The 72089-nt window shown below is 36.4% G+C and overlaps 3 protein-coding genes and 1 non-coding gene across 4 annotated transcripts; all 4 read left to right on the top strand.

Annotated features, from left to right (window-relative positions):
• Positions 1-2589: 2589 nt before the first annotated feature.
• LOC113724501 (uncharacterized) lies at positions 2590-3252 on the top strand. The gene has a single exon (XM_027247396.2). The coding sequence runs from the start codon at positions 2590-2592 to the stop codon at positions 3250-3252; it is 663 nt and encodes a 220-aa protein (XP_027103197.2).
• A 9623-nt stretch (positions 3253-12875) lies between these two features.
• On the top strand, positions 12876-17862 carry LOC113723535 (raucaffricine-O-beta-D-glucosidase). Its single transcript, XM_027246600.2, has 13 exons — positions 12876-13009; positions 13197-13266; positions 13359-13417; positions 13551-13626; positions 13801-13878; positions 13983-14070; positions 14884-15187; positions 15661-15779; positions 15887-16104; positions 16218-16252; positions 16733-16835; positions 16918-17029; positions 17149-17862. The coding sequence occupies exons 1-13, from the start codon at positions 12935-12937 to the stop codon at positions 17423-17425; spliced, it is 1614 nt and encodes a 537-aa protein (XP_027102401.1). The 5' UTR covers positions 12876-12934; the 3' UTR covers positions 17426-17862.
• Positions 17863-34084: 16222 nt separating this feature from the next.
• On the top strand, positions 34085-35448 carry LOC113724500 (uncharacterized). The gene is made up of 3 exons (XM_027247395.1): positions 34085-34153; positions 34282-34909; positions 34973-35448. The coding sequence occupies exons 1-3, from the start codon at positions 34085-34087 to the stop codon at positions 35446-35448; spliced, it is 1173 nt and encodes a 390-aa protein (XP_027103196.1).
• Positions 35449-66028: 30580 nt separating this feature from the next.
• On the top strand, positions 66029-66135 carry LOC113728370 (small nucleolar RNA R71). The gene has a single exon (XR_003458093.1). It is a non-coding gene; the product is annotated as a small nucleolar RNA R71 (small nucleolar RNA).
• The last annotated feature ends 5954 nt before the right edge of the window (positions 66136-72089 follow it).

The raw sequence follows: 72089 nt of genomic DNA, 5'->3' as shown, positions 1-72089 counted from the left end.
AATGGACCATGTGACCTATTTGAAATGTTTTGATATGTTATTATATACCAATCAAGCTGAATCTTTTATGAAATCAAGGATCTATATATGTGACATGTGGAATAAATTTTTGACAAGTAAATCTCAAAACAGTAATGGGATAGACGGTAGGGTCTATATTCATGTCTAATCGTCATGGTAGTCTGGTATAAAATTCAGCCGATTGATAAGGTCATGGTAGTCTGGTATAAAGTCCGGCCGATTGACAAAGTCATGGTAGCCTAGTATAAAGTTCGGCCGATTGATCCATGTATGAAATGAGACCAATCGGTAGTCATGAAATCTATTGGTCGCCCACCTAGAAGGGGTTTAATCTCTAGGTTGAGTACTTAGTAGCTGGTCATTACATATACTTGTTATGAACTGATATAGAATGATTTATGAACTGATCTGAAATGAGACTTATGAACTGATATGAATTGATTTATGAATGGATATGAAGAGACTTGTGAATTGAAATGAAATGATTTATGACTTTATGATTTTTCATGTACATTTATCAATAAGGTGCTTTTAAATTGCTTGCCACTCGTTATTACTGACATTTATTAAAAGAAGTTGCTTTCAAGATCATGGATGTGATCGTAAATGATTTGATTTGTATCTATATATGTATCTATCAAATTACGAGTACATGGTCCAATAGAGGGGTAGATATTACCTATTGAGCGACTTGTCGCTCAACCCACTTTTTACCATTCTTGCAGATTCTGAAGAGTATGAGTTGATTTACGTAGAAGACCCTGATGACGACTTTTATTAGCGTTAAATGAATAAAAGTTGGCAGGCAAGCTACTTCTAGTCGTTAGTTTACTTATATCCATTTTCTATTGTTTCAATTCGGGAATAATTGTACGAAGTTATTGGATATTCGTAGACTATCCTTGACAGACATTTGCACCGTACTTTATTTAGTTATATTATTTCGTACTTTTGAAGTTTAGACTAGTTAAATATTGCCTTGTATTCTTGAGTGGGATTTGAGAATACGGCGGATGCCACGTGACGGGCACGTGCGGGCTCGGGGCATGATATTTTTAGTGGTATCAGAGCGTAGGTTCGAAGTGACCCCATAAGATAGAACGATTTAGGAAATGAATGGTAGTAATTAGTAAGTTAGGCTTGAAAAGATCTGTGTACCTTAGAAAAGAAGAAATCAGGACTGATAGTGTTCCTTTTGGTATTGTATAAATGGCCGAACCAGTACACGGGGAGCATCAGGAGTGCGACTGTGGCCCGTCTTAGGAAGAGACAAAAATTCTATAGAGACAGGTTCCTTGAGGAGTTAGAGAGAGCCACGGACGGAATTAGGGAGGCTTATGCGTTGGCTGATCGAGTAGCTGACCGAACGCACGAGATCTCGACGTTGATAGTGTCGAGGGAACACATGAGATAGGACATGGAAGGCTGGCGTGGGGAGGCCCTCTGTCTACTGGAAGAGGTCAATAAGTTGAAAGCAGAAATGGAAGTACAGAAGGGACTAGCTAATATGTATAATGAAGGATTTGAAAAAGTAACTTCTCTACTCCAGAATCGAGATGCGGAGTAAGAAATTTTAGCGGTGAAGTATGAAGAGAGGAGGCAGCGCGTGATGAACTGGATAGGTGGCCACCAACCCCTTGCACCCCAAATGCTTAGGTGGAATCACCTATGGCTTGATAATGAAGCGGAGCTAGAGGATGACCCCAAGGACGACCCTGAGAACATGCTCGTGGAAAATCATGAGGGAAAAAAATAGAGTTGAGGACCAGGACGGTGCTGGAGAGGGCGTAGGAGATGGTGCAATTGAGGATGCAGACCCACCAGCGGATGAATAGTAGAGTTGGTCCAAGAGAGATACCATTTAACAATTCATTTATTTTATTAGTGTTAAGGAATATTATGTCAGGAACATTAGTAGGTTGCTTACTTTTCTATCCAATCATAGGTTATAATTAGAAAGTTTGGATACTAGATTCGTTAGATATTTTTAGAATAAGTTAGGATATTCACTTCGATGTGTAAGAAGTCGATCGTTCTTCTCATTTGAAGTTAGCGAATGAAACCTCATGTTTAAAATTTTCTTTTATTATTATTATTATTTTTCCATCCATTTTATTTTGGGGGTAGTATGTGTAAAATATGCAAGTAGACCACTTTAGTTGGATCGTCTTAAAAGCATATATTCATATATATATATATATATATATATATATTTATGTATAATAATAAATAAGAATAAAATATTTACTCAGTATAGAACTTATTTGTGTGACTTAGAAAATGACACCAACCACTAGGCGTGGCAGGAATCACAATGGCAGCCCCAATGGTGAGAACACCCAAGGTAATCACAACCAAGAACCATATCAAGGAAATAATAATCAGAGTATGGGTTACCAAAGGGCTGGTTCAAGTGAGCATCAACCTTACATGATGTTACCCGCAGAGTTAGTGACTGCACTAACCGGAGTAGCTCAAGCACTACAAACCCAAACATAGTTAACACAGATTCAGGCTGTCCAAATCCAGAATCATGGACAAGGGGGAACTCAATCATATTATGAGAAAATGAAGAGAGTCCATGTCCCTACCTTTGATGGAACTCCTGACCCGAATTTGGCAGAAAAGTGGTTAGATGAAATAGAAATTAATTTTACACTTTTGCAAGTGCCGGAGGAGATGAAACACCTAATCATCAAACCCTTTTTGGTAGGAGAAGCCAATAAGTGGTGGACAACTCTGGAGCCTACCGTTGCTCCACCAATAAGTTGGACAAAATTTAAAGAGGAATTTCTGAAATACTTTTTCCCACCTGCCATGAGAATGCAGAAAATAAACCAGTTTGAAAATTTGAAACAAACATCGGGGATGTCTGTGGTGCAGTATTCGAATAAGTTCACGGCATTAGGAAGGTTCGTGCCGTCAACAATGGCGGATGTCGAGTTGAAAAAATATAAGTTTCTATGGGGGTTGTCGAGTAGAATCCAAACTAGGGTAAACACCGCTTACACCCCTACGTTTAATGACGTGTTGGACGCCAGCGTTAAAGTTGAGGCTGATTGCAAAAGATTGGATGAAGAGGATAAGAATAAAAGGCCTAGACTAGGAAATGAACTTGCAGTGTCAGGAGCGTTGAAACCCGGCGGACGGTTCCGCTTAATTAAGAAAAATCATGGGCCACCACCGAAGATAACTGGAGGAAATACCTTCCCTGTGTGCAAAACTTACTAGAAAATGCATCGGGGAGAATACCGACTTAAGACGAGTTTCCCTCCATGCAAAACCTGTGGGAGGATACATCGAGGGGAATGCCGAGTTGGAACAGGAGCTTGTTTTGAATGTGGACAGCAAGGGCATAGGGCTATGAATTGTCCAAATAGGAAGGTAGAACGAGATAAGAGTGGCAATCTCACTGATAAGGAGCTAAAAGTGAACGCGAGGGTGCATGCCATGACCGATGATGAGGCGGAAGTGTCAGGCGATGTGGTCACAGATACTCTTCTGATTAATTCTGTGCCTGCATACGTGCTATTTGATTGTGGAGTTAGTCACTCTTTTATTGCTAAGAAATTTGCAAAGTACTTGTGCATGTCTCCTGAATGGATGGACCACCCCTACCGAGCGGCTGCTCCATGAAATAGGATTATAGTGTCTCACACTAGGTATCCAAATCGTAATGTGGAATTGGAGGATAGGAGATTAGAAGTGGACGTAGTGCATATAAATATGAGTGATTTTGATATTATTCTAGGACTGAATTGGCTAACTAGACATTTTGCCCAAATTGATTGTAGGAAGAAGAGGGTGTTATTCATGAAATCGAACGAGGAGGATTTCTCATACCAAGGAAATGCTGGTAATAGAAAAATTCGTAAGTTACCTCTCCTATCTGCCATGCAAGCGTATAGGGCCATAAGAAAAGGATATGAGACATATTTGACTTATGTTGCAGATACGGAGAAAGAGAAGACGTCTTTAGAAAAGATTCCGGAGGTGGAGGACTTTCCTGACATGTTTCTGGAAGACCACTCTGGTCTACCTCCAGATAGAAAAATAGAATTTGAAATAAATGTTGTACTTGAAGCGAATCCCATATCTAAGTCCCCCTATAGAATGGCGCCTGCGGAATTAAAGGAACTTAAGGAGCAATTATAGGAATTATTGGATAAGAAATTCATTAGATCTAGTGTTTCTCCTTGGAGTGCTTCATTACTCTTTGTAAAGAAGAAGGATGGTTGCCTGAGATTGTGTATCGATTATAGGGAGTTGAATCAGATCACAATAAAGAACAAATATCCCCTTCCAAGGATAGATGACCTATTTGACCAATTGAAGGGAGTTAAGATATTCTCTAAGATAGATTTGAGATTTAGATACCATCAATTAAAAATTAAAGTCGAGGACATCCAAAAAAGTGCATTTCGTACGAGGTACGGACACTATGAATTTTTTGTAATGTCCTTTGGATTAACGAACGCTCCGGCAGCCTTTATGGATCTAATGAATCGGGTATTTAAATCACAATTTGACTGTTTCGTGGTTGTGTTTATTGATGATATTTTAGTGTACTCTCCAAATGAAGAAACTCATGCTGCCCACCTTAGGGAAGTCCTAGAAATACTGAGAAGGGAGAAACTGTACGCTAAGTTTAGTAAATGTGAGTTCTGGCTGAAGAGTGTGACATTCTTAGAACATGTGATATCAGGTCAAGGGGTGTCTGTTGACCCAAAGAAGGTGGAGGGAATTGTAAATTGGTCACGGCCCACTAATATAACCAAAGTGAGGAGTTTCTTAGGGTTGACCAGCTATTATCAAAAATTTGTGAAAGGATTCTCCACTATCGCTATGCCTCTTACTAGGTTGACTCAGAAGAGAGCAAAGTTTGAATTGATAGATAAATGTGAAACAAGTTTTCAGAAGTTAAAGAAGAAACTAGTGTCAGCCTCGGTACTTACCCTACCCTCTGGAACAGAAGGATTTGTGATTTATAATGATGTCTCTAAAAATGATTTAGGATGCGTTTTGATGCAAAATAAGAGAGTGATTGTCTATGTTTCTCGCCAATTGAAACCTTACGAGCAGAATTATCCAACGCATGATTTGGAATTGGCGGCAGTAGTATTTACGTTGAAAATATGGAGGCATTATTTATATGGTGTGCAATGTGAGGTTTTTACCGATCATAAGAGTCTCAAGTATCTATTTACTCAAAGGGAATTGAACATGATGCAGAGGAGGTGGTTAGAATTCATTAAGAACTATGATTTGACAATCAGTTACCATCCGGGTAAGGCAAATAAGGTAATAGATGCCCTCAGTAGGAAGTCAAGGGTGTTACCCACGGCAAAGGATCAGGCAAAAAATTTTGAAGTGGAAATGGTGGACTCCACGGTTCGAATGCTAGCTGCCCTAGTGGTCGTACCTACTTTAATAGATAGGCTTAAGGAAGCATAACATTCTGATGACGGGTCTGCAAAGGTTAAGTAAAAACTTAGGGTGGAACCCTTTGATGATTTGAATTGAAAGATGATGGGAGTATGTGGAAAGATGGTAGATTATGTGTGTCAAGGGATGAAGGATTGAAGCAGGAATTGCTAAAGGAGACACACAATTCAAGATTCTCGATTCATCCTTGGGGAACAAAAATGTACCGAGACTTGAAGAGTAATTATTGGTGGAATGGGATGAAACGAGAAATAGCCAAATATATGGCGAAGTGTCTGGTCTGCCAACAGGTAAAAGTCGAGCATCAAAGATCTGCCGGCTTATTGCAAGCCCTAGAAATTTTCCAATGAAAGTGGGAACATGTGACAATGGATTTTGTAGTAGGATTGCCTCGAATAATGAGGAATAACGATGCCATTTGGGTGAGAGTCAATCGGCTAACCAAATCTGCCCACTTTCTACCAATGTCAAATGGGATAACAATGGAGAGGTTGGTGGAGATGTACATGGAGGAAATCGTATGTTTTCACGGTGTTTCAATGAGTATAGTATCTGATCGAGACCCTAGGTTCACGTCTAGATTTTGGTCGACCTATCAAGAAGTTATGGGGACAGATATGAGATTAAGTACCGCCTTCTACCCTCAGACGGATGGACAGTAGGAAAGGACCATACAGACTCTGGAAGACATGCTCCGAGCCTGTGCACTAGACTTCGCGGATAGTTGGGATAAGTTGGTGAAACTAATGGAGTTCTCGTACAATAATAGTTATTATAGTTGTATAGGTATGGCAACATTTGAGGTGTTATATGGGCGCAAGTGTAGATCGCTCTTATATTGGGATAAAGTAGGTGAGAAGCTGATCACTCGTCCTGATTTGGTGGAACGAACTTTGGAGAAGATTAAGATTATTCGGGAAAGATTAAAAATAACTTAGGACCGAAACAAGAGTTGGGCAGATTCCAAAAGGAGACCTTTAGAGTTTCAACTGAGAGAAAAGATGTATCTGAAGGTATCCCCTACCAAGGGAATGATGAGATTTAGATGAAGTGGCAAGTTGAGTTCGAGGTATGTAGGACCTTACGAAATATTGGATAGAGTTGGACCTCTAGCGTATTGACTGGCTCTCCCACCTACTTTGTCAAGGATATATAATATTTTTTCATGTTTCCCAACTGAGGAAGTATGTATTAGACCCGAGCCATATTTTGGAGGACCGACCCATCAAAGTGAGGGAGAATTTATCGGTGGAGGAAGTTCCTTTAAAAATCGTGGATTAGAAGGACCAAGTTCTAAAGAGGAGGACCACACCCTACGTGAAGGTGCAATGGACAAACCATACACCACGAGAGGCAACGTGGGAGTTAGAGAAGGACATACTGAATAGATACTCATATCTTTTTGATCAAGGTACGTAAGTTTCGAGACAAAATTTTTTATAAGGGGGGTAGAATGTAAAACCCACGTTTTTGGCACCGATTTTATTATTTTATTTTTTCAATTAATTAAAAAGATAAAATTACTAGATAAAAGAAAAAAGTAGAATAAAATAACTATAGGATGGGATAAGGGTTCCTAATAAACTAAAACTTTTATCCAAACCACCTACTAGTGGGTAGTGCTAGGTTTAGGATTTTATTGAAACCCTAGAAAGAAAAATAACACCATCCTTACCTTTTTTTCGTTTGCCTCCCTAGAGCAAGAGCCGTTAGAGAATAGAAAAGGAGAAGCAGGCGACACCGTCAATCGATCAGACGACTAGGCACCTAAACCTGTAAGTCCCAAGTTCACGCAAAACTTCCCTTTAAATTTTAGTAGTTGCATTAATTGTCCTATGAATTTTACGAATATGTATTGTTGCTATATATATGTAGATATATATGTTTTTAAGAAGATTCGTATGTGGATTCGTAGAAATAGGGCGTCAGATTTTAATCTTTGGTTAAATAGGTTGCCCAAATCTGTTGGAGGAAAAAAAAAAAAAAGAAGAGAATCTGTTTTGGGCTAGGCGTTGCAGAAGCAACGCCACAAAAAAAAAAAAAAAGAGCGGGGGCCGCCATTGCTTGCGGCAGAAAAAGGATTTGCAAGGGTTGGCCAAGACCGAAACGAAAATTTAAAAAAAAATTTGATAGATGATGTCGCCAGCAAGTGACCAAAGTCATGGTTGGCCTTTTTTGGCCAACCAATGGAAACAAAGGGTCGCCAGGCTTGCTGGCGACAGTCAAACAACTAGTTGGCCTTTTGGCCAACCATGGGTTCAACCCGAGGACGGAGAAAATTTGACAAATTGTATAGGGACCAAAATATAATACAAAATATAGTAAATGTTTAATAAATAAATTTAAATATAATTTATAGTGTATCATGGGTATCAAAATTTAGGACCCAATCTAAAGTAGTCGTTAGAATTGAAGGGTTAGTTATTTAAAACTTTACTTGATTGATTAAGTCTAAGGTACTTAAATAGAAATTTAAAACATCTTAATTTAACCTTATTAGGTTAATTTAGATAATGTAAGATCAATTCTAAGTTGTTAAACAAAACGCTTAAAATAATAATAATAATAATAATAACAATAATTATAGTAGTAGTAGTAGTAAAAAATAATACGAACGATAACACTAATAATAATAATAATAGTAAATAATAATTAATAAAACAATGATAGTAAGAATAATAATAATATGGACATGGAGAAATAAATTAAGAATATAAACAAAAATCAAATATAAATATGAGTGAAGCAAACTAAGACAATAACTATAATAAGTCAATATATATATAGACGTACAAGTATACATAAACGATAATAACGCTTACACCTGCTTAAAAGTGGAAAATAAAGTGAGAGGTAATAGTAACTAATTAACAAATAGATATATGTATATATATTTATATAAGTGGTAATAAAATAAACTAGCGACGATGAGAACGATAATAACAATAATGAATAATTAGAAATTATAAATATGTATAGTAAGACAATACTCAAGATAACAAACAGGATTATGAATAATTATTCTCTTTTAAATTAGGAAACTTTACAAATTGAGAACCGTCCAAATTAAGAAACTTTCTAAAAATAGAAACTTTCCAAATTTGGAAACTTTTCGAAGATAGAAATCATCTAATTTAGGGGGAATACTGTTAGGGTTCATATAATGGTCTAGACATGAATCTTCGATCCACTCAGAGTTTGTATATGTATGCATTTATAGGAAATAACGACTAATTAGGAAACTTATGCATTTGATAGGTACGGTACCAGTTTAAAAGACCTAATGTAGTTCCACTTGAGAAGCCAAATGAAGGTAGGTGGTACTTACCCTTCTGAGATTTCAAAGGTGCAAAAATGAGATTTTTGTTTCCAATCCTATTTTGTTATGTTGACTTGAAATGTATTTGATTAAATACTTTACTTGGATATTTATGAAAATTATATTTTTACTATACAAAAATGGATCATGTGACTTATTTGAAATGTTTTGATATGTTATTATATACCAAACAAGTTGAATCTTTTATGACATCAAAGATCTATGTATGTGACATGTGGAATAAATTTTTGACAAGTAAAGCTCAAAACAGTCATGGGATAGACGGTAGGGGCTATAGTCCTGTCTAATCGTTATGGCAGTGTGACAGCCCCGCCTCACTGTAAGGCGAACTAAAGGGTTCGGCGGATCGCCTGCCCAACTCTCGCCGGAACTCACTCACTCACTACAGTCCTCAATTAAATTACAATGTAAATCTCAAATATACATCAATTCCTCCATGAATATACATATCAAAATGAAGCAAATACTAGTTCCCGAGCATGGAACGCACATATATATTCGTTCAATTCCAATCACTCATACAATCCTAACTATTACACAAGTTAAATCTAAAACTCAAACTGTACAGGAGATAATTCATCCAATCACATGAACAAGTACTACAAGCACTTCCTTCGCCTCGAGCCCTATGGAGGGAAAAATAAATTTTGGGGTGAGTTAGAAACTTAGCGAGTGTCTAGTGAAATCAGTAATCAAATAAGTTTCACAATAGTTCAATTTAATAATGTAATGAATCAGTAATTAAATGTACGTTTATTGCTTTTGTGAGCCAGTGAAATCATGGTACTTAGACGTCCAAAGCTCAAAGAGATCCAGTAATAGTGAAACAGGAATAGGGAGCCATTTGTGTTCCAAATAAACAGTAAACAGAGGTGGAGCCATTGGTTCTAAGGACAAGATTTCCTAAGAACTCAATGGAGCCAAATCATGTCATGGCACACACACAAACACAAATGATATGCAATCGAGTAATCAATGCAAGAATTAGTTCGAAAAGTAACTTTACAAATAGTTTGGGGATCACTCACCAACCATGGCTCACGAACCTTATCCATCATACATCATTGTCTTGCTCAAATCCAAGCCCTAGATCACAATGATCATGTCAAGCAAAAGAAAGTCTAAAATCAGCAAGTTCCTATCACATTTTGGCGTTTTAATCATAATTAAAGCTATACTTATCCGATTGAAACGAATCTTATGGCGTTACGAAACTAAGACATATACCAACATTTCTTGTGAAGACCTCCAAAGCCAAATCATACATATTCATGGTCAAAAATTGAAATCTTAGAGAAAAAATGGAAACTGTCCATGAAATAGGGCTTATGGGCAGTCAAAGGTATTTCGGTCATTTCAATGATATAGTAATCCGATTGAGCTGAAATTTTGCAGGTAGATGGATAACTCATACATCTATAACTTTCATGTTTTGTCCAACAGCTGATTCGATCTAAAACATGGAGAAATGTGCAGTCCAAGTTAAGTCTAGAAACATGGTAAACGGAAATTAGACTTCTAAACTAACCTTTGTATAGAACCACAAGTGCACATAACAATCATAAGATATACCACATAACTAATGAGGCCACAATGCCCCCTCAATATGAGCACATTGATAGCTCCAAAACCAATCATAATTAAGCCCCAATTCGAAACCCTAACATTGATATTAACCTACACAAGTTGGAATTTCCGAAGGCAAGTGAAACTAGCACACATACCCTCAATATTTCACATAACAAAACTATCAAATGCTCTCAAAGATTGGGCAGCATTTCCCTTTAATTTCCTTATTTTCCCTCCTACAATACATTACCAATCACATCTCAATTCAATTACAATTATACATACAATTCATAGACTATAAAACACACCTAATTAAGGCCACAATACCCTTAAATCTTAACCAATTAGGAGCTCAAGAACCAACCATAAGAAAGCCCCAAATTAAAACCCTAAAATTGGAATTTCCGCACAAATTCTGAAATTTTTCGCAAATAACCACAACTAACACACAAAGGCCCCATTTCACACCATATCAAACTATCATTCCATGACCAACTAACAATAATCATATAAAATCAGAAAATTCCCCAATAATTCAGAAATTGATCCAACTTTACTTCAAATTATGAAATCATCCACAAAACCACCTATTTAGCTACTATAAGTCACTAATCTACCATTATTAAAGCAAGAGAAAACTTTCTTATCCAACTTACCTCAAAACTCAAGAAAGCTAGCAACTTAGAGTTTCACTTTCAAAAATCACTCCATCACCTTCTTTAATCTTCCTTAGTACACACTTGTATGGAGTAGTTTCCAAAACTACCGGTTGAAAGTCAAGATTTGAGCAAAAATGGAAGTTGAAGTTGAGGAACTCTCTTGGTTCTTCCTCTCAAAGTAGCCGGCCAAGAAAGAGCAAAAATGAAGACCAATTCAGCTAAAAACAAGATAAGAATGAAGAAAACAGCCAGTCAAACTTGGCTGCCGACTGCAACACGTCACAATCCGGCCGGAATCCAGCCGGATTTCTAGCCGGATTCCAGGCCGGATTCAAGGCAGTGGAGAAATTAATTTTTTTTTCAAAATCCATCAATAATCCGGCCAAGAACTGGCCGGATTTGCAGCCGGATTTGGTCCTAACCCTTTCCACCAAAAGTTTTTCTGTTTTTCTTCTTTCGAGAGTCACAGGTAGCCTGGTATAAAGTCCAGCCGATTGACAAGGTCATGGTAGCTTGGTATAGAGTCCGGCCGATTGATAAAGTCATGATAGTCTGGTATAAAGTCCGGCCGATTGATCCATGTATGAAATGAGACCAATCGGTAGTCATGAAATCTATTGGTCGCCCACCTAGAAGGGGTTTAATCTCTAGGCTGAGTACTTCGTAGCCGGTCATTACATGTACTTGTTACGAACTGATATGGAATGATTTATGAACTGATCTGAAATGAGACTTATGAACTGATATGAATTGATTTATGAATGGATATAAAGAGACTTGTGAATTGAGATGAAATGATTTATAACTTTATGATTTTTCATATACATTTATCAATAAGGTGCTTTTAAGTTGCTTGCCATTTGTTACTACTGATTTTTATTAAAAGATGTTACTTTCAAGATCATGGATGTGATCGAGGCGCAAATAATTTGATTTGTATCTATATATGTATCTATAAAGTTACGAGTACATGGTCCAATAGAAGGGTAGATATTACCTACTGAGTGACTTGTCGCTCAACCCACTTTTTACCATTCTTGCATATTCTGAAGAGTATAAGTTGGTTTACGTAGAAGATCATGAGGACGACTTTTATTAGCATTAAATGAATAGAAGTTGGCAGGCTAGCTACTTCTAGTCGTTAGTTTACTTATATCCATTTTCTGTTGTTTCAATCCGGGAATGTACGAACTTATTGGATATTCGTAGACTATTCTTGATAGACATTTGTACCGCACTTTATTTAGTTATATTATTTCGTACTTTTGAAGTTTAGACTAGTTAAATGTTGCCTTGTATTTTTTAGTGGAATTTGAGAATACGGCAGATGCCACGTGTAACGGACACGTGCGAGCTTGGAGCGCGACAAAGGAGGCTTTTACCCCCTAGTCTATATGGTTGACAAAGCAAGCATTGAGCACGTGCAGGACTTTAACTTTTCCACCCATCACAAAGCAACCCGTTAGCAGAACCACCCACCTTTTGGAGAGTTTCTAAGCACTTAGTCTATATATGGTTAATTAAATTGTGGAGCAAATCAATGGAAACCTTCGCAGAGCCACTGATATAGAGTACTAATAGTTTACTTGTTGGTACAAAATTCGTTGATGGCATTTGGCATGTGCGCAGCCTACATGACAAAATTGAGGTCAAACACGTTCAGCAATTGGGAATTCACATCCCAATTTCCAACCATCAGGTCACGTGAGCAGCACATGGAGGACGACAACATTTCAGCAAATCACGAACTGGCACGTCACCAAAACCACACACCCATTGGAGACTTTCCAAACACTTAAGTCTACTTTTAGGTTAATTAATAAGGCAAGCCCACAGAGGGCTTACAATTGCAACTCAATATCCAACTTTCCTCCATCTGCAAAGTGTTTGTACTCTGAGTATGGAGAAATTGGAGATTAATCGTTCTGACTTTGGGAAAGATTTCCTCTTTGGAACTGCAACATCTGCTTATCAGGTTACTACTATAACTTTCTTAAATTTCAGCCTGCAACTTGCGTTGACTTTTGTGCGATAATTTTTTTGTTCTTATTTTTCTTTTTGCGTATTCATCAATCATCATCAATATAGTTTGATTTGTACGTGCATTTGTTGTATCTACGAACATCTTGATAATGTTGTGTTTTGTTTAATGTGGTCGATAGGTTGAAGGTGCTGCGAAGGAAGGCGGTAGAGGCCCTAGCATATGGGACGAGATGTGCAGAAAGAAACCAGGTTTTTCTTCCTCGTTATTTTTTTTCCCGTTTATTTGTGCGAACAATAATTGCATAGGTGCTTGTATACTAAGAGAAACAGCTAAATTTCAGACAAGGTTAGAAATTATGACAATGGAGATGTAGCAGCGGATTCATACCATCTGTATAAGGTACATCTTGATAATTAAGAATATTTTAGTTGGTGCTTCGTATAACATCCTTTAGACTTGTCTTCTTTTCTAAATTGGCCTATGGAAAATCAAGATTAACTTTTCCTACTCTTTCCACTAATTTACTCTCCAGGAAGACGTGCAATTGTTGAAGCAACTTGGTTTTGACTACTACAGATTTTCAATTTCATGGACTAGAATACTGCCAGGTTGTAAGATGATCAAATTACCAAATTCATGAGGCATTGAAAAATTTTTCAATTTTTCAAAAGCAATAATGTAACCTTTCATATTAAATACGCAAAACATGTAGTATATAATTCAACTTAAAATTAATACTGATCTTGTTTTTTCTTTTAATTTTTCAAAATTTTGATCGTTAGGAGGAAGATTGAATGCCGGAGTGAACAAAGAAGGAATCCAGTACTACAACAACCTCATTAATGAACTCTTGGCCAATGGTAAGACTTTGATTACAGTTTTCATTAATCTCTAAAATCATATAATTGATTGGCTTGTCAAAGTTCACTAACATTTCATTCCATATACTATTGAATCTGTTCAGGCATTCAGCCTTTTGTTACCCTTTTGCACTTTGACGTGCCTCAGGCTCTAGAAGATGAGTATGGAAGTTTCCTAGATGAAAAAATAGTGTAAGTGATTCAGAAACTTTTCTTATTGATAGTTGAATGATAGCATCTCTATATTCATTGCATGGCAAAAAATGAGGGCATTGATAAACAAGTGTCGAATGCCCACAACTTGAGAAATTCATATTCCTTAAATCTTAATACCATTTTTTTAACTTTATTATAGTTTTTCTTTTCATAAAAAGCATGATCGTCTCCAATAATAGCAAACAATAGAATACCCCACATGGTGCAAAAGATTTCACATCCAGATGCTCATATCTCCTCTCGGTGCAAGTAAACTAACATAGATAGCTTAAAGACAACACCGCCACTGTACTACAACTTTAAAGACAATAAACGAATATACAACATGGAATGGTGTATAGCAGTTTAACTAATTGACTTTCTATAAGAACATTTAAATGTGTATATCACCATGTGGAGGTAGGACTAAAACCGTCTCACAGCTTTATTAGCATGATTATTTTTTGGGGCGCGTTATTTCTTTTGGAAAATATTGTAGTGTAGTACTTCTTTTGGTGAGTATAACTATAAGATAAAAACTTGTTCGAATTTTTGGAAACCAAAATTGCAAAATAAGCCCATTATGCCAAAAATTTTAAAATTAGAGAACTAGAGTCTAATATACGGTTCTTTAGCTATGTGGGCATATTTACTATCTCTATATTTAACTTTGCCCTTATTGTTCTTGACTACAACGAGGTGCAAAAGGGTTATTGCTAATAGTAGAAACATACATGTACCTATATTTACAAATTCGTAAACCAAATTAAGCGAGACATATAGTACATTTATGTGGAACAAGTTTTTCAGGGCCGATTTTGCTGCTTTTGCAAGACTATGCTTTTGGCATTTTGGAGATCGAGTGAAAAATTGGATCACAATCAATGAGCCTTGGACTGTATCATGTTTTGGCTATGCAGCTGGGACATTTCCTCCCAATCGAGGTTCAAGTTCAGCGGATCATGGGTCCCTCAGCATTGTTCAGCATAGATGTGATGTTATGCATCCGCAAATTTGCCAAAATGGAGATCCAGGGACAGAGCCGTACACTGTAACACGCAACATGCTTCTTGCTCATGCTGAAGCTGTTCGAATATACAGACAAAAGTTTCAGGTGGTATCCACACACACACACTTACACTGACACAAAAAAAAAAAAAGAGCATATTGAAATGTCCCTCAGCAAATTCATTTTACAGATAAAGAATCATATATGTGTGTGTATGAGAGACATAACTATACTTTTCGCTCCTAGTTTCTAACACTTTGCGTTGCAAAAGGATTAAATGACGTCTCAGTAGATTTCTTCTTCTCCCTTTCGTCCTAGTATGCTTCCTTACAATTTGCAGTACTAGCCTCAACTAGGACAAATATCATAGTTTTGGGAAGGTTATTATAGTCATGTGATAGCTATGAAGGAAGGTCAGTGTAATATTGAAAATTATACGGGCATTAAGTAAAATTGTCTGAAACAGGGAGGGGAGGTTTCTGAAATTTTTTTTTTTTAAATTTCTTTAAATTGAAAATAATTACTAAAGCTTTTCAAGTATATATGTTGATGTTATCTTACTTATGTCGAGCTTTTAGAGTGCTCAAGGAGGCCAAATTGGAATAACCCTTAACGCCACTTGGTTTGAACCATACAATGCTGAATCAGCAGATGATGCAAAGGCAGCTGACCGAGCCCTTGATTTCACGTTTGGCTGGTAAGTAATTGCCCTCTTGAACCTTGGAAATTCAAGCTTTGGTGCTTATTATAAATTTTATTACCTTTTTCAGGTTTCTAATCTTAGTCATTGAGCACCTTTTCCAGGTTTATGGATCCAGTAACATATGGTCAGTATCCCAAGTCAATGACTGATCGTGTACCAGAAAACCGTCTTAAACGTTTCTCGGATGATGAATCAGCCAAATTAAAAGGATCATATGATTTTCTGGGGCTCAATTATTATACTGCTAATTATGCATATAATGATCCTACTGTTTATCCAGAGCCTAGTTACTTAACAGATTCGGGTGCCAAGACTACGGGTGAGCTCATCCGAAATATTTTTCAATAGCTAATTGTTTCATTTTTGTTACTGTAATATTATGATTTTATTACAATCTATGCCTACTTATTTCCCTCATTCAACATCTTGTAGCGACTGGTCCTGACGGCAAACCCATTGGTGAACGTGTAAGTGTTTTTTGCATTTCTGCATAAAATTATCGATCACATTTTCCTAAGAAAAATTTAAGTAGGGATTGATTGTACCTCCATTCAAATGAATTGAATACCATCAGTCCTCCCCTCAAAATGAACACCATTGGTTTTCCAGTTTTGTTTTGAAAACCAAACCAGTCATCAATCTTTTAGTCACGCCCGGAGTTTAAAATTCAAGAACTGTCGAAATCTTAGTGTCAGTGACTGTAAAATACTATTATTATTTCAATACTTTAGCATCTTAACTTCGTTAGACCCATAGTGGTGCAATTTGAATGTTTATTTTATACAAGGAGGTAAATCAACAATAGTTTCATGTTTTAAGTTTCAAAGTAAAGCTCGATTGGTGGTATCAGTCTTGTCAATCTAAAAGGTTTGATATTAATTTCAAATAGATAGATGTTGAAAAATTTCTCAACAATTGGCTTAATGTCTTCCTTCTGTGATTCTCAGACATCTTCTGGTTGGATATACATTTATCCAGAGGGACTTTTCAAGCTCTTGTGTCTCATCAAGACGCGTTACAATAATCCAGCAATTTACATCACTGAAAATGGTAATTTACATTTTAAGGCCTGGAATATTATTTACTTCATAAAACTAGTTTCTTGATATATCACTTTTTCTTGGCATTTCAGGTGTCGCTGATGCTGGTGCTCTAGATGGTACGATTTACCTTTCTCTATCCGATGATATTAGGATCAGGTATCACCGCGATCACCTAAAGACACTAAAACGGGCAATCGACCAGTAAGTCCTTGCTTAATTGCCTTCATTTTTACTAAATGTGTATTAATATTAATCTTAGAATTAACTTTATCCCAGCTTTAAAATCCTCTATGTTGTCATATGTAACACATTTTATGTAGGTATTCTGTCAGCGTGAAAGGTTATACCGCGTGGTCATTACTTGACAATTTTGAGTGGGCAGTGGGATATAAAGACCGTTTTGGCATTTGTTATGTGGACTTCAATGATGCAAATTTGGCAAGATACCCAAAGGACTCAGCCATATGGTTTAAGAACTTCCTCAAACCTAGACCTGTAAAGGCACTTTCGACATCTGACAATGCGCAGATGCCAGCTTCTGCAATGGAACTTCCTGGTTATGAGACCCCTGCTAAGAGGGCTCGTGAAAGTTACTAGTCCTTTCTAATTCATGCCTGCTGATTAAAGTCAAGTGGCTTGGCTTTGCACCACAGTTTCTGTTGTAACTAGTCATGGAAAAAATTAGGTTTAGCACGTACGAGACCTTTGTGTTGTTTGAAACCTGGTGAATGCTTTGCACCAGAGTTTCTGTTGTGAGTCATGAAATAATGTTTAGCCTTTTCAGGCTGGATTGTCAAGTCTTCCCTGCGTTTAGTCTCTCGTATTTGCTGTCAATGCTAATCGCGATGTAAGAAGGTTGGTGGGGAGCAAGCTTCCTGCCTCATGTGTCCTGCAGCGCGGATCAGCTAAACACAAAATCTTTTCTACACTATACGTTTGACGGAGTCTAAAGTTTATATCAGGATTAATCTTTTCTACACTGTACATTTGACGGAGTTAGATGAATGTCACATTATTTGAATTTGAATTTCAAATTTGATATACGTGGCATGCATTTAAACCCGCTAGTATATATATTGTCAGTAGATAAAATTCAGACATGGCATGTTCCATCTTTAATTATCTGTATGTCATAAAACTCATATTTCTCTTTACACTATTTTCTCCGTATCCAGTAAAACATTACTTTGCAAAGCAATGATGTGCTAAATCCTTTTATATAGGTACTTGCACATCGGCACATGATGAGTATTGAAAAGCTTGGTTTTTACTTAATATTACCCTAAGCACTGTATTTGTTTGTTTATATGCTGTTAAAGGCAATAAAAATAGCCTATCTTTGACGCCCCAAAATTGGGGGCTCATCGACGGATTTCAAGATATGGGATGTTGTCATCATGAGATTCTCATGATGAACACAAAACAATATCATAAAATTGCTTGCACAAATTCAACCACTGCAAATAACAACCGTTGAATCCAAGAATAACACAACAAACAATGATAAATGCAGAATTAATAGGACTTTGATTGCAATAAATTTACGTATCATGGAAGCTAAACTACTAATGTACAGACTCAAATTTCCAAATTTATGAACCTGAGCTGCAACAATCACCCATAAAACAACAATTGCACAGAAAGTAATAGAAACCATCTAAACTTGAACTCTGAATCCTCTACTTGTCTTCTCGTTTTTCTACTAGCCACCAAAATTGCCGTGCTTACACATATCATACTCATGTTACTTCGCAAAAGTTTAATCAACATTTGTTAAACTCTGCATGGCTATGTTGTTAAACTCAGAGCGGATCCGTCGGTTTGACCAGGAACTATTTGTTATACATCGGGACTATCTATCATCAGCTAGGACCCCATTTTTTTCATTTTCGACTTCTTCACCTTCAGCTTGCAAAATCCAAACCACAGCACTATTTTCTCACCTCAATTGTTGCTACTTCAAGTGAAAATGAGATGCTTATCAATGATTGTTGTTGCCTTTATGTGCAAGATGGCCAAAAGCTGAAAAAGTAGCCATTGTGGAATCAGGTGCACTAGTCGATCGCTTATCCAGATTTGTCAAGAAAGATTTCTGATGTTTACTTCAAAACTGCTATTTCTACTTACCTCCCCTCAACTTTATTAATTGTTTACAATTGATAATTATTTTTTGCTAATACGCCTTGACTGGAAATCATAAGGGGCATTTGTGGAACAAAATTTTCATCTCTCTCCTAGAAGTAATTTTTTAATTATACTTTTTTATAGAGAGACTGATTTTGTCACCAAATCATAAACTAGGTTAGAGTAATTTTCCAAACTTCAAGGGAGATTAGTAAATTTATCAGAAATTTCAGGGGAGGCTTCTAAAATTATCCTTTTGCATAAATTGCTAGATCATATTTTTCTTTTTTTTTAATGTGCTTTATCAACTGAACCAACTATCTGCAGTTATGATGATTCTTAGTGTTTTCGTAAAGGAAAGGATAAAAGAAATTTGATCTTAGCAAAACTTAATTCCAAAGGAGACTTATAATCTTAGTTAAAAGCTAAACTCGTAAGATATTTATAAAGGCAAGGATAAACTAATTTTGATCCTAGTCAAAGCTTGAATTCTTAGGAGATTATAATCTCAGTCATAATCTAAATTTGTATCACATTTACAAAGAAAAGGATAATCTTTTTCCGTTCGAAATCGTCAAGCACTTTACGTTTTCTTTTGTTGTCAAACTAACGAACCACTTTACTCTTGTATGAAAAGGACATGACTAACCACTTTATTCCACCTGCATGTTAAAGAGTTGGCATCAAGAATGAAGATTTCTTGGTTTTTGTAAAGAAAAGGATAAAAACGATTAATTATTGTAAAAGCCTACATTCCTAAGGAACTTGTAAAGAAAAGGATAAAAGATTTTATAATCGTAGTTTGAACTTAAATTCGTGGTGCATTTGTAAAGAAATTAACAATCAATTATCCTTTAAAAGCCTTCAAGTATTTTTCTCATTAATTTGTGTTGTATAACACACTAATTACATTATTCTTTTGGGCAAAAGGATTGGATACAATTTTCGTCTTTCAAGTGAATATGATCAACCTACCAATTGAACTGGATTAAACAGCCAATCCTGTCCTAGATCCCCTAGTTCATCCATTATTAATTTTGTTTCTTGGAAAAATTTAAGAAAATCATCAATTTAGTCCTTCAACTTTTTTTGGCTAAGCCAATTTAGTCCTTGCACATTAATATTGTATCCAATTTAATTCTTTTTAAGGGGTCACTACCATTTAAAGTTTTTCGGACACATTATCTCCACCCAACCAGTAACAGTATAGTCTTGAGTATTGCACATTGTTTGTTTTGCTATCAAACCTTGTGCTTTTTCGTTACCATCTCATATATGGAAATAATGGCTGAGCCAGGACCTATAACCAATGGGAGCAATATTATATATAAAGAGAAATTTAAATGAAGATAATGCTTTTATACTTTCCCTCAGGCGGAGGAAAGTAGGTTAACCTAAGAGGTTGGCTAATTCGGGATTCTTTAGAAAGAAGTAACAGATAGATTTACTGCTTCAGATACAGGAGCTGGTGCACTCGTACCAATTGCTTGATAGTATGAAGGTCCTGGTATACGAAAAGGTTTGATGATCATTCATGGGAACCTGCTGACTGTCTTGCAAACATTGGAGTGGAATCACGAATTACTTCAATTTATGAATCATTCTGTGAACTGCTTCGCTAGCTGAGAGGGACTTTGCTCTTCATCAATTGGGATTTCCAAACTTTCGTAGAGTTAGAATATAGTAAGTGGCATGTCTTATTTTTCTTCAATTTGGGTTTGTTGGCAGGGAGTTTCGTCCATTTATAAGGGAAAACTCTGTCAAAATTTTCTTAAAATAAATAAAATATTTATTTAAAAAAAATTAACTTTTTGTGTTGTGAAATTATTGAATATATTTCTAATTGAAGTAGTAAACAATTTTGGTTTTTGGCTATCAACCATTTGTATTCTAGGAGAGATGTTTCAAAAATTGATTGTCATTCCCCTCATACGGTTGTCAAATTAATGGATACCAAAGTAGCCATTGAAGTGGAAATGCAAAGATTAACATTAGACCCAATTCTTATTTGTAATCAGCATCAAAGCTAAGAAATCACAATTGCCCATATGGTTAATTCTTAGGTGGGAAATATTTGTTGTCCTTTTTTGGAGGTTTTCTAGCCCTCTGGCCATGAAAACTAATGATTGAACTAAACTAATGATTCAAGCATATGCCCAACATTTGATGCTAATGTAACTGGACAAATGGGATTAATAGTTTCAACACTTGGCTGATTTCAATTGCACGGTATAATTATGAACTAATATAATAGATCTAGATACAAAAGATTATATAAAATATCCAAAAAATTTCCATAACTTTTGTTACTCATCAAAATTTGTGTTCCAAAATGAATCTCGTCTGGTGAATTTTAAATCAGTCGCATCTTTAAACCATCAATTGTTCTGGAATTGCATGCTGACCGATGCAGGGGTGAGAATCGAATTCGAATTCGGTAATTCGGTAGATTGAAATCGGTAATTTTTGATAAATGGTTCTGGAAATATTCGACCTAATTCGCATTCGAAATAGAAAATATCGAATTCGAATTCAATCCAAATTCAATTCAGAAAACGAAAAGTTACCGATTTAACTGAATTCCAGGAAACTGCTTCTTTGACCATTTTTCATCAGCAAACAGCACGTTACCATAACAAGGCAAATGCCCAATTAGAAACCATAAAGCAGAGCCAGATATCTAAAAGAGAAAGCGCACGTTATCTCATGATTACTGAAAATTGGTTTGTCTGCCTACTTTCTTTTTTATCAATCCCATTGCCAAATTTCTCAAGCCTTACATCCGTTTTACTACCTCATCATTTTAGGAAACCCCAAGAGCTGGCCAGTGGGTGTACATTACAGAAGTCAATTGCCATTGATGAAGACCGCCCCCCTCCTCCTCTCTTCCTCTGATGATTAATATTTCTGTCCCTACTTGAAAGACGCCAAATAGGAAACAAACAAAAAACTAGAGAATCCATGTCTAACCTCTTATTCAATGAGCAGTTCTAATTTTTAACCAAACCTTTAAATGGACCAACTGGAGGAGGTGTGACTTGCGAGGAGTCGGCTGGAGGAGGTTTAGCCGCTTAGGGTTTCTATCTTCAGTTGAGAAACCAGAAACAGAAAGCAGAAAGCAAGCAGAACGAGAAACGGAGAAAGTTAGGGGTGAGCCTTCTGTAATTGAGGAGAGGAGAGGAGAAACGAGAAACTGAGAAAGTGTCTTCAGTTGAGGAGAGGAGAAACTCAGAAACAGCTTAGGCTTTAGACTTCAGTGGGCGGCGGCGCAAAGGAACGAGAGGAAGAGGAGAGCAGAAATAGTGAAATTAGAAAGTGTACTAATTAGAGTACTGAAATTGGAACATACATCTGGACATATTATTTCCTATTTAAATTTATTCGGAATTTCGAATTTGAAAACGGTAATATTTTATAGTTTTACCAAAATAAATTCGAATTTGATAAATCCAAATTCAAAAACTCCAAAACCATTTTCGATCCTAATTCGATTCTTACTAATTCGATATCACCGATTTACTGATCGAATTACCGACTTCGAATTACCAAATTCAAATCGATTTTGGTCGGTAATTCGGTAATTACCGTAATTGCTCACCCCTAGACCGATGCTCTACCAAATCCAAATAGTCCTTGATCTAGTAGCAACATTTTAGAATCCAAGAATTAAAGGGTTTGAGTTTAAATCCCCCATCCCTCTCTGCCTGATTCTTAAATCCCACCATCCTCTACTACCAGAAAAAAAAATAGTATTTATGTGGTCTTACAGAGTTCGTAACATCAAAATTGATTTGTTGTCTTTTGATTTTTCAAATTCGAATATTAGGTGGAAGATTGAATGCCGGATTGAACAAAGAAGGAATCCAGTACTACTGCAACCTCATTGATGAGATCTTGGCTAATGGTAGACTTTAATTACAAATTTGGTTTCTACAATATAACTGTTGCCTTGCCAAAGTTCACAGACACTTCACTGATGTACGTATGTACATTGTTGAATCTGTCCAGGCTGTTAGGATTCAAACGTAGAATAAACAAGTATTGAGATATCAAGTACACAACAATTTAATGATAAACAAGCCATAAGCATGAATGATAGATGATACACAATATTTAACGTGGTTCGATTGCATCATTGAACCTACATCCATGGAGAAAAATCCGTTCTTTATGATAAAAGGAAAATCCTATACAAGAATACAACTTGAATCCAAGACCAACCCTTGTCGTATATCATCTCTCATCTCCCAAGAACCCTTTCTCACCACCCTATGTATAAAGCTACATGTTGCCCTTGTGTGTTCTTATGTGTCTCTTTGTAGTATGCCAACCCACCTATTTATAAAGAATATTATTTGGCCAAAATACTAAATAACAATAGGAAACCAATTCTATTTCCTAGACTTGTACAAAATAAGAAATAACTTATAATTCTAAACAAAATAGAAAACTCCTTGGCTACTACTTCAAGTAACTAAAACTAATTAGGAAACTAGTTACTTCCATACAAAATAAGAAATCTATCTAAAAGAAATTAAGTCAATTTCCTAACAAATCTCCACATTAGCGAAAATTTCTTTTAACAACCATTTGCCTTCAACTACCAAATAATATGGTACCGAACTACACACCCGAATCAATGCAGTTTTAACACTAAATTGATTCAATCGGCATATGAACATGTGTAATTATCTCGAGTCTAAGCTCCAGTTGACTCGCAAGAAGGTGCCTTAATTCACCATCTCCCTTTGCAGGATTTCTTCTCACTACCACTTGCAATCCGGGATTCCCTTCTGTGAGCTCTAACCGTAATTATTGAGGCAACCAACTGGTAATATCATCATATTTCTTCCCATCCTCAGGACTATCTCGCGACGCATGGTTTCCAAGACTCCACCGAAAACAAAAAACTAGTAACTGTCAGAGTCTTCTGGCGCCATACCACCCAAAAAAACATAACCGAAATCTAAAAGCCACAGACATGAAGTATCAACCGTTGGAGGCATGAGAAACTTTCTACCGATTCATGTCCAAAATCAACATTGGACTCCACCTTTTCCTTGACCCTTGAATCACCTGTCTAGATTCACCGTCAAGTATCTCCATGCTTTTCGATTTTCTATCCTTCACTATCAATGCTTTTTGCCAAGCCATTGAAACAAGAATACCACTCATTAAATTGTTCAATCGGTAACAACGACCAACCCACTTGATCTCAATAGTTAACTAGGATCTAACCATAAATGACCAAGCTTTTGATCCAACCATTTAGTTTGTTGGGATCCAAGTGCTTGTGAGCAGTCCAGTCTCTCAACCAATTTCTGATACCACTTGTTAGGATTCAAACGCGGAATAAACAACTATTGAAATATCAAGTACATAACAATTTAATGATAAACAAGCCGAAAGCATAAAAGATAGACGACACACAATATTTAATGTGGTTCGACTCCACCATTGAACCTACATCCACAGAGAGAAATCCGTTCTTTATTATGAGAGGAAAATCCTATACAAGAATACAACTTGAACCCAAGGCCAATCCTTATATACCATCTCTTATCTTCTAAGAACCCTTTCTCACCATCCCATATATAAGGTTACATGTAGCCATTGTGTGTTCTTGTGTGTTTTTTTGTAGTATGCCAACCCACCTATTTATAGAGAATATTATTTGGCCAAAATACAAAATAACAATAGGAAACCAATTATATTTTTCTAGACTTGTACAGAATAGGAAATAACTTCTAATTCTAAACAAAATAAAAAACTCCTTGCCTACTACTTCAAGTAACTAAAATCAATTAGGAAACTAGTTACTTTCACACAAAATAAGAAACCTACCTAAAAAAATGAAGTCAATTTCCTAACACAGGTATTATACCTTTTGCTACCCTTTTGCACTTTGACATTCCTCAAGCTCTAGAAGACGAGTACGGAAGATTCTTGGATGAAAAAATAGTGTATGTGATTTAGGCCCTACTTACACCAGAGTGCTTACTTGATAAATATTTGTTGTTTGATACAATAGTAGCATTTCAAATAAGTGAATCAACTAGGATAGCTACAATATGTTCTTTGTATTTTTCTTTTCGTCAGTAGAGAGAAAAAAATCACATCATAATCTGGTGTTCCTTTGAAAAGTTATATCTCATTGAAATTCGGGCCTTCGATGACCCTTCTATTCTTTTATACTGGCAAGACTTCGGTGAATATGCAAAAGTATGCTTTTGGCATTTTGGAGATCGAGGGAAACACTGGATCACCATTAATGAACCTTGGACTATAGCAAATTTTGGTTATGTGATTGGGACATTTCCTCCTAATCGAGGCTCATCTTCCACGAAACATGCGAACCTCAACATTGTTAAACATAGATGTCATGCTTCTAATCCACATATTTGTGAAAATGGAGATCTAGGCGCAAAGCCATATACTGTATCCCGGAACATGCTCCTTGTTCATGCTGAAGCTAATCAAATTTATAAAGAATATTTCAAGGTTGGTATTGATCTTTTTTTCTTCAATATAAGAAGAATAAACCTATAATAATGGCAAACAAATGAGATTTAACCACTCAAATTGTTGATGAATTACCTTAATTATGTCAAATTTGTAGGATGCTCAAGGAGGCCAAATTGGAATAACCCTTAATTCCCACTCTTATGAACCTTACAATCCTAATTCAGATGCTGACAAAAAAGGCTGTTTACCGAGCTCATGATTTCTAGTTTGGCTAGTAAACTATTGCACTATGTATCCTTGAATATGCAGGCATAGTTTCTTATTATGAACTTGGTAATTACCTTTTCAAGGTTATAACTATTGTTGCTAAATGTGTTTTTCTAGGTACTAGATAGGTGCACGCACATGTAATTTCGTGGTCTTCATATTTGCACTTTTTCTATAAATTTGGAATGTTTTGTAGTATATGGACATAAGGAAATTGTGACAACCCCCCCTAAGATGTACCCTAAGGTTTAGCGGATCACTTGCTCAACTCTCACCAGGACTTGCTCACTTACTTTAATAAAATCAGTTACAACCTCAAAAGTAAATGAAATAACAATTCCCAAACTTGAAACGTACAATTATATTCATTTCTATCTCAAACATTCATATAATCCCCAAATATAACAAAAGATTTGAGTTCCAGATACATTCAACCCTAATCGAGCACTAGTGTGCAGACAATTGCCAAAAATCTCAAAAACTAGACTATACTAGCCTATACCAACCTCACGCCCTCATTCGTAACCCCTGTAAGGAAAACAAATTTAACGGAATAGAGTGAGCCAAAGTTCAGTGAGGTTCCAAAACTTCATGCAGACCCAAGCAGCACGTTGGTCATTATGTAAAATTTGAAATATCAAAGTAGTGAGCATAAGAGTTCACAAAAGAGGGCAATAACAATTCAAATTAGCAAATCATTAGTTATCCAACAAATTCCAGGTAAAAGGATACGAATGGCTCTCAAGAGCCAAATTCCCATTGCATTACTTGATCTGAACCCGTTGACACTCTGTCAACGTTTGAAGAAGTAAACCATGACTGTAGATCTCCACTTTACACCAATTTTCATCCACCAATCAACCCCCTACCGGGCCCGAAATCCAAAATAAATAATGGTGGTAATACTCGAGTATACCGAATCCAGTGGAATTATACAATAGACAATAAACAATAAACAGTAGTACCTATGGTCCGCCAGTCTCCTCGACCAAGCCCTTACTGGCTCGATTCGACTAACTAACCAATAGGGTGTGGATCCAAGTAGTGAGACGGGATGAGAGGCACCTTCCATTTAGATTGAGTGTGATACATGCTACTACTCAGCACTTACAAGTCAAGTACAAGATCTCAGGTAGTATTCAAGTTGTAAACATGTATATCAAGTCAATAATAACCAGTAAATAGTAAGAAATCACATTAGGGCAAGTGCTATAAAGTACACCCTTGTCCGTTCAAACAAGTCAAGTGTTTCTTTCAAATATCAAGTTCAATCATGCACTTGAAAATACTCGCCAGTATGAGCAAGAGATATGTCAAAAGTTTCCTTCCGGATTGTACTCCGGATCACCAAAGAAACCTAGATCAGTCAAAATAAGGTATTATGGTTCAACTAATCAAAATCTAGATGAACCATCAAAAATCCAGAAAGTACTAGTGCAAATATGAAAATACAATTTTAGAGTGAATAATAACATTTGAACTTTCAAGTCATGAAAAATCTCGAGTCATTTCTCAAATTCAAACATAACCAAAGAAAATTCCAGAAATCAGTAGTAGAAAGAACAACCAATCCCAAATTGAAGTGAGCAAACGTAATTCAAAATTTTCGAGATAAAACTAACACTTTTCATCTTAGTTGATACCAAATCTTGATAAAAAAAAACAACTCATATACTACTATTGAAGTACATTCAAGGATACATATGTAACTTAAGATCCAACTAATCCAAAATCAAACCTTATATCTCACTAATATACATAAGAGCAAGTAATAGAAATTTAGGCAGCATTTCTTCTATTTTACTTTTCCCATCCAAGTACAATTTGGATTCACAAGCCAACAACCCTCCAATCTGACCACAAGTGATAACCAACAACATACATCTATTCAAGGCCTCACAACCAACCAAACTAACCAAATAATAAACTTATCACCATGGATATCAAAGCTGGAAACTAGTTTAAAGAAGAAATTATAAGTGGCAGATTTGTCATCCTTCGGTGTTTTGGTCATAACTGTAGCTGGTATGTCGGATCGAGGTAAATTTGATGGCGTTTCGAAACTGAGACAGAGGCCTACAACTTTGATGAAGGTATCAAACCCCAATTCAAACATTATCAGGGTCGAAATTGGCAAAAACAGAGACATAAAAATTCTGTCAGAGCCAAAACAGGATAACTGAACAATTTTGGTAAAATGGCTATAACTTGATGTAGAAAAATCGAAATTGAGCTCCGTCAGCGGCGTTTAAAACTAGATTCATAGAGGTTTCCAACGGTATAAAAATTAGGTTCTAGTTCATCTCCTACAACTACCGGCAAGCTTAGAAAATTGACTGATATTCACCACCAAATGCTGGAATTTTGCATATTTTAGCCAAATCAACCTATACAAACTAGGGGGGATGTGTTGGATGGTACGGGGGAAAGAGTGTAAGTGAGAGGTCTCGGGTTTGAGTCCTCCAGTTTACACAAAAAAAACCTATACAAGCTAGTATACCCACTTAGCAAAGCTAATAAAGCAAGATTCAACTTAAAGCAACAATATAAAGTTAAAATCTCATTACCAAAGTTGAAAATTTCATTTCACCACTCAAATCAACTAACAAGTCATGAAAATCACCATAATCAAACCTAAAAATCACTTATAAACATGTATCTAAGGTAACTGTAGCTTCTTGAAACCCATACCTTGATCACCTTCTTGAAGATAGCAAATCTTAGGTTAACACTCCAAAATCTCTCCACCAAGACCTTCAATCTTCCTTAAGTACCACTTTTTATAGAGTAGATTGTTAGTTTTATTGTACAACTTCAAGATCCAAGCAAAAATGGAAGTAGAAAATGAAGCTTTTCTCTCTATCACATTCAGCCAACCATGGAGGAAAATGGAAGAAATGAAGACAAAACAAAGGCTTAAGAGATAAGCTTAAGTTGGTCTGGTCAAAGTCTCTGGTCAAAGTCTTAAACAAGACTTAATACTACGGCGACAAGTGGCATCATCTAAGCTAATATATATCCTTTTGTCTCTTAATTGCTTACTTAAGCAACAAGTTCCAAATTCATCCTTAGCACAACACTTCCACCATACTTCGAAAATTTAACGCGTGTCACACCTTAGTGGGTCCCACCACCTTAATGCACTTCAAACTTATCATGTACTAACTTATATAAGAAAAATATTTTAAAAACTTGATTCACTTATAAAAATATCTAAGTAATTAAAGCAATGAGTTAAAGTAAAGAAAATGTATTCGAAGAAACAAAATACAAAATACAAAAATACAATAAATTTATGCAAATGTAAAAATCATTTCAAAGCATTAATTAATCAAATGAATGAGGTGCAAATATGTTAAAATAAAGTAAAAATAGCAAGAATTTAGGCCGTCACATTCTCTTCCTCTTACACAAAAATCCGGAGTGTCGCAGAAATTGAACTGCAACTGGTCTTAATTAAGAACATATTTGGAAACGTGCTTTCGATTCTAGAATGGATAAAAACTATTTCTAGAATTGAAGAGAAGTTAATATATCACGCATTAATAAATGAAAGAATAATAAATAATTCTGATCATGTCATAGTGTCAATGTTTGTTCTTGAAAACAATCACCAATATGAAACAAGTAATTAAATATATAATGATATGAAATGTATCTAACAATCACTAGTATTTAGTCATTTTCCTTTTTTATCTTTTTCAATCTTTGTACTTGGTTTGTGTTATACCTACTCAATGGCTTCTGCAACAACTGATAATTGGCCATTACGTATTTCTGCCTTTTGGTCTAATTTGATGGGAAACTTGTACTCTTTGAAGTTGTTGTCTCTAGTCTTTCAATGAATTTTGATGTGCCATCATCCTATCATTCAAGATAGCAAAAAGTTGTCATAGATACCATGTGTGTTGACTATTGGTATGCATATTAATTATCTTTATACCTGTTTAATTAATTCAATGTAATCTTCCATCGGGCATTCAACGTAAAATGCTGCCATGTCCTCGAACAATGTAACCTTGGCAATGTATTTGCCTTGGACAAGAATTAAGTTTAAACAATTTTTGTTTCATATGTGTATATGTAGTCAAATTTTTGTTTAAGTAACCCAATCAGTTCATTGATTTTTTTTGTGCCATAGGAAAATATTACCTGGGAATTAATGTGACATTTGTGCAATTGAGGCATCCAACACTATTTTGTGTTTTACTAACTAATATTGTACATTGCATGCATCGTACCATGGTCTTGATTTCTTTTCAACTGAATCCACAGTTGCTTTAAAATAATAATTTATATTTTGCAAGTGCATAGGTTTAGGTATTTTTTGATCTAAATTGATGATAAAGTATTTGTTTACCTCCTCTAGTGTTTCTCTTTTCTATATGATGCCATGGAGGGCAACATCTATGATTTGTTGAATTTGCTTATTCAATGGTAGCTCTTCAAAGTTTTGAGCCTCTAGCAATGTTTTCAACCTGTGAGAGAAATAGTATGAGAAGCTTAAATGCATTAGTTTATGTATTATTATCTAAATAATTTTGACTTACCACTTTTTCAAATCTTTTGCTTCTTTGCAAATAGGGTCAATCTCCAGTGTTGTGACATAAGTGGTTTGTAACTCATCCTTTCTTGTATACATAGATATAGGTCTATATAGATGTATGAATCATTTAAGTAGGGTTGGTTTGTTGTATGGATGTATGATTTGCAACTTGGTAGACATTTTTGTTAAGGCCTGAAAGGGTAATGATAGGTCTTTCATGAACTTCATTTTATAGTATGCTTCCTTCATTAAGTGCCAGGTCATCCCAAATAGTTATGATAAACATTACCAAGTTGAAAATAAAATAAAATTTTCATAACATGATTCAAGATGTAACATAACTAGTGAAGCATTAAATAATTAATTAATGTATTAGAACTTACTTTTTATCCATAATGATTAGAGCTCATCTGCAAATGACTCCTCCTGGCTGCTTTTGTTTCTAATAGCATGATTTTACTTTGCATACAAAACCTAAGATATCTAGGTGTACAAGTACTCTTTTAGTATAAAAAATGTTTATATTAAAAAAACTTGAATACTTGAAAATTATTATATAAATTACCTATTGGTGTTTCCTTTTGCAACTAAAAAAATGCTTTGGTATTGTATGAAGTTGCAAGGAACATTGAATTTGCTTATATCATCATTTTCCTTAGTTACAATTGTGTTTCTCTCTAGGTGTAGCTCAAATTGGGGATAAGCATTGATAAATTGCTTGTTTATTGGATTGATGTTAGCATTCTATATAAGATATGTATTAGTTGAAAAGAATGTACCATCAAATTGCTTGATTCTATCCCCAAATAGTATTCCTTGAATTTTTGTTCCCTATACATGTAAAGCGAGAATCAGTGGGAGAATTGACTATATATTCTTATTTTTTATAATTATTTTTCCTTTGAAGATGCAAACATGAATATAGACACAAACATAGTATGCTAAGTTAAAATACACTTGATATGGTAGAACAATAGTAGGTATCCAATAGATGATGATTCTGGCATCACAGAGGCGTTGGAAGACTGTCACTTCTCACAATAAAATAATCAAGTTGTTAAACAAATGTAATATGCATGACATTGAAGTTTAGTAATTCAAGTCCAAAGTATATACAAATTGAATTAAAATGTAATTTAACAAATTTAAGGGCCTTCACTAAAGACATTATGCAATAGAAGAAGATTTAAGAAAAATATTCATGCTTATAGAATGGCTAAATTTTTTCTCAAAAACTATTGTGCACTTGGGAAAATAGACATAGACATTTGCTTTTTGGTAGCCAGTTTTTTTTTTTGTTTGAAACATAAGTTTGAAGTAAACTACAATCAACTTGTCCAATAAAACATTTTTTAATGAAGTTAAAAATGTCTACTTGTACCATTTCTCACACTAATAAAAAAAAATTGGACATAGAGCATTTTTGAATGAATTTAAAAATGTCTACCTGTACCATTTCTTATACTAATAAAAAAAAATTAGATTTTCGGTATAGAGCATTAAATGCCTGTAGAAATTAGAATTTAGATTAGTAGGTGTGGAAAAGGCTTCATAATTGTAGTGATTAAGATTGTTACATGGTTGATTGCTTTGCACAAAAAACCACATACTTTCAGATGTCATATAAATTTGAAGCAAAAATTTAGTAACATTGTTTGACTACAAGCAAGTTTAATTGAGGCTTTTCTTTGTCTTTTTGTTTTAATTTTTGTGTAAAAGTATATAAAGGACATGAAAAAAGACTTATTTCATTGTCAACAAAAATCAATCTCTTCATTCTTGAACTTTTGGTTTTTTCACAGTTTTGCACATGTCCAAGGCATAAGAGCATAAGTTTCATTGTTGGAGGGTTGTTGGTCTTTATCAAGGATTTTAGTGGAATAATTTATCCTTGTGAACACATTTTCTTGGATGGGTTTTTAAACAAAAATTAGTTTTTTATAGAAATGCATAAATATAAAAACAATATTTCTATGGTTTGACTAAACTAATTAATGAAAAGGGTGAACAATATTTAATCAGGAAAGGACATACCTAAATAATATTTTGAAGTTCGTATGTAAGGCTGAATTCTGTGGGATTATTATAAATAGATGTATTAGATTGGATTTGATTAAACTTCTAGTACTTTAAATTTGCAATTAGATTGTGATTAAACTTTTATTTATATTAATTGGCAATAGAGTTATTTGTTATAGTTGAACGAATACGGTTTCAATGAAACTGAAGCAATCAAATTGAGCACTTTGAGTTCATGTGATTTTCTAGTAAGTAAATTTGCTTTTTACTTCACAATAGTGGTGGAAGAGTTTCAAGGGACTCAATAAAATGAGAAATTTTGATATAATGTGAAACTAAGTGTACGTGCTTACTTTTAGCTTCTAGGATTCAAGAACAGAAATAATTCAGGGATCTTTTTTTCCTTTTTGTTTTGGGAACTTTTTTCTTTTCTAATAATAATATCGGGTTTGCCTCCTCTCGAGTGTGAAAGATTCATAAGTCTAATTTTGTTTGGTTTCACATTCTATCTTACCTTATTTAATTACCTTTTGGTAAGGATTTCACCTTTCAAAGATCGTTTTATCTAAAATTTATATCTAAGTGATTCATATGTGTTAGTCACTTAGATGAATTGAAAATGTAGTCAATGCATTTTATAAGTACATGATCGACGAATTCCTGCAAGCACACATGATCGATCGTAATAATAAAATCACCTAAATTATTCTAGAGGTTGAACCCAAGGGACGAGCTAATTTCTTTCTTTAATTATTGTGAGAGAATAATTTGAAAGAGTGACGAAATCAGAGAGTAATTTGAATGTAATGCTGACAAAAATCAACTTAATTAAAAGAGAGAAAATCAATGAGTACGAGCCTAGGGTGTCAGGTTTACTCCAGAATCTTGAACTAATTTCCTAGGTATTTTTCTTACCAAGTTATGAACGTCACATGAATATATTTTAGACCACCTCTCGATGCATCTAAAATGTCTTAATTAATGGGGCAAGTGTGGGCTTCTTTAAGTCCTCGCAGGGAGTTCGTCAAGGGGATCCATTGTCTCCAAGCCTATTCATCGTTGGTGCGGAAGTGTTGTCTCGGGCCTTGAACAACTGGCTGGAAAATCAGGACTAGAAGTGCTTTGTGGTACCAAGGGCGTGCCCTAAGATTACTCACCTCAGTTATGCTGATGATATCATCATTTTTTCAAGTGCTTGCCCCACTTCGCTTCGCTGTGTGATGCAGACGAATGGCTGGTATGAGGAGGTGTCGGGTCAGCAGATTAATATTGACAAGAGCGGTTTTTTGGTGTATGACAAGACATCGAGTCGTTGTGTGGCTAGGGTGCGGCAAGTTACAGGATTTGTATTAAAGTCACTCCCGGTGCGATATTTGGGTTGCCCGTTATTCTCTGGGCGGCGGAAGAGCGGGTATTCTATGGATTTGGTGCAGTCAGTTGTCGATAAGATATCAGCCTGGCGGTCCAGATGTCTGTCTTTTGGGGGCCGAATTATTCTTATTAAACATGTCTTATTGGCGATTCCGACTCATCTGCTTACGGTCTCGAGTCTCCCGAAAGGAGTCCTGGCCTTGACCGAACGAGCCATGGCAAATTTTTTGTTGGGGGAAAGGGAGAATGGTTTTCGGCATCATTGGATCAAGTGGTGTGATTTATGCTCTCACACATCACATGGAAGAATCGGGGTCCACTCTTTAGCGGAGGTGTTCACTGCCTTTTCTTTCAAACTCTGGTGGCGGTTTCGTACAAGTGATTGCTAGTGGGCCACATTTATGCTGCCAAGTATTGTCGACATGGTCACCCATGCATGGTGGGGGTGACCGGGGGTAGTTTAGATGCTTGGCGGCGGATGCTCCGAGTGCATGAAGTGGCGGAACAAAATCTCTGGTGGATGGTATAGTCAGGTCAGTGTAATTTTTGGTTTGACAACTAGTTGGGGTCTGGCCCCTTGTGCCAGCGGCTGTAGAGTGTCTCAGATCACTCGGTATTGGACTTTGTGTTGAATGGGCAGTGAAACCTCAATCTATTGCAGAGTTGGGTTTTGGATTCGATTGTTGAAGAGATTGTCAGAAAGCCTGTCCCGATGGGGTCCGGGCAAGACAGTGCTAAATGGTGTCTGATAGAATCTGGGGATTTCTCGCTCGCCTCAACCTACCCCATATCTGGTGGCCAGCGGCCTGCCTCTTTCATGTTTGATAGGGTTTGGCATCCTTTACTGCTTATCAAAATAGCCTTTTTCATGATACGTGTGTTGAGGGATCGGTTGCTTTTAGCGTCGTCACTAGGGAGGCTGAATGTCCATGGTCCATCGAAGTACTTTTGTTGTATGGAGTTCCAATCAGAGTCGTTGGACCATATTTTTTCGGAAGGTGATCTTGCTCAATTCCTTTGGAGATTCTTTGGGCATGCGGTGGGTGTGGTATACAGAGAGGCAGGGGTTCGATCTCGCTTGGTAGGTTGGTGGTGTCGAATGCCGCATCACTCTTGTGTTGAGGCGGTCCACTCGGTGGTGCCTAGCATGATTTGCTCGCATATCTGGTTGGCCCGGAATTTAGCCTATTTTGAAGGTCAATTCTTACGTAGGAAGACCATCTGTGATCGTATCTTGGCGGATGTAGTTGGGCTCTTTGGTGGGCAATGTGCGGGAGGACCGGATGGAGGTGCGTCCTGGCCTGCCTTTTATTCTAGTATGGATGGTTGGAAGCCTTGATATTCGCATACAGTGGTTCGTTGGGAGACGCCATCTACCAAGATTTGCAAGTTAAACACAGATGGATGTTCGCCGGGCAATCCGGGGATTAGTGGAGGGGGTGGTGTGCTTAGGGACTCTTCTGGAGCGTTAATATTTGGGTTCTCCATTCCTCTCGGGGAGTTGATAAGCCTTCAGGCTGAAACTAGGTCACTGCTCTATGGGGTGCAGCAATACCTTTCCCGGGGTTTCTCCAGGGTTCAGATAGAGGTGGACTCCCTATTGCTCGTCAACATCCTTCGCGATAAGTCGAGGTGCCCGTGGCGGGTACGGTCGAAAATTGAATCAATTCAAACAGTCCTCCGGACGGGTTGGTCAGTAGAACATTGTTATCGTGAGGCGAACCAAGTGGCAGATGCTTTGTCTAAGGTGGGGGCGTTAGGTTCAGGTATTGTCATTTACACTTCACAGTCGGCGCTACCAAGGCCCGCGAGGGGGCTATGGTCTTAGATAGCACAAGAACTCCTGTACTTTGCATTAGGGCAATGTGCACCTAGTCATCGATGTAACTATTTTTATGGTTTTTAATAATATTCGAGGGTGGCGTCCCTCCCTATGTATGGGGTTAGCCAATTAAAAAAAACAAATAAAAGAAATTGAATCCTACGCCTCTCTCGATCGTCGTAAAAGTTTAATTAAACCCATTAAGATTCTTGGTGATATAGGTACATCACATATACTCTAGCCTACTCTCATAATAGTCTAAATGTATTTATTTATTTAGTGCACTGTTATATTTCCTTTCTGAATTTAACACAAATCCAACATTCATGCTCATGATGATTAGGCATAAACACGCATTAAGAACAAGATAAATAGATCATAGCATGAGATAAGAATTTAACTGGAGAAATCAATTAAAATCTCTTTGTAAACCCTAACCCTAGAAAATATTTAGTTCGACATGTTAGGACGATTAAAAGCACAAATCCAAAGAGTTAATACAAAGAAGAGAATAAGAGCCGGGGAACTTCTCAGCTGTTACTCTGATTCGTCGCTCGCATGCTTCTTGGTTTGATCTTTTATGCTTGGCTTCTCTAGAGAGTAAGAGTGTTTCTAGGCTAAAACTAAGGTTGCTAGCTCCCAAAAAAGACCTAAAAGACCCCTATTTATAGTTATGACAAATTACCTTCGAATCCTCTTTGGAATAGGTTTCTTCTCGTAGACGAAACACGCGCGTATGACGAGTCCGATGAGGACCGGCTTGAAGTCCAGCGCTGGTTTTCAAAGTGCAACTCACATAATTCAACTTTTGGTGATGTCCAGCGCCAAGTTCGGCGCCGGTATTCGAATAATTCCCAACTTTTCATCTTTTGGCACTCGAACTTTTGATTCTTCGTATCACTACCCACCTAATTTCCTCAATAGCTCAATCTAGCCCTTGCAATAACAATATAACTCCCAATGAGCCAAAATCACAATTTATAAGGGTATCCCTGCTATCTCACCCAAGCCATTCTCCAATTTGTTCATGAGATAGCAATCCACCACCCGCATAACATTCTTGCTACTCGACGCAGGCACAATATTATGATTAAGCAAATAAACCAACAAACTGCATCGAGCACCCTATCAAACTTATGCATGTAAATATACTACAATTTACACTCTATCAAACTCCCCTACACTTAGCCTGTGCTTGTCCTCAAGTACAAGAACAAAACCAAGTAAATACAAACTGTGACACCTCGGATTTTGTGTAAGAGGGAGAGTGTGAGAACCTGAAAGTTTTCTTATTTTCTAACCATTATTTTAATTCTGTGCATATATTTTCTAGAATGATTTTTTTTAGCTACTTTTAGAAGGGAGTTAAGTTCCAAGACATTTTCCCGATATAAATTAGTTCGTGTAATATTAGCAGTGTATATTGGACGTGAGACTCGCTAGTGCAGTACGTGCGATAATGTTTGATAACTAGTTGGAGTTCTGTGTTAAGGGATATTATATTACAAGATACTAGAAGACAATTAGAGGTTGGCTAGGTAATTAATCATTGGTACGCAAGAGAATAGGTAACTATAACGGTTGGGTAGTTAGTAGATTAATGAAGTGTAATTAAGCTTATGGATTACATTAAGTTGGTGATCTATGGAGTTGTAAAATCCCTCATATTTTCTTAAAATACTCTTTTATTTTGATTAAATTATTTTATAATAGCTATATTACTCATTTACCTCCCCAGTAGTTGGAATAAAGAATAGAATTAAGAGTTTTTCCTTTTCATTCATCGTTAGGGTAAACTAAGGTTTTAATCTTTTCGTAGTGTGAGTAATCGGTACGGGGTATATACTAAATTTGATGATTAAGACTGAGTTTTAGATAAAAAAAAAGTGTGTGATTAGAAGTAATAATCATAAGATAGTGAATTATAAGTGAAAACCCTAGTACATGCGAGTTAAGGAAAAACGGTTGGAACTGACGGGTACCGTTTGTTACTGAGTGAGTACACCATTTGACCACTACCTTATGACCTTAATAGCCTTGTTTTATTTTAACTAATTAACCCTAAAATATCTTTTAAATTAGCCACAATTTTTTACCAAAAGAAATAAGAGAAAAGTCTAGAAAAGAAAAGCCAAGTGTCATGAACCTATGGAAGTTGGACTTTGACCAATTTCTTACCTTTGCTAAATATCTAATTTGGACTAGAATCATCTTCATTCTTCTTCAAGGCTGGCCGAACCATAGAGGGAGAAAAGGGAGGGGAAACTTCATCTTCACTAATCAATTTTCTTGCTCAATCTTGAACTCCAACCATAAATCTTGCAAACCACTCCATAGAAGTTACTCTTTAGGGAAGATTAAACCTTCGTGTGGCAAAATTTTGGAAGGAAAGGTTGTGGTCTTTTCCTAAAAGCATCCTAGGAAGGTATCATGGCTGTTTATCCTTTTCCTCTTCCTTAATCTTATTTAAGTTTGGATAGAAACTCATAATCTTGGGTTATGACGGTTAATTAGTGAGTTTTGCATGAGATAGTGGAATGATTAGTTAGGGTTTACATTTTCAATCTTGATTATGGTTATTTATCTAGTAATGGATGTTATAGAGTTAATAATTGTTGGTTTTGATGATTGAATGCTTATTAGATATGAAATTCTAGAGGAAAAGTTCAAATTTCAGAAATTGAAACTAACCTGTTTAGCTTCTGACCTATTTAATTCGTCCATGTTAGAGGCCTAATTAGGCTTAGGTCAAAATATAAAAGTTGCAGGAAATAATGTTATATACTCCCTGAAAAATTTCATCTCAATCAGAGTACTGTATCCTGTGAAATGATAGAAATACCCCTGACTGCCAAATGCCCTATTTTGTGGACAGTTTTCTGTCTTCTTGGTGATTACACATTTTGATATTGACAATGCACGAATTGGTTGTTGATGTTTTCATGAGACTTGTAGTTCTCTATCTTAGCTTCGAAACGGTATAAAGTGTATCCTAATCCAATAAACGTAGCTCCAGTTGTGGCTAAAATGCTATAAGACGTCAAATCTGATGTTTAGCTTTTGTCTTCAAAAACTAATTTTTGGTTGTTTTATTAGACTTATGTTATAAATGGATGATTTTGGAGTCTAATTGAAAGGCTATGGTGGTAACATTGCTTGTGTGGGATTTTGGGACTAATTGAGAAAAATAATGAAGTCATAAATGGCTGAAAAATAGGTAAACACAAAGGGCGTGCTGCCCAAATTTTCACTAGAGGTATAAACCAGCCTTTGGAGTTCTGGTTCTGTAATCTGCAAATTCGACCTAAATCCACTAAACTGAGTTGAGTTGTCTTCATGAAAGTTGTAACTCTTTGTCTTAATTTCGAAACGCTATTTAGTACACCTTGATTGGATAACCACATCTCTTGGTTATGATCAAAACCATGTAACCCATTTTTATACTGTTTTCATTTCCGCGCACGCGTACATGCATTTCTTTGCCGTTTTTGCTGTCTTGGCCGTTTTAGTCTTTACTTCTATTTGTGATGGTCGGTTGACTGATAGTTGAGTATAATCTTCTATCATAGGCAGTGACGAATCGGACGGAGTCGATGAACCCATATAAAGTGTCTTGATTTGCGCGCTAATTATTTTGAGTGAGTAATTAAGCTGGTTTATATGATAAATTATCGATGTGATTTGTATATGTTGAATGGGTACTTAGGCGAGAGTGTACTTTATCTTACTCGACCTGAGCCCATTCTCTATTGTTGACTCAATATGTGAGAATACATGCTTTGTGCTGAATAACACCCTTTTGCTGGGTGCTGTTAGGGCGATTACACGACTTGAGTTGAACCTCTTATGCTGTGTGCTGTTAGGATGAGTACTTTGTTGATTACTTTGTTAAGAGATATCATCTATTGAGATATTGGATATCTCAGGGCTTGATTCCAGTCCGGTTCCAATGATAGACGAACTATTCGAGCCAACCGGGGTTTGATCGAAGATAGTTCCCTGCTAACCTTGGGATTTCGTTCTTTATTAAAGTTTTGATTAAAGTTAAGTGATTTTGTTTTGCTCGAGCTGTTGTGTGCTGTTGATTGGCTAGCGGGGGTTGATAAGGTGAACGGAAAAAATAAATGAAGTCTACGGACCATGAGTATTTTGATTGACGGAGTGTCAACAGGCGTTCAAACTCGGGGAATTGAATTGGTTTTGAAACCACCCGTATCCTACCATTGTGATGTTACATTTCTGTTTATTGATGTGAAATATCTTGGTTTACATGTATATTTGGATGTGATTTTACGTCCCGATTATTCACTAAGCATATAACTTACCCCATTCCATTTGTTTTCCTTAGCAGGGGGTACGAGTGAGGCGTGAGACTTGTACAGAATAGTTTAGTTTTGAAATTTTGAATTGTACTCGTACTAGCACCCGACTAGGGTTGATTGGACTTGGATTGTAAATACGTTAATGTATTTGGACGTGTATAAGCCTTGTAGCTGGATCTGAGCATTAATGCATATATTAATTTTGAACTTGTTGTGTTACTTATTTGCTATGAATGTAAGTTATTTTCTCAAGTTTCGAGTGAGTGAATCCTGACGAGAGCTGGGCAGGCAATCCGTTAAATCCTTTGGTACGCCCTAGGGGGAGGTGGGGTCGTCACACAAATAATGGCTATATTCAAGGCTATCATTATTAAAACAACTATTTTACGCAAGTGTCAAGTGCTAATAGTAAAAACTAAAGAGACACTTCTTCCATTAGTTTTCTACACCATCAACACTTTCAATTCCATCTAACTAAATTAGGAATATAAAATATTTAACAAGCATTTCTTTACGAATGGTCCAAGTATCAAGCAAAATCTCAAAGCTATAGTCACGTGGATCCACAAACTAATCTTATTGTCCATATATTTTTGTTTCCTTCTTTTCATAATTTTCTCTTTATTTTTCTTCAAATTGACCCACACTTAAGTTTTTTCACATTTTAATAAGGGGAATACACTTAATTCTTAGTCGTTTAGGCCTTTTAATGCAAACTCTAACATCTCCCAAATGAAAGAGTCCGGCTACTTAACTTACACTGCTAAAGAATCGTATACTCATAACTATTGCCACTTTTTGATGTGAAAGTCGACACTTTTAGGTGAAGACCCTCGACTACTAGGTAACGACAACCAGCGGAGTGCAATCAAATCAACAAAATAAGCATTTAAGTACAAATAAGAACACAAAAGCTTGCTTCATATCCCAATAATATGGAGAACTAAAATTAATAATTAGGTCAAATTCACAAGAAAAATGGTAGAAAAATATTTACAATATCTAGAAAAATTAGCCAAAATTGAAAAAGTCTCAAAATACTAAATATTTACTAAAAGTCTCAAAATACTAAATATTTAACACTTAATACATTCATACACATATTGCTTTAACAATAATAATACTCAAAATATTAGTCATTGCCTATCAGCGAATCAACAATAAAAATTTGAAAAATTTTAGTAAAATTACAAAAATTTCACTTCGCCCATTTACTCCTCCCCCACACTTAAGACAACATTATCCTCAATGTTGGGGATAAAATAAGAAAATAATAACAAGAAAAGAGATGAAAGTGAAACTTCCTTGATAACAAATGAAGTGCCAAAGACCAAGTGGAGTGAGAGAAATTATTAGTTACCATCCAATAATCAAGTTCAGGAAGCCATCCTACTAACATAAAAAAAGACAAGAAACACTACAAATAGAAGTTAAATACACCACCAACTAACCCAAACTAGAAAGTAATAAAAATGTAAGGAAATAAACACCACCATTATTCCTAAACAAAAGAAAAATATTAAATGAAATTAAAAAGAAAATCGGGTCGACTCCCAAGAAGTGCTAAGTTTAATGTTTTCAGCCAGACAAGATCACATATGATTATGGTGGATGAAATGGTTCGGATGATATAGTTTCCTTAGCATGTGCATGCAATTTTACGTAATTTTTTGCATCTCCATTGCACTTTTGAACTATTGAAGAAGAATATGCACGATGATTTTGCAAAGGAATGACCTTTACATCATACTCTAATACATATTTGTCACCATACAAATCGTTAGAAGCAGTAATATAGGAACAAGACTCCTTGTATGAAGCGTATTTTAAGGGTTCAAAGACATTAAATTCTTCTTTCTCTTTATCAATCCCTAAAGTCAATTTTCCTTCAAGTAAGTCTATATTAGTCACTCCTATAGCTAATAACTCTCTACCAAAGATAATTGGCATAGAAATATCCTCCTCCATGTCAAGAATAAAAAAATCAGTAGGAAAATAAAATTTACAAACTTTAACTAATAGTCTTCTATAATATCAGCAGGATAATGCACTGAACAATCAGCCAATTGTAGAATAACTTGAGTAGGCTCTAAATTGGCAAACTTTAATTTCCTGAAAAATGATAGAGGCATCAAATTAAAAATGGATCCAAGATCACACAAACATTTATCAACAAGAATATGTTCAAATTGACAAGGCACAGTAAAATTCCCTAGATCTTTCATCTTGATAGGAAAACAATTTTGTAACACTGCATTGCATTCCTTAGTAAGAGACACTTCTGCAAAGTCTTCTAATTTCTTTTTATTAGACACTATTTGACGGGTTTTTTGATATAAGTACAAATTTAATTTCGAAATATATTTATTTTGACTTTAAGTATACAGGTCAAATTAGTAGTTTAGGGCAAATATCGGGTCGATCCCACAGAGAGAAACTATGCAAAAATTAGGTCCTTACTTACTCTATTATTTAGACTTTTTTTTTCTACAAATGACTCTATTATTTAGACTTTTTTTTCTACAAACGATTCTATTATTTAGACTAGTGTTTGAATTAAGCAAGAGATGTTATGTGACGCCCCCACTTCTCCCTAAGGCGAACCAAAGGGTATCCGCGGGACGCCTGCCTAACTCTCGCCAGAACTCAAGCAATTCCATTCAACTTTATATCCGGACCACACAAATACAAATCGATAACTTAGATACAATAATTGCGGAAGTGTTCAAACTTAACAACAGTTATCCATTCTTCAAACCACCCGTCGATATACATAATACATTTCGTCCAAAGGTTACATTTCCATACCAAAAGCACAATCCAAAGCCAAAGGCATAAACAAAAGTAATAGCAACCCTAAAACAAAAGCACATCAGGAGGGCTGCTCCATTTTACCTCCGAACTCAACCTGTTAAGGAAAACAAATCTACAGGGAGAGCAAAAACGCTCGTGAGGCCAAGAACACACATGCAATCACATAGTTCAGATAACAAGCCCAAATAACAATTCAGGTATTAGCTTACAAGTAATTAATAACACCAATAAACTGTAACCAGAAACAATTCAAGGATATAGAAGCTCTCAGGAGTTAAGTTCCACATTTGCCGATACCATTTATATATCTTTCCGTGATGACTCTCCGTCAACCGGATTGATATTTTCATATCCGTAGTTCACCACTTACTTCCCATCCGTCCACCATACACCACTTCGGGCCCGCACTACATTTATAAGGCGATACTATACGAGTATGCCAAGCGAGATCTCTCAATAGATCAAGCTTATCATTTGAGTCTCATGGCTCACCGAGGTTCCCGACCAAGCCCATGCCGGCTCGAGTTCCAAGGTCGGCCTATGAGTTTGGGCGTCCCCCATGTGTCATGTAAATGTCGAGGAGATTCACTCCATCGACGTATGCAATCATAGCATACCATTTCATGTATTCAAGCATTTGATAGGTTTAAGCAGACATTTCAAGTCATGCAAACCAAGCAAATCATGTTAAGCATGAGTCATTCGTTTCAAATGAGAACGAGTGCGATCAAGTACACACTCGACTCCATTTTGTCAAAATCAGTTAAGCTAAGCATGAAATCAGGTGAATCAAGCATGAATCAAGTCTTTAGAGTTCAAGTAGGCATACACTTGACACTCACCAGTTATGCGAGCAAGTAAGTTGGAGGGAGAGTTCAAACTTCCACAGTAGGGTCCTCTTGGAGGTCCTCGTACGTGCCTGAACATCGTATTTTAGATAATTACTGTAGGTCCCCAAGTGGTGAGAAAGATTGAACACGAGTAAGGTTCGAAAATAATTGAAAACTTCGTTTGACGTGCCTTTGAAGTTGAATTCTCAAGAGGATGTAAAACTTAAGTACAAAAATTGGATTATTATCCTTAAAATCATTGGTTGGAAACAAGTACGAGCGAAAAGATTGCAAAACGAACGATTGAAATCGAAGGAAGGTTGGCCACGTCACAATCCGGCCGGAATCTGGCCGGATTTCTGGCCGGATTGGAGGCAGTGGCTAACCTCCTTTTTTTTCAATTTTGGCCACCAATCCGGCCGACAATCCGGCCAGTTTCTGGCCGGATTCAAGGCCGGATTCTGGAAAATTGTTCCTTCGCGGATTTCCTTTGAAATTTCAGAATTTTCGATTTTTGGTCAAATCTTTGAAAAATCATAACTTCTTTTCTACTAATCGAAACTTGATGAATTTGGTACCGTTGGAATCGTCTTTGAAAGTACTAAAAGTTCTTAGAAGACACCTTTCCATGAATCTAAGTGGAAGGCATTCAAAAATGAGCCTAAAGTTGCTGTTCTAGATGGCTAGGATTGAGCCGGGTTGGTTTTTCGCTAACTTTGGAAATTCGGCAAAAATCACTCGTTGGAAACCGGCCCTTGAAACTTATAACTCAATTAGAACTGCAAGTAAAGTTTTGGATGGAACAAGCGGTTCAAGAATCGGAGTTTCGAGTACCGAGATACGGCAGCTCGAAGTTGGGGAAAATTCAAGATTGTTACAAAATTTCCAGATTTGGTTCCAACTTTGGGCCTTTAGTTAAGTGTCGAAACGGACTTGGATTGACACCAAATTTTGCAGTATAATACTTCCATATGAAGGTTATCTCTCTATCAAATTTCATGGAAAAATACCCTCGGAAGGGTGATCATTCAGTCAACCAAAGTTTGGAAAAATCCTTAAAGCAATCTGTCCAAATCTAAGATTTTCAAAACGAGCAGTCGCCGTATTTTGATCATAACTCTCTCAATTTAACTCGGAATTGAAAATGGTTAATAGTGTTAGAAAATACATTCACAGGGTTACAACTTTACAGAAGAAATCGTTCCAAGTTTCAGCATGCAACTGGTTCAAAATCAAGCCTCAAATTGCAGCATCATCAAATCATTGCGGCAGAACGGAGAAACAGGACAGCCGACTTCAGATGAATGGTGTGGCTCACACACATGAAACCAGAATGTGCATTATACACCGTTGGAAACATGGGAACGTCTAGTTTCAAATTCCACTAACGGCACTTGATTTCGACGTCGGAGTACGGAGTTATGGACAAAATACAACCACTGGTCTGGATTACGGCGAAACCGTTTTCCAGATTACCAGTTTTTGAAATAAATTCGTCTGAGCAACCAAAACTCAATATTTTTCAACGAAATTTTGTACACAACTTCTACAACATGTAAACAACATAATCAAGCCTTTAAATCCTCAATTATCTGCAGTAAAGTGACCGAACAGAGCAGGGGTAAAATGGGAATTTTTTGTTTCAAGAATTAAACAACGTTTCTGTCAAGAATGCACCTTTAATCTACTACCTTAAGCTCTAATTCAGCAAATAAACCATCATCAAACATCATCACAGCCATCAACCCAAAGTGGGAGTTCATAGAGCCCACTTTTCCAACAATCCAAGCTACTAAAGTAAAGATTCCAACTCAAATGCGTAAATCAACTTCCATAAGACAAGTTGAAGGTGTTAGATTGTTACCTACTTTGATGGTTGGTTTGGACAGATTTTTCGGTCCTTTGAAGCTTGAAGAAACCGTGAAAGCTCCTCCCTTTTTTAGCCTATGTTGTTGTCCAAGTGAAAAGCTAAACGAATGTGAAGTTTGGTGAGAATCTATGGAAGTTTTGGTAGGAATTTGGTTGAGTTTTGGAAGAAAAGAAATGGTGAAGCTTGGTTGTTCCTTTGCTGCAGTCTAACCGGCCATTTTAGCAGAAAAAAGGAAATGAATTGCGGCTCTGTAGCCTTTGCGTACAAAAGACGCTTGACGTCAAATCCTTTAATACGTCAAATCAATTATAACTAGTACCCTACGCGCGCATTTTGTGTCCGATTTCTCTTACGTTTGTTGCACTAGTGCACTAAATCTCTAGGGCCCTTACATTCATATAAATATCATTCATTCTTAATTGTCCCAAAATAATGGTCCAAAGTCCCTCAATTAAGCACGCATGTGAAAACACGTATTTCTAATTTAGGCGCAATAAAAATTAAAACCTTTGAGAAATTCTTATAACGATCGTACCACTAGTTATTACTTGTGTGCTTAAACCTAAAATTGTCTATTTTAGGACCATTGTATATGTCTTAAATTTTTAGCTTATTGTACTCCCAAATGGCTAAAGTTTTTAGACACGTTTCCACCTTTTCGCTAAATAGGCTTATAAGAAAATATTTGTTTATTTATCTATATTTTTATTTTATTATTTTTAAAATGAGACACTTTAGAAATATAACGAACTATAAAATCATGTACTTAGGTCTAATAGGCTAGGAAATATTATTCGTGGTAAAAATCCAAATAAATAATTATTTTAGCCAAAATTAGGGATTTTAAAATAATGGAATTTTCGAATCCTCACATCCTCTCTCCCTTAAGAAATTTCGTCCTCGAAATTTACCTTAATTGATGAACAAGTCTGGATACTTTTCTCGAATTGCTTCTTCAACCTCCCAAGTTGCTTCCTCCAATCCATGGTTTTTCCAGAGGACCTTCACTAATGGTATCTGTTTATTTCTCAATTCCTTTACTTTTCTATCCAGAAGTTTAACCGGTTTCTCCTCATAGGTTAAAGTCTCATCAATCTCAACATTTTCCGGTTGTAAGACATGAGAAGGGTCCGGATGATATTTCTTAAGTATAGATACATGAAACACATTATGGATTCGAAATAAACTCGGCGGTAATTCCAACTTATAGGCTACACCCCCACACGTTGGATGACCTTATAAGGCCCTACAAATCTCGGTTGTAATTTCTTTCCTTTTCCGGACTTCAACCTTGCTTTCAGAGGTGTAATCTTGAGAAATACCAAATCTCCAACATTAAACTCCAATTCTTTCCTCCGATTATCAGCATAACTCTTTTGGCGGCTCTGGGCAACCTGAATTCTTTGTCGTACCAACTTTACCTTTTCATTAGTTTCCTCAATCCAAGATACTGTGGTCGGATCTAGGATTTTCCGTTCACCTATTTCGTCCCAACAAATTGGAGACCTACATTTCCGACCATAGAGTGCCTCATACGGTGCCATCTGAATAGAAGAGTGAAAACTATTGTTGTAGGCAAATTCTACTAAAGTTAAAAACTTACTCCAATTTTCTCCAAAGTCCAGAATACATGTCCTCAACATGTCCTCAAGTGTTTGAATTGTCCTTTCCGACTGTCCATCAGTCTGAGGATGATAAGTGGTACTAAAGTTCAACTTAGTCCCCAATACCTCCTGTATCTTTTGCCAGAATCTCGAAACAAATCTCGGATCTCGGTCGGACACAATACTCACAGGTATGCCATACAACCTAATGATCTCATCCAAATACAATTTGGCCAACTTCTCCATCGGGTACTTCATGTTAATCGGCAGAAAATGAGCCGATTTGGTCAATCTACCCACTACTACCCAAATTGCATCATGGCCTCTCTGTGTTCTTGGTAACCCCGATACAAAATTCATAGTGATATTCTCCCATTTCCACTCAGGTATTTCTAGGGGTTGCAAAAGTCCTGACGGTTTCTGATGTTCGGCTTTAACTTGTTGACAAATTAAATATGTTTGGACAAATTGGGTAATTTCCTTCTTCATGTTCTCCCACCAATACAAACTTTTCAAATTCTGGTACATTTTATTCCCTCCTGGATGTACCGTAAACTTTGATCGGTGTGCCTCTTCAAAGATTTCCTTTCTAAATCCTTCATCCTTTGGCACAACTACGCGATTCCGAAACCTCAATATTCCATCTGACCCCAAATTAAAATCTGTCTTGTCTTCCATTTTACTCTTTTCCACCCATTTTTGCACTTCCGTGTCCTTTTCTTGAAATTCCTTGATGCGTTCCAATAAAGTGGAGGTTACTATACTATTCCCCAAAATTACCTTCCTTGGTTCCAATCGAGGATTCCAGTAACTCACTTCTTCCAATAATTGAAACTCCTTAATCATCAATCCAGCCATTTGTACTTGACGACTCAAGACATCAGCCACTACATTAGCTTTCCCTGGATGGTACTTGATAGTACAATCATAGTTTTCCAAAAATTACATCCATCTACGTTGCCTCAAATTCAGCTCCTTTTGAGAAAACAAGTACTTAAGGCTTTTGTGGTCTGTAAAAACCTCAAATGTTACCCCATACAAATAATGTCTCCATTTCTTCAAAGCAAAGACCACCGTCGCTAACTCCAAATCATGAGTCGGGTAATTTCCTTCATGTGGTTTCAATTTCCTAGAGGCATATGCTATTACTTTGCCATCTTGCATTAAAACACATCCCAGTCCTTCCTTAGAAGTATCTGTGTAAACCACAAAACTATCTTTTCCGTTTGGCAAAGCCAACACAGGTGCCCTTGTTAACCGTCTTTTCAATTCCTGAAAACTTTCCTCACACTTAGGACTCCATATAAACTTTCCATTTTTCTTGGTCAATTCAGTCATGGGTCCAGCAATTTTTGAAAAATCCTGAATGAATCTCCGGTAATACCCTGCTAATCCAATAAAACTCCGAACCTCGGTAGGATTTTCCGGTCGTTTCCATTTCGAAACAGCTTCAACTTTAGCTGGATCTACTTTAATCCCTTCCTTAGAAATTATATGTCCCAAGAAAGTCACTTCTTTTAACCAAAATTCACACTTGCTAAACTTAGCATACAATTGGTGCTCCCTTAAGGTCTGTAAAACAACTCTCAGGTGTTTCTCATGGTCTTGCACATTCTTAGAATACACCAATATATCATCAATAAAGACCACCACAAATTGGTCTAGATAAGGTTTAAAGACCCTATGCATTAGATCCATAAAAGCAGCAGGAGCATTCGTTAACCCAAATGGCATCACGGCAAATTCAAAATGCCCATATCTCGAGTTAAAAGCAGTCTTGGGTATATCCTTCTCCAAAATCCTCAACTGATAATAACCCTGTCTCAAATCCAACTTAGAAAATACTACAGCCCCTTGTAATTGGTCAAACAACTCATCAATGTGGGGCAGGGGATATTTATTCTTAGTTGTAACACTATTTAAACCTCTATAGTCTATACATAGTCTCAAACTCCCGTCCTTTTTCTTAACAAACAAAACTGGGGCTCCCCACGGAGAATCACTCTCTTTAATAAAACTTCTTTCTAGCAAATCTTGCAGTTGCAATTTCAACTCCTTCAATTCGGCTGGAGCCATTCGATATGGCGTCCTAGAAATAGGGTTACTCCCGGAGTTACATCAATCTTAAAGACTATTTCCCGTTCCGGGGGTAGGGACTCCAATTCTTCAGGAAAAACATCAGGAAAGTCCTTCACTACAGGCATGTCCTCCAATTTCACCTTATCACTAGGGGTGTTAATAAGAAAAGCCAAATATCCTTGGGCCCCTTTACTTAACAACTTTCTAGCCCGAATTCCTGAAATAAGTGCAAACGAGGCTAATTTCCCTTTTACATCCAGTTTCAGGGTTGCTTCTCCTGGAATACGCAACTCCACAACCTTAGTCCTACAGTTTAGCTGAGCATTATAACGGGCTAACCAATCCATTCCTAAAATTACATCGTATCCCTTAATCATCAATCCCATCAAATCAGCCGATAATTTTCGTTTTCCAATCCAGATTTCACAACCTTGATACACCAAATTAGCAATTAGACTTTGATCCCCAGTAGGCGTTTTAACCTCTAGATCATATGGTAACTTAATTGGCTTTAAGTCTATCCCACTCATGAAATTAGGGTTTACAAAAGAATGTGTAGCACCTGGATCAATTAAAACCCTAGCTAAACGGTGAAAGATCGGAATCGTACCTTCTACCACCTCAGTTGCCTCAGGAACTTGTTGATAGTCCAGTGCATAAACCCTAGCCGGTACTTTCGGTCGACTCCCTCCGGCACTAGTTTGCTTAGAAGCTGACTTTTCTGGCCTTTGGGTATCACCTCCCGTCATTATTTTATTTGGACAGTTCGCAAGCTGATGCTCGGTACTACCACAAGCCAGGCACTTCCCAGACTTCCTCCAACAATCACTTTCAGAATGATTTGATTTTCCGCAATAACCACATGAAACTTGAGGGGTCACCGCTGAACCGCTAGAAGGTGCCCTTCTTGCCTGTGTCGGTCCACTACGACCTCCTCTAGACAAAGTTCCTCTCGAAGGTCCAACAGTCCTTGGTCCTCCCACTCCTTTTCCCCTTTTGGAAAGCTGCACACTTTTACTAGCTTGTCCAGAAGCATGGCTAGAAAAGTTTCTCTTTCTGCTATGGAAGTCTCTCACTTGAGACCTTGCACTTTCAACCCTTTGTGCCTTCTCTAAAGTCTCAGTAAATGTAGAGATTTGGGCTGCGGCCAGGCCCTCTTGTATCTCCACATTAAGTCCCTGAACAAACCGTCTAATCTTTTTCCGCTCATTTGTCACCAGTTTGGGGGCATACTTTGAAAGTTTAGTAAATTTTCCTTCATACTCCCCTACACTAAGGGTTCCCTGTTTCAGTTTGATAAATTCATCCTCCCTCTTCTCTTGGATTAAGGGCGGAAGAAACTTTTCATTAAATTCCCTTGTGAAATTTTCCCAGGTCCAAGGGGTTTGAGTTCTCTCCCATTTTCCTTTTATCAAATCCCACCAAGCACGGGCTACCCCCTCAAATTGGAAAGCAGCGAAATTCATTCGCCTATCCTCAGTGTAGTCTAAAGTAGCGAATATATTGGTCATCCTTTCCAACCAATTCTCCGCCACCTCAGGATCAGGTTCGCCAAGAAACTTAGGCGGGTTAAATTTCAAGAATCTCTCTAAGGCTCTATCCATTCCTCTTTCCTGACCCCCAAGTTGGTTGAACGGTCCAGGGTCCTGTCTATCGGCCAAACGCTCTAGGATATCAGTCATCCTATTAATGGCAGTAGCCACTTGATTACCCTCTATATTTTCCTGCCCTTGGATCGGTGCAGTTGCCGATCCCTGGTCACCCCCTTGAGGTTGGGTCTGACTAGTCCCTCGCCCGCGACCTCGACCACGGTCTCGACCACGACCTCGACCACGGTCTCGGCCACGACCACCTCTTAGTCCTTCCATGACCTAGGCGTGTCTAGTGCAAGAAATAAATAAATTATGCGATGCATAATAGAAAGCAGGAACCAATCAGGAAAACATTGGAATTAACAATAATTTACATTAATTAGCATATCCAGTTCATACAATTAGCAAGTCATGGGGTAGTCACAAAAATATAGCACACAGGTGCCACAAGAGTACTTTTAGTCACAGAAGACTAAAGTAAAGTTAGTGCCTCAGAAGTAGGCCACACAGTCATGCAAAATACAATGGTCTCAGCACTTAGCATCACCCCTGCTAATACTAGTCAAAAAGTCAAAAGAGGTCGATCAATCTAGACCTAGTCCGCAGCAGGACTATCAGGAGGAACCTCCTCCTCAGGATCCTCCTCAGAATCCTGGGCTACTCCCATAGCCTCATCAACTAGCCTAGTGGCATCAGCTACAATATCGGAAGCCCGACTACGGACCTCCTCTCTCAGCCTAGTAAGCTGAGCTCTAGTGCTCCGGAGCTCCTCGTTAACCACAGCAGATGTGGCAACCTCGCCCTCAATCACCTCCTCAAGCTCGGCGACCCTCTCGCCCTGAGCGCTCACCATCTGTCGAAGCTCATCGACCTCAGCCTGTAAGTCTAAGTTGGCAGTCACCAACTGACGACGCTCGTCGTCCAAGGCCAGTACAACATGGTTTGGGTAAGCAAAGGTCACCCTACAAGCACATCGGGAATATCTGTCAGATGGGGAGTAGCGTACTCGAGCTTCCCCAGCCAAAGATCGATAAAAGATAGGCCTAGGAGGCGCTATATGACCATTAGCATGGCCATTCCCGTTAGCTGCCGGAACTCCATTTCCGTTGTCCATCCCTGCAACATAATAGCACCTTTTGGGTTAGAAATTTAAATCTCTATTTAGTTCCAATATCCTGAAATGCATGTCTAACCTAATCATTGGTTCATCCCAATTGTCACTTGAGGTAGGACTAACTTAGTTGCTAGCTCGCCTCAAGTATCACTTAGGGTATGACTAAGTCATCCCATATCGAGTCTTAAGGGTAGAGTATCTAATATGTTTCCCATATAAATCTCTAACCGCGCTCTGATACCAACTGTGACGCCCCCACTTCTCCCTAAGGCGAACCAAAGGGTATCCGCGGGACGCCTGCCTAGCTCTCGCCAGGACTCAAGCAATTCCATTCAACTTATATCCGGACCACACAAATACAAATCGATAATTTAGATACAATAATTGCGGAAGTGTTCAAACTTAACAACAGTTATCCATTCTTCAAACCACCCGTCGATATACATAATACATTTCGTCCAAAGGTTACATTTCCATACCAAAAGTACAATCCAAAGCCAAAGGCATAAACAAAAGTAATAGCAACCCTAAAACAAAAGCACATCAGGAGGGCTGCTCCATTTTACCTCCGAACTCAACCTGTTAAGGAAAACAAATCTACAGGGTGAGCAAAAACGCTCGTGAGGCCAAGAACGCACATGCAATCACATAGTTCAGATAACAAGCCCAAATAACAATTCAGGTATTAGCTTGCAAGTAATTAATAACACCAATAAACTGTAAACAGAAACAATTCAAGGATATAGAAGCTCTCAGGAGTTAAGTTCCACATTTGCCGATACCATTTATATATCTTTCCGTGATGACTCTCCGTCAACCGGATTGATATTTTCATATCCGTAGTTCACCACTTACTTCCCATCCGTCCACCATACACCACTTCGGGTCCGCACTACATTTATAAGGCGATACTATACGAGTATGCCAAGCGAGATCTCTCAATAGATCAAGCTTATCATTTGAGTCTCATGGCTCACCGAGGTTCCCGACCAAGCCCACGCCGGCTCGAGTTCCAAGGTCGGCCTATGAGTTTGGGCGTCCCCCATGTGTCATGTAAATGTCGAGGAGATTCACTCCATCGACGTATGCAATCATAGCATACCATTTCATGTATTCAAGCATTTGATAGGTTTAAGCAGACATTTCAAGTCATGCAAACCAAGCAAATCATGTTAAGCATGAGTCATTCGTTTCAAATGAGAACGAGTGCGATCAAGTACACACTCGACTCCATTTTGTCAAAATCAGTTAAGCTAAGCATGAAATCAGGTGAATCAAGCATGAATCAAGTCTTTAGAGTTCAAGTAGGCATACACTTGACACTCACCAGTTATGCGAGCAAGTAAGTTGGAGGGAGAGTTCAAACTTCCACAGTAGGGTCCTCTTGGAGGTCCTCGTACGTGCCTGAACATCGTATTTTAGATAATTACTGTAGGTCCCCAAGTGGTGAGAAAGATTGAACACGAGTAAGGTTCGAAAATAATTGAAAACTTCGTTTGACGTGCCTTTGAAGTTGAATTCTCAAGAGGATGTAAAACTTAAGTACAAAAATTGGATTATTATCCTTAAAATCATTGGTTGGAAACAAGTACGAGCGAAAAGATTGCAAAACGAACGATTGAAATCGAAGGAAGGTTGGCCACGTCACAATCCGGCCGGAATCTGGCCGGATTTCTGGCCGGATTGGAGGCAGTGGCTAACCTCCTTTTTTTTCAATTTTGGCCACCAATCCGGCCGACAATCCGGCCAGTTTCTGGCCGGATTCAAGGCCGGATTCTGGAAAATTGTTCCTTCGCGGATTTCCTTTGAAATTTCAGAATTTTCGATTTTTGGTCAAATCTTTGAAAAATCATAACTTCTTTTCTACTAATCGAAACTTGATGAATTTGGTACCGTTGGAATCGTCTTTGAAAGTACTAAAAGTTCTTAGAAGACACCTTTCCATGAATCTAAGTGGAAGGCATTCAAAAATGAGCCTAAAGTTGCTGTTCTAGATGGCTAGGATTGAGCCGGGTTGGTTTTTCGCTAACTTTGGAAATTCGGCAAAAATCACTCGTTGGAAACCGGCCCTTGAAACTTATAACTCAATTAGAACTGCAAGTAAAGTTTTGGATGGAACAAGCGGTTCAAGAATCGGAGTTTCGAGTACCGAGATACGGCAGCTCGAAGTTGGGGAAAATTCAAGATTGTTACAAAATTTCCAGATTTGGTTCCAACTTTGGGCCTTTAGTTAAGTGGCGAAACGGACTTGGATTGACACCAAATTTTGCAGTATAATACTTCCATATGAAGGTTATCTCTCTATCAAATTTCATGGAAAAATACCCTCGGAAGGGTGATCATTCAGTCAACCAAAGTTTGGAAAAATCCTTAAAGCAATCTGTCCAAATCTAAGATTTTCAAAACGAGCAGTCGCCGTATTTTGATCATAACTCTCTCAATTTAACTCGGAATTGAAAATGGTTAATAGTGTTAGAAAATACATTCACAGGGTTACAACTTTACAGAAGAAATCGTTCCAAGTTTCAGCATGCAACTGGTCCAAAATCAAGCCTCAAATTGCAGCATCATCAAATCATTGCGGCAGAACGGAGAAACAGGACAGCCGACTTCAGATGAATGGTGTGGCTCACACACATGAAACCAGAATGTGCATTATATACCGTTGGAAACATGGGAACGTCTAGTTTCAAATTCCACTGACGGCACTTGATTTCGACGTCGGAGCACGGAGTTATGGACAAAATACAACCACTGGTCTGGATTACGGCGAAACCGTTTTCCAGATTACCAGTTTTTGAAATAAATTCGTCTGAGCAACCAAAACTCAATATTTTTCAACGAAATTTTGTACACAACTTCTACAACATGTAAACAACATAATCAAGCCTTTAAATCCTCAATTATCTGCAGTAAAGTGACCGAACAGAGCAGGGGTAAAATGGGAACTTTTTGTTTCAAGAATTAAACAACGTTTCTGTTAAGAATGCACCTTTAATCTACTACCTTAAGCTCTAATTCAGCAAATAAACCATCATCAAACATCATCACAGCCATCAACCCAAAGTGGGAGTTCATAGAGCCCACATTTCCAACAATCCAAGCTACTAAAGTAAAGATTCCAACTCAAATGCGTAAATCAACTTCCATAAGACAAGTTGAAGGTGTTAGATTGTTACCTACTTTGATGGTTGGTTTGGACAGATTTTTCGGTCCTTTGAAGCTTGAAGAAACCGTGAAAGCTCCTCCCTTTTTCAGCCTATGTTGTTGTCCAAGTGAAAAGCTAAACGAATGTGAAGTTTGGTGAGAATCTATGGAAGTTTTGGTAGGAATTTGGTTGAGTTTTGGAAGAAAAGAAATGGTGAAGCTTGGTTGTTCCTTTACTGCAGTCTAGCCGGCCATTGTAGCAGAAAAAAGGAAATGAATTGCGGCTCTGTAGCCTTTGCGTACAAAAGACGCTTGACGTCAAATCCTTTAATACGTCAAATCAATTATAACTAGTACCCTACGCGCGCGTTTTGTGTCCGATTTCTCTTACGTTTGTTGCACTAGTGCACTAAACCTCTAGGGCCCTTACATTCATATAAATATCATTCATTCTTAATTGTCCCAAAATAATGGTCCAAAGTCCCTCAATTAAGCACGCACGTGAAAACACGTATTTCTAATTTAGGCGCAATAAAAATTAAAACCTTTGAGAAATTCTTATAACGATCGTACCACTAGTTATTACTTGTGTGTTTAAACCTAAAATTGTCTATTTTAGGACCATTGTATATGTCTTAAATTTTTAGCTTATTGTACTCCCAAATGGCTAAAGTTTTTAGACACGTTTCCACCTTTTCGCTAAATAGGCTTATAAGAAAATATTTGTTTATTTATCTATATTTTTATTTTATTATTTTTAAAATGAGACACTTTAGAAATATAACGAACTATAAAATCATGTACTTAGGTCTAATAGGCTAGGAAATATTATTCGTGGCAAAAATCCAAATAAATAATTATTTTAGCCAAAATTAGGGGTTTTAAAATAATGAAATTTTCGAATCCTCACATGTTATAATAACTACTACCTAACTAATTTTATATAGATATTCGCAAGATAACAATGGAGAAAATTCATTAAATACTTGAGTTTAGAGATATAGATTCCACTTATGGCATTAAAGATACAAGTGAATAGATTTACCTCTTGTTACAATCCTTGTTCAACTAGGGATTCATTTCCAATATTACCAAATCTAATTCTCATGATAAAATGGCCTAAAATAGACTAGTTTTCCCTATTCTCATGGTGAATAACTAGATCTACTCTTGTCCTTTCATAAAATGCAAGTTTAATCCACTTAAGTGTACTGTTATTCTCATGAGTCTACTACTCAAGCTCTATTTATGTTGTTCCATCATTATTATCAACTCTCATTGAACAATAACAACTAAAAACTTGCTATTGGTGATCAAGCAACAACAAGTGATAAGCATGCATAAATAGATAAATTAATACAAGGTGTAACAAGTATAAATCATATTCACTTCATATCAAGTAGCCATAAATTTCATCTACTCTCTAGATTTAGAAATTTAGCTACTCATATAAGATATAACAAAAAAGAGCATGGCTTCATTGCCTGAACACATATTGAATCACAAGTAAAAGATCGATAAAGAAAGCTTAGCCAAGATTAGTGAAGAAGCTCCCAATGATCTTCTATTTCTTTAACAAAATGAGTTGTACAATAAAGTCTCCAAATGTTCTCACAAAAGTTCTAGCTAGAGAGAATAAAACATGACTAACCACTAAACTCTAATGCTAAAATCTAATGAGAACTCGTCTAAATGTCCTCTTCTCCCTCTCTAATGATTCTAACAACTCTAGTGTTAAGAGAGTCAAAAAGTGGTGTTTTAACAAGACATAAAGCTCCCTTTTTTCTTCAAAAAGATTCCTTGAATATGTGCAGCCGAAAATCTTGTTTGGAATAGAGTTAGAAAGTAGTGTGATAGTGGGGCAAGTGGCTGAACAATTGCAGACATCAGGCTACAATACGCGACTTCAACTCACATATTGCCAAGCCACGTATTCACTTCTGCGAATTGGGCATCATTTCAACTACTATTTGCTCAATGATAGAGGCCGAACTAACTCTTATACAAACCATGAAAGTTATAACTTTAAGAATCATCCAATTTAGAGCTCTGTAGACCGAGATATGGCCAAAATACCATCAACTGGTCAGAACTCTGTTTCAACTTTCAATCATGCACATGCATTTCTGTATTTTGACTTTTTGGTAAGAAAGATGACTGAATTGGATTTTGATGTCTTCATACCAAATGTAGATCTATCTCTTAGCTTCAAAATGGTATAAGAATCACCCAATCCGATCATTGTAATTCAAGATATTGTCAAGATACCACAATGTGTCAAAACTGCAAAACTTTTTTTTTTGTTCATAATTGCATTTCCTCTCTTGCACTTCACGTCTTCTTTAAACTGTTTGAAATCAACAATATTCATCCAAATATGTTCTCAATTCACTCCCTTTGATGATTGAATCATTAAACCTACAAAAACATGAAGTTTTCACTATTAAAATCCATAGAAATGCAATTTTTGCCACTTAAATTATAAAATATATATTTTTACCAAAACCCTAGTTAATTAGTTATAAAATTAAATAAAACACATCAAAACTAACTAATAAAACACACTAAAAACACGTAAAATATTCTCTTATCAAACTCCCCTACACTTGAACCATTATTTGTCCTCAAGCAATAAGAAATACCCACCAATAATGATCCAAAATTTTGAAAATAAACATATATGCACCATTCAATTTCATTTTCTCAAAAACAAGGTAGACAACCATTATGCAATCATTCATTAATCTTCAAGTACTTATAATATCAAGTAAAGGAGAGCTAATTATATCCTAATTATGCTAGTTCAACTCAATTTTTCACCTACTCCAATGTTACAAATAAGTAACTCATATGGTCAATGAAAATGCTATCTAATTCTATAATCATTTTCTTATTCAACTTAGAGACGCAAAGATAAACATTTTTAGATGAAAATCACCGGTTACTCAACACTTCACATACTCAAGTTGCTTTGCATACTCTTAATTCAAGTACCGTTTTACGCAAAAATCGACATTTGTAGATGAAAACTCCTAGTTATTAAACACAAGAACCATTGAAGTAGAACAACTCTTATTCTTTTTTTTCCTTTTTTTTAGAGTAAAGATAATAAAAATTCTCTCAAAAGAATAATCATGAGAAGAGTATTACAATTATTGGCCATATTTATCACTTAACTTATAAAATCAAGTAAAGAAAAGAAATTTCATCAAACGTACAAAATTTAGGCATAATTTTCTCCACTTTACAAGATATACTTTCTTATAAATGTAATAAGTATAATTACATAATAATTAATTCCAAATTAAATGAGAAAAGAAATTTTCAAATCACATATATTTATCTCAAAAGTAGAAAGAATTTGGGTTACTAATGGTGTGGAATTTGTTACCCCTTAGATAAAATTGAAAAATTTTGTAACTTTTTTGGGGCAAATTTGTAATTTTGGATAAGATTTTTGAAAAATTTTGACAGAGTTTTCCCTTAAAATTGAACAAAACTCCCTGCCAGCAACCCAAGATTAACAACAATTAAGTGCAATACATATTCCAAATATCAAGTCCAAGAAATAAATACAAAAAAATACTACAAGTGCCACACATTTCCCTTCCCCCTCCCCACGCTTAAAATAAACATTGTCTTCAATGTATAAAGAAAGAAAAATAACAAAAAATAGAAAGAAGTACTCCCCAATATAATGGTTGAGATCCAAATCAACCATGAATTACGAATCTTCGCCACAACACAAATATCTACTAACACTGTCCAAAAGGTGAAATTGAAAAGGAAAAGAACAAGTTAAACATCTTACAAACAAAATACTAAAAACGACAAGAAAATCATGAAATAACAATAAGAGCAATCCTAGGGATGCAGCTTCAATCATCCTCTTTATCTTCATCGCCGGCATGAGGTGGAGGAATGCCTACGTGATACTTAATCTTTTCTATGCGAGTATCCATTCGTTCCAACCGATACTTAATATCGTCCAATCTAGTAAAAAGTCGCTGCCAATTCAATTGTGGTGGTGGAGGAGGAGGTGCAACAATAGAAGGTCCGACTTTCTCTCGGCCATGTCGTGCCTTTTGTTGCCTTTCTCGAGCAGGTGGAGGAGGAGGTGTAGCAATAGAAGGTCCGACTTTCTCTCGGCCATGTCGTGCCTTTTGTTGCCTTTCTCGAGCAGGTTGAGAAATATTCTTTGTACCAATACCTAGACGACGAAGGGAAGAAACTGATAACTCGGTTCTAGGCTTAATAAATTTCTGAGTTACACCCTGCAAGTTAACGTCGAAATGCACGAACACCAAAAAGAGCAGACGAGGAAATGCGAATTTGAACAAAATAGTCTGCCGCCTCACCGTAGACCTTATGTAGCTAATGATGATGTTCGGCAATGGAATTCGAGCTAAGGAGGATTCCCGATTATAAAGCATGTAATCAAGAAATTAGATATCACTTTTTTGGACCTCCGTATGACCCGTCTTTTTGGGTATTACGTTGTGTGCCATCATATAGATAATGAGACGATGGCGAGGTTCGAAGACACTTGCCACAATTGTCTTCTTCCTTGAAGACTTAAAAGGTTGGTATTCAAAACTAAACCTATTCATGGCATGCGATGGATCCCACCGCTTATTGGGTGCGATGAAACCCTTTTTCAGATCGACCGCCCGACCTTGATTGCTACAACCCAAAATAGCAGTTAGATGCTCCCGTGATAAAACAATGTGCCTCCCACGCACCCATGACTCCATCATCTCACCACTGTGACGTGCTTTGTTATCAATGTTGGCATAGAACTCGTGCATCAAATCAAGGTAGTAGTGAGTTGACAATGTGAGAATCGGCGCCCAATCAAGTTGGTTAAATGCCTCCGAAATATGATAAACCACTTCAATTTTCGGACTCACATGCATTTCAAAGAAAAACTCCAAATTAGCGTGCGACTCATGCCACTCTTGATTCTTAAGACTGGTGAACTTGGCACTATCAATGATGGCAGTTTCAGCACTACGAAAAGTGTCCTCTCTTTGTCGTCTCCTCAACGATCGAGGTGAAGGTGACCTCTTTTCTTCACTTTTTTTGACATCCTTACTCACCTCCATTTCGTCGTTACTAGAAGACGAATAGACAACTTGCTTTTCTCTTGCCATAATACAAAAAAAAAAATTTTTAATTGTCCACATGTACTAATACATATTTCATAACCTTGGCAATAACGAATCCCAATTGACCCAAATAACCTCAAAGACATATCTCTATGTCATAAGAAATCAAATAAACATACTTGAACGATCACTATTATGACATACGAGAAATGACATAGTAAAAATGTCAAAAATTACCAAAATCACCAATTTATCAAAATGGGCAACAAATATATCCCAATCAGTGAAATTAGTACTAATCATGGTTATAGCAGTCGTTAATTAGCAATTATAATGCACATTTAGTTATAAACATGGTTAAGTAAAAATTATTCTAATAACTCACAAAATTTATCAAACCACTCTCTATACCTAATGAACATGCTAAAACATCATCAACTAACCACTTTTTAACCATAATCATCTATTATAAATGTCTCAACATCATTACAAGCTAATTTTCTAATTTTAACCAAATATAGCAAATTAAAAATTTTAAAGAATTAATGATCCATCGAATTGCTACATTTGAACGTGTAAACATGCTTAAACAACCTAAATAATCATAATGGAGGCCAAAAAATTTAATAAACATAATCAAAAATTCGAAATTAAAAGATGTCAGAAAACTCAAGAAATTAAAAAATACCAACTTCTAAAATATAAAGATTTGATGAAGAAACTTACCTCAATCACGAAGAGTGATGTTTGGAGATGATGATTATGCAAAAAATCCTATGAAAATTGCTTCAATTGACCTTCAATTGATGAATTTAATAACTAAAAATCCTAACCCCCCAAATTTCTTAAAACCCGATTTTAACTTATTTTTCTTGGATTTTAATCGGTTAAAAAGATGTTATGAAGGCTAAATGATGATAGGTTGATGTTTTCTAGCAAGAAAATGGAGTAAAAATGAAATTTTGTGAACGTGTGAGTGTTGGGATGAAAGAAAACGCGGCTGGAGAAGAATGAAGAAGAAGAAATTTGAAAAGGAAAGTCACGTTTTCTGGTTTTGTATCAAGGGAAGAATACACAACTTCTAGTCTCGTATTCACAAGTCACGTTTTCTATGAAAATATTGCGGAACTGAATACGCGACTTTATCAATACACGACTTTGAGTCGTGTATTCAAGTCGCATTTTCTGCTTAAATTTTGCAGAAATGAAAATGCGATTAACGGAATACGTGACTCAAAGTCGAGTATTCCTGCAATTCTCGTTTTCTTCTGCGAAATTTGCAGAAATGCTAACATTAAAAAATTACACATAGTACCCTAATTACTCAAAATGCATCCTAAATTATTCTTTTGCCGAATTTATCATCACATGCATATATACAATGATTGAAACATGCATTTTATCCCTTTTTAACGGATCAAATACATTTTTAATGCAAATCAAGGGGTTGAGTTCTTTGATTTAAAAGGGTTGGCTCATTGAGTTGAAGACGACTCACCCAAAGGACTTATGAGTCCTTTAGGAACGATTTCGCCAGTCAAGTAGGGTTTTAACCGTTGTCCGTTGATCTTGAACCGTTCATTTCTTGTGTTGACTACTTCAACGGCCCCATAAGAAAAAACTTGAGTGGCTTGGAATGGTTCCAACCACCTTGATTTGAGTTTTTCAAGAAACAACTTAAGGCGCGAATTGTATAAGAGCACTTTTTACCCCACCTCAAATTGTTTGGGTATAGATGCTTATCATACCAATATTTCACTTTATCTTTATAGACCTTGGCATTTTCATAAGTATGTAACCGGTGTTGCTCAAGTTCGCTTAACTCAAATAGTCTCTTTCCACCTGCAAGATGAAAATTCATATTAATTACTTTTATAGCCGAATATGCATTATGTTCAACTTTTACAGGTAAATGACAAGTTTTTCCATATACTAATCGATACGGCGACATCCCCAAAGGTGTCTTAAATGCCGTTCGATACGTTTACAGTGCATCATTGAGTTTTCTTGCCCAATCTTTTCTTGAGTTGTTCACCTTTTCTCCAAGATGAACTTGATCTCTCGATTGGCCAATTTCGCTTGTCCATTCGCTGGTGGATGGAATGGAAGTAATGTCTTGTACCTACAACCATACTTAAACAAGAAAGAATCAAGTTGTTTGTTATAAAAGTGCTTTCCTTCATCACTTACTATGGCTCTAGAAATACCGAATCTACTAAAAATGTTCTTTTTAAGAAACTGAAGTACTACCTTAGTATCATTTGTAGGTGAATCAATTGCCTCCACCCGTTTAGAAATATAATCCACAACTATTAAGATGTACTTATTGTTGAAAGAACTAAGAAATTGTCCCATAAAATCAATACCCCACACGTCAAATAACTCTATTTCTAAGAAAGTGATTAAGGATATTTCATTTTTTCTAGAAATATTTCCAATTCTTTGACAAGCATCACAACTTTTAACATATTCTCAAGCATCTTGGTATATGGTAGGCCTATAAAATCTCGATTGTCATACCTTAACTACAGTTTTAAAAGTGCTAAAATGACTACCTGTTTCTAAGTTATGACAATGAAGTAAAATATCATGTATCTCCTCTTAGGGAATACATCTCCTTACCATAACATCGGCACAATGCTTATAAAGCAGTGGCTCCTCCCAAAAGTAGGTTTTAACATCATGCAAAAATTTCTTACTTTTGTGAAAATTAAAACCCTTCGGAAGTACTCCACTTACCAAAAAGTTAATAAAATTTACATATCATGGAAACTTTATTAGAATTTGATCATTGGTAGGGATATACTCTAATTGCGATAAATGATCTGCCACAAGATTCTCCAATCCCTTTTTGTCTTAATCTCTAAATCAAATTCCTGCAATAAGAGAATCCAACGAATTAGTCACGATTTTGCATCTTTTTTATGGAGCAAATATCTAAGAGTTGAATGGTCCATATAAATGATAACCTTAGATCATACTAAGTAGGATCTAAATTTATCTAAGGCAAATATTCTCTGTAGTTGCATAATTAATTTGTGCTTCATTGAGCACTTTACTTGTATAATAAAGCACATGCAACATTCCTTCCTTCCGTTGACCTAACATAGCTCCGATTGCGTAGTCACTTACATTACATATCAATTCAAATGGTAAAGACCAATCCAATGAAGTTACATTGAGGCCAACTCCTTTTTCAACCTATCAAAAGTCATTAAACATTTATTATCAAAATGAAATGGGTTATCTTTGCACAATAAATCACGTAACAGTGTAACTATCTTGAAAAAATTCTTAATGAAAATTCTATAAAAACCCGCATGTTTCAGAAAGTTTCTAATCCCCTTGACATTATTTGGAAGTAGCATTTGCTCGATCACTTCTATTTTGACTTGTCCACCTCAATTCCCCTTGAGAAAATCTTGTGCCCTAAACGATTTCTTCTTGGACCATAAAATGGCACTTCTTTCAATTCAACATGAGGTTCGTCTCTTCACATCTCCAAATTATGAAAACAATGGTCAAACGATGAACCATATACTGAAAATAAATTCATAAAAAACTTCATAATTTTCTCATAATAATTAGAAAAAATTACCATCATGCAGCGTTGGAATGTGGCAGGGGCATTGCAAAGGCCAATTGGCATTCTTCTAAAAGCAAATATACCATACGAGCAAGTAAAGGTGATTTTTTCTTGATCTTCGGGAGCTATTGTTATTTGGTTATACCCTGAAAATCCATCAAGGAAGCAATAAAATTCATAATCAGCAATACGTTCTAATAATTGATCAAGAAAGGGTAGTGAAAAGTGATCTTTTCTTGTAACTACATTTAGTTTTTTATAATCTTTACACATTCTCCATCCTACCACAAGTTTAGAGGGAATAAGTTCATCATTTTTTCCTTTAACTATAGTAGTTTCACCTTTTTCTGGGATAACATGAATTGGATTAATCCATACACTATCCGAGATAGAAAAAATTATACCTGCATCTAACCACTTGATAAGTTCTTATCTTATCACCTCTTTCATGTTCGGATTAAGCCTTCTTTGCAATTCGACCACTGGTTTGTAATTATCTTCCAAAAGAATGCTATGCATGCATATAAAAGGGCTAATTCCTTGAATGTCAAAGATGATCCATCTGATAGCCTTCTTGTGCTTCCTTAAAACTCTTAACAACTTATTAAGTTGCTCTTCTTCCAAGTAGCACTAACAATTACTAGTAGAGTTTCATTTTCACCAAGAAACTCATACTTCAAATGGCTAGGAAGTGGCTTGAGTTCAACCCTTGTAGCTTCTATCTCTGAAAGTGGTGGAGGTCCCTTTCCTTGTCCAAGATTCTCGTACATATGCCATTTCCTATAAAGAGATTGTGCATCTATATATTAGGCCAATGTTTCAATTTCTTCATAATTTTCCTTCTGTATCCTTGTACTTATTAAACAAAGTTCAAGAGAATCGAAATCAAGATTGACTCGATTCAACTCTTGGGTAGCATTTCAAGAGTGTCAATTGAACAAGCATGATCAGTAAAAGAAGGGTACTTTTCCATTTCATTCAAGTTAAATATTACTTCTTCTTCACCTACTTGAAACTTTAGTTTGTCATTTTTGATATCAATAATAGTACCCGCAGTTCCTAAAAATGGTCTATCTAAAATAATTGGCATAGACATGTCTTCGTCTATACTAATACCACAAAATCCATAGAAATAATGAATTTTTGAACTTTAATCAACACATTTTCCCAAACTCCTAATGGATATCTTATAGACCAATCGGCTAACTGCAAAGTAATATTAGTGCGTTTTACCTCGTGCAACCCTAATTGTCTAGTCACCGTTAAAGGAATCAGTGATACACTTGCACTAAAGTCACATAATGCCTTAGAAAATACAATGTTACTGATGGTGCAGGGTATTGAAAAACTCTCTGGATCCTTCAATTTTGGTGGCAACTTGTTTTGTATAATGACGCTACATTCCTCCGTTAATGCTATCGTTTTGTGATTCCCCATTCTCTTCTTTTGTGTCATGATCTGCTTGAAAAACTTGGCATACGAAGGAATCTGCAAAATAGCATCAACGAAAGAAATATTAATATACAATTATTTGAAAATTTTGACAAACTTTTCGAAATCTTTGTCAAGTTTATTTGGCTTGAATCGTTGAGAAAATGAAACTGTTGAAGGTATCGAAATGGTAGTGGAGGATGTAGGTTATTTTTCTTTCGATTTTCCTTTACTACCTTCCCCCACACTTATCTCTTGTTCTATTCGCTCATCTCCTTATCTGTCACTCTCATTGCTCTCTCTATTTTCTACCATCAGAGGATCCTCTAGTCGTTTACCACTACGAACAGTAATAACCTTGACGTGTTCTCTAGGATTCACCTCCGTTTTATTAGGCAACTCCCATTGATTTCGATTATTAGTAGAATTGGCGATTTAACGAATCTAGATTTTCACATTTCTTTACATTCCGGTCAATTGGTCCAATCGTCCCTTTAGCCACTCAAATTTCTTCGACGTATCCTTAGCCAAATTTTTCACTGCAATCTCCCAATCCGGTTTAGTATTCTTTAGTTGTTATCTTGGTTGGAAACCCAGCGGATTAGTCGGCCTTTGTGGGTTGTCTTGATCTTTTCACCCAAAATTTGGATGATTTCTCCATCCCGAATTATAGGTATTCGAGTATGGATTGTTTAAGTATTACTATTGTAATTATTGACAAATTGAGCCTGTTCAAGATCAATACACTCATTAGTATCGTGTTCTTCTCCATATACGGAACAACAAATTACATGCACATTGGAAGAAGAACTTGGACCACATCTACCTTGTCAGTTCAACACTTTTATCATATTGCTCATTTGAATACTAAGCATATTGATGGTATCAATTTCAATTATACCTGCTTGTCGTCTTGGATCATTTCTTTTATTAGCCCGTTGATAATTATTTGCTGTCATTTTCTCTATCAAACCTTGAGATTCTTGAGGTGATTTTATCATCGAAACTGCACCTGTGGTTGCATCAATAGTAGTTTTAGTAAAAAAGAATAAACCATTATAAAAGATTTGTACAATTAGTCAATCGAAAAATCCGTAGTGTGGACATTTTTGAAATAAATCTCTAAACGTTTTCCATACTTCATATAATGACTCACCATCCAATTGACTAAAACTAGTAATATCCATTCTAAATTTAGCCGTTTTATTTGGTGGAAAGTATTCATTCAAAAATGCCCTAGACAAATCATCCCAAGGAGTGAAATTGTTAGGGGCATGAGAATGTAATCAAAATTTAGCCTTATCTCTTAACAAAAATGGAACAATCTTAGTCTTATAACATCCTCACTAACTTCATTCATTTTGATTATATCACATATCTCAAAAAATGTGACTAAGTGTGCATTTGGATCCTCTATGGCATCACCTCCAAATTGAGATTATTGCACAATTTAGATTAATGATGGTTTAATATCAAAATTATTAGCGTTTACCGCCGGCCGTGCTATACTTGTTTGAGATTCTTGGGTTCCTGATAGAGCAAAATCCCTAAGAGCTTGCTTATTTGCTTCGTTTTTCGCCATTTCTTCTTCAAAAGATAGTTTTATCGCGATTCCTCTATTTATTGCGAACCTCTTCTTCTTCTTCTTGTAGTGTACGCCTTCTTTATCTACGTAATGTCTATTTAATTTCTGGTTCAAAATGTGCTACTACCCTAAAATTCGGTGCATGCACTACAATAAAAAATAAAGAGGTTATATAGAATTATTTCACAAAACTACTAGAAATTCTAACTTAACTAGAAACAAAAATTAACTAACTAATATAAAGAATGTCTAAATTAATAAAACTTGTTAGACCCTAATATTGCCTCTCCCCGGCAACAGTGCCAAAAACTTGACGAAATTTTTGATATAAGTACAAGTTTAATCATGAAATATACCCGTTTTGACTGCAAATATACATATCAAATTAGTAGTTTAGGGCAAATATCAGGTTAATCCCACAGAGAGCAACTATGCAGATACGAGCTCTTTACTTAATCTATTATTTAGGCAAATGCTCGAATTAAGTAAGAGAAGTTATAATTACTATTACCTAACTAATCGTAACTAGATATTTGCAAGATAACAATGGAGAAAATTCACTAAATATTTGAGTCTAGCGATATAATTTCCACTTATGGGATTAAAGATACAAGTAAATAGATTTACTTCTTGTTACAACCCTTGTTCAACTAGGGATTCATTTCCAATATTACCAAATCTCACTTTCATGATAAAATGGCCTAAAATAGACTAGTTTTTCCTATTCTCATGGTGAATAACTAGATCTACTCTTGCCCCTTCATGAAATGCAAGTTTAATCCACTTAAGTGTACCTCTATTCTCATGAGTCTACTTCTCAAGCTCTATTTATGTTGTTCCATCATTATTATCAACTCTCATTGAATAATAACAACTAAAATCTTGCTATTGGTGATCAAACAACAACAAGTGATAAGCATGCATAAATAGACAAGTTAATACAAGGTGTAACAAGTGTAAATCATATTCACTTCATATCAAGTAGCCATAATTTCATCTACTCGCTAGATCTAGAAATTTATCTACTCATATAAGATATAACAAAAAAGAACATGGCTTCATTGCCTGAACACATATTGAATCACAAGTAAAAGATAGATAAAGAAAACTTAGCCAAGATTAGTGAAGAAACTCCCAATGATCTTCTATTTCTTTAACAAAAGGAGTTGTACAATGAAGTCTCCAATTGTTCTCACAAAAGTTGTAGTTAAAGAGAATGAAACAAGACTAACCACTAAACTCTAATGCTAAAATCTGATAAGAACTCGTCTAAATGTCCTCTTCTCCCTCTCTAATGATTCTAACAACTCTAGTGTTAAGAGAGTCAAAAAGTGATGTTTTGACAAGACATAAATCTCTTTTTTTTCTTCTAAAAGGTTCCTTGAACATGTGCAGCAGAAATTTTTGTCTGAAATAGAGTTCAAAATTAGTGTGAAAGCAGAGCAAGTGGCTGAGCAAATTGCAGAAATCAGGCCACAATACGCGACTTTGGAATACGCGACTTCAACTCACATATTGCCAAGTCATGTATTCACTTCGGTGAATTTGGCATCAATTCAATTGCTATTTCCTTAATGATAGAAGCTGAACTAACTCTTGTACAAAACATGGAATTTGTAACCCTTTGAGTTATCTTTCCAATGCTTCAAGAATCATCCAATTTGGAGCTCCATGGACCGAGATATGATCAAAATACTATCAACTGGTCAGAGCTTTGTTTCAGCTTTTAACCATGCACATGTACTTCTGTATTTCAACTTTTTTGGCAAGGAAGACAACTGAACTGGATTTTGATGCCTTCATACCAAATGCAGATCTATCTCTTATCTTCAAAATAGTATAATATTCACCCCAATCTGATCGTTTTAACTCAAGATATTTCCAAAATACCACAATATGTCAAAGTTACAAAACTTTTCTTCTTTTGTTCTTGATTGCATTTCCTCTCTTGCACTTCACGTCTTCTTTAAACTGTTTGAAATCATTCTCCGAATCCCCAATTTCTTCACTTATAATAGCAATTCCATGCCTCTCTTGCCTTGCACTTGGTTTAGTCTTAGATTTAATGACAGGATCATCCAATACTTTACCTGAACGAAGAGTTACTGCCATAGTACTTTCTTTTAGTTCATCTCAGTGTTGCTAGGCATTTTCCCCGGTACCCTTTCAGTTACTGTTTTTACCAACTGACCAACTTGCCTTTCAAGATTTTGAATAGAGGCTTGTTGAGATTGAGTAAGTCTGTCAAACTGGTCCATCTTTTAGTCCACTTATTGCATGTACTACAGTATCATTTCTTCAAGATTGAGCTTTTTCTCCTAAGCAGGTTGAGGTGGATATTGAGAAGATTGCTGTAAATTTTGGAACCCAAATGGTCCAATAGATCTAACCACTTGATTCTTCCATAAAAAATTAGGGTGATTCTCCATCCTTCGTTATATGTGGTGGAAAAAGGATTATTGTTTGACTGCAACTTTTACCCATCATATGCTCCAGTGAAATTAATATCTTTTACCATGGTGGGAGGATCTCTATTATATCAATTAGCAATAGAATGCCCATACATGTGACAATAAGCACATGATTTTTGAGATTGAGCTACCCAATTTAAGAGCTGTTGCATTTGATGACTCAATTCAGGTACCTGTGAACCCAAATCCAGTGGTACATTCACGTCATGCACTCCTACTCTCTTATCCTAATTTGCTTTCTGTTGAGAATTGCTAGCTAACAATTCATAGAAACTAACAATTCCTCCAAGATTTTGTCACCAATATACCCTTTTGCTGCAATATCCACCATATTTTGTGTTGTTAAGGTCAACCCATCAAAGAAAAATTGAACTTGCAACGCCAATGAATATTGGTTGTGAGGCTACCATGCTTCATGTATTGGCTCTCCTTTCATCTGAGAAAATGTGCAAATCTTATTTCTCAAATCGATTGTCTTTTGAGGTGAATAATACTTGGTCATGAAGATGTTATAAATATTTTCCCATGTCCTCAAAGATCCTTTAGGTAGATGAAGTTACCAAGACTTTGCACGATCTTTGAGATAATAAGGAAGCATCTTATTCGTAAATCATCTTCTAAGACTCCACTCAAAGAGAAAATTTCGACTATTGAATAAAATTTCCTTATGAAGGAGAGCAGGTCTTCATTGGCTTAACCATGGAAAGAGGGCAACATACGGAAGTGTATAGTTTTGAGCTCATAGTTCCTTGCTCCGTCGCTTAGCCTGATGCAGTGGGAAGAAGCCGCGATCACAGGACGTTCGATGTCCCGAAGGCGAAGTCCTGTGGGTGGTTGCACTACTTGCTGTTGATTATTGCCATTATTTCTATTCTCCTTAGTCATCTCTTTGTCGTCAAATACTCAGTTATCTCTAAGGTAATATGAAATCCTGGTGAAGATGGTTGCAAAGTTTGTTTTTGCAAACGAGTTTGCTTTCTCAAATACTTTGCAGTTTTTTCAATTTCTGGATCAAAATCCAAACCATTTTTTTGAGATTGGGTCATACGCCAAGCACCTAAACAAGAAAAATCAAAATTGAAAGTGAAAAACTAGAAGTAAAACAAGATTAAAAAATAAAATAAAAATAACTAAAGTAGAAAAATTAAGTGTCGTCCCCGGCAATAGGACCAAAAACTTAATCGACGAATTCTTGCAAGTGCACATGATCGATCGTAATAATTAAATCACCTGGAGTATTCCGGGGGTCGAACCCAAAGGAAAAGCTAATTTCTTTCTTTAATTACCGTGAGAGAAGAAATTGAAAGATTGAAAAAATTTGACAAAAAATCAACTTAATTATAAGGGAGAAAATCAACGAGTACAAGCCTAGAGTGTCAGATTTACTCCATAATCTTGAACTAATTTCCCAGATATTTTTCTTACCAAGCTATGAATGCATCACATGAATATATTTTAGATCACCTCTTGATGCATATATTTATCTGAATCCTATGCCTCTATTGATAGTCATAAAAGTTCAATTAAACCCACTAAAATTTTTGGTGATATAAGTATGTCATATATACCCTAACCTACTCTCGTGATCAGTTTATGTGTGTTTATTTATGTAGTGCACGGCTGTAACTCCTTTCTCAATTTGACACAAACCCAACATTCATACTCATGATGATCAGGTATAAACAAGCATTAAAAACAAGATAAATTAAGTCATAGCATGAGATAAGAATTTAATTGGAGAAATCAATTAAAATCCCTTCGTAAACCTTAACCCTAGAAAATATTTAGTTCGACATGTTAGGGCAATTAAAAGCAAAAATCCAAAGAGTTAATACAAAGAAGAGAATAGGAATCAGGGAACTTCTAAGTTATTGCTTCGATTCATCGCTTGCACGCTCCTTGATTTGATTTTCCATGCTTGACTTCTCTAGAGAGTAAGAGTGTTTCTAGACTAAAACTAAGGTTGCTAGCTCCCAAAAATGACCTAAAAGACTCCTATTTATAGCTATGACAAATTGCCTTTGAATCCCCTTCGAAATAGGTTTTTTATCACGGATGAAACACGCGCACGAGACTAGTCTGATGAAGACCGGCTTAAAGTCCGGCACCAGTCTTCGTAGTGCAACTCGCATAATTCAACTTCTAGTGATATTCGGCACTAAGCTTGACGCTGGTCTTCAAACAATTCCCAACTTTCATCTTTTGGCCCTCGAACTTTTGATTCTTTGCATCACTACCCACCTAATTTCCTTAATAGCTCAATCTAGCCCCTACAATAACAATATAACTCCCAATGAGCAGTTTTCCGTTCAAATCAAGTTCATAAGACATAACAATGACTCAAAACCACTTGTAAAATTCTTATAATCAACTCTCTATCAGCACACTCACATTCTGTTGGTCTAAAATGAAAGTTTATTCACTGCTGTCATGAGATATATTAAATCTTCAATCAACAAAGATAAAAACTAGATCCATTGCTCGCTTGCCTTCTTTCCAATAACAACCTAGACTATTGGCCACTAACCATTGTGGGGATCCACCCTAGTAGTAGTCAACAGCTGCTCAGCGTATGGTCCCTTGTTTGGCATCCATCTTGTGCAATGAGAGGCCTACATCCATCTTTGAATCCATTTTTTAGTGATCCCAAACAGCAGTAGAGCCTTATAAACTTAGGGTTGCTCTGGGGATTAAGTCTTGAGGAGTACTTAATATGGATAATAGTGTCAGGGTGTGTTTTTTGTAATTCTACTACATATCTTTAAACAAGAGCATATTGCTTATCTGCTGATCCTTTAATGTTTGCTCTAGCTATGCTCAGTGCTTTGTACCCTTTGTTTCCTGTGATTTCATAATTGTATTGTTCACCATTGTTTTGCAGCAAATGTCAAACTGGCGTTTTCATGTTTGAACATATTGACTCTTCAAATCTTTTAGCAACTCAATCTGATGTCATATTTTTGTTTCTCCAAGCATGGCTGGAATTAGTGTGAACATCTAGCATTCTTTTCAAGATAAAGTCAGATGTACCTAAAGCTAGAACATAGGAAGCATACATATACCACTTGCAATTCGGGTGCTTAAACTTGGCTTT

This window comes from Coffea arabica, chromosome 2c (genome assembly GCF_036785885.1).
Source record: "Coffea arabica cultivar ET-39 chromosome 2c, Coffea Arabica ET-39 HiFi, whole genome shotgun sequence".
NCBI lineage: Eukaryota > Viridiplantae > Streptophyta > Magnoliopsida > Gentianales > Rubiaceae > Coffea > Coffea arabica.
The sequence above is the reverse complement of the archived record's forward strand: the minus strand, read 5'-3'. Positions and strand labels throughout refer to the sequence as shown.

What these genes read in the sequence shown, in the direction of transcription:
- LOC113724501 (XM_027247396.2), top strand. Translation starts at nt 2,590, where the DNA reads ATGAAGAGAGTCCATGTCCCTACCTTTGATGGAACTCCTGACCCGAAT.
- LOC113723535 (XM_027246600.2), top strand. Translation starts at nt 12,935, where the DNA reads ATGGAGAAATTGGAGATTAATCGTTCTGACTTTGGGAAAGATTTCCTC. An exon ending in ATTCATACCATCTGTATAAG is followed by an intron (nt 13,418 to 13,550) that starts GTACATCTTGAT and finishes TTTACTCTCCAG; the next exon opens with GAAGACGTGCAATTGTTGAA. An exon ending in AATTTACATCACTGAAAATG is followed by an intron (nt 16,836 to 16,917) that starts GTAATTTACATT and finishes TTGGCATTTCAG; the next exon opens with GTGTCGCTGATGCTGGTGCT.
- LOC113724500 (XM_027247395.1), top strand. Translation starts at nt 34,085, where the DNA reads ATGCTTGGCGGCGGATGCTCCGAGTGCATGAAGTGGCGGAACAAAATC. An exon ending in CTGGTGGATGGTATAGTCAG is followed by an intron (nt 34,154 to 34,281) that starts GTCAGTGTAATT and finishes AATCTATTGCAG; the next exon opens with AGTTGGGTTTTGGATTCGAT. An exon ending in TGCGGGAGGACCGGATGGAG is followed by an intron (nt 34,910 to 34,972) that starts GTGCGTCCTGGC and finishes ATTCGCATACAG; the next exon opens with TGGTTCGTTGGGAGACGCCA.